Source organism: Nyctibius grandis, chromosome 1 (assembly GCF_013368605.1).
Source record: "Nyctibius grandis isolate bNycGra1 chromosome 1, bNycGra1.pri, whole genome shotgun sequence".
Classification (NCBI taxonomy): domain Eukaryota; kingdom Metazoa; phylum Chordata; class Aves; order Nyctibiiformes; family Nyctibiidae; genus Nyctibius; species Nyctibius grandis.
Genome location: NC_090658.1, coordinates 102,389,433 through 102,461,521, shown reverse-complemented (window position 1 = coordinate 102,461,521; position 72,089 = coordinate 102,389,433). Strand labels below are relative to the sequence as shown.

General features: G+C 39.1%; 1 protein-coding gene across 1 annotated transcript; it reads right to left on the bottom strand.

The window, feature by feature from the left end:
* Positions 1-24,420: 24,420 nt before the first annotated feature.
* Positions 24,421-47,741, bottom strand: LGSN (lengsin, lens protein with glutamine synthetase domain). Its single transcript, XM_068414307.1, has 4 exons — positions 47,712-47,741; positions 39,287-40,283; positions 27,859-28,037; positions 24,421-25,617 (listed from the first exon to the last, which is right to left on the bottom strand). Exons 1-4 carry the CDS (start codon positions 47,739-47,741, stop codon positions 24,421-24,423), a joined length of 2,403 nt encoding a protein of 800 aa, XP_068270408.1.
* Between the last annotated feature and the right edge of the window lie 24,348 nt (positions 47,742-72,089).

Below are 72,089 nucleotides of genomic sequence, written 5' to 3'. Positions count from 1 at the left end.
TCTCACCCACAGAAAAAGGGTTTAGCCCTCTTGCCTTCTCATGCCTACCCTTTCCATCCTCCACCACTCAGGCATGTGAACGTAATTCTTCTATAAAACACAAGCAATAAATTCAAAGGAGGAGGACAGCATCGACAGTGGCGGCAGCAGCGACAGCGGCGGCAGCGGCGGCAGCAACTGAGGTGAGTGCGGGGGCGAGATAGGGCTGTACCAGGCGGTTTTCATTCTCTGGGCCCCCCCGAGCAGCAGCCCCGAGCTGCTTCCCCCCCCACCCTGGACCCGGAAGTTCCCGGCAACGAATCAGGAGAGGAGGGGGCGTAGCACCACCCCCTGTCGATCGGGTGACAAAGAGCCTCTGGGAGGACAGGGACTAGTCCCTGCCCAGAGGGGAGAGGGAGATTCAGCAGTGACTGGGTGTGTCCCAGGGCAGGGGAGGCCACAGCCGTTTGCAGCTCGTTGGGGAGGGTGCTGACTCCCTCCCAGTGCACAAGGCGAGGAAGGTGCCAAGGAGCTGTGAACCAGGGGTATCACCAACAGGTATTTCCCAGCTCAGTGAAAGAACAATGGTATCTACCCAGCGGAAGAAGACCAAAATGGATGTGGGAACCCAGACAGAGCTCCCACGGAAGGAGGCGATGGTGCAGGTCGCAGGCTGCAGGGAATGCTACAGCGTCTCTGTGGTGACAGGGGGCTGTGTGCGCTGTGAGCAGGTAGATGATCTGCTCGGCTGAGCGGCACAGCTGCAAAGCCAGGTTGAAAGGCTTCAAGCCGAAGTAGAAAGGCTTAGGAGCATTCAGGAGGCTGAAATGGAGATAGACAGGTGGAGCCAGGCTCTGCCCTCCCTGCAACAAAAATGGGAGCACCTGCCGGAGAGCTCCCAGGATCGAGGGACCCCTGTACTCTGCCCCTCTCAGGTGGAAAACAATAACCTAGAGGAAAGGAGTGAGTGGAGGCAAGTCTATGGCTGTGGCAAAAGGCGAGTGCCCTCCTTGCCTACCTTGCCTCCTCAGGTGTCGCTGAGAAATAGATATGAAGTCCTAGTGGAATACAGCCAGTCTAATGGGGATGTGGTGGAGAGGCAACCTATATCAGAGGTCCCACCACAGTCAGAAAAACCTGACAGGCGTATAGCTACCTCCTCCACAAGGAAGAAGAGAAGAGTTTTAGAGGTTGGAGACTCCTTCCTAAAGGGAACTGAGGGCCCAATATGCAGAGCTGACCTCCATCACAGGGAGGTCTGCAGTCTGCCTGGAGCCCGAATCAGGGATATCACCAGCAAACTCCCCAACCTGGTGAAGGCCACAGACTACTACCCACTGCTGATCTTCCAGACAGGTGGAGAAGAAGCTGCATCCCGTAGTCTGAGGGGGATAAAGAAAGACTACAAGGCCCTAGGACGGTTAGTGAAAGAGTCTGGGGCACAAGTTGTTTTCTCCTCCCTCCTTCCATTTTCAGGTGATGACGTGGGATGGAATGGTAGGATTCTCTCTATAAATGCCTGGCTACGAGACTGGTGCTACAGGCAGGGCTTTGGGTTCTTTGATAATGGCTGGTTTTATAAGACACCAGGCGTGACAGTAATACATGGGAAAGGTTTATGTCGTAGGGGCAAAATGGTTCTGGGACAGGAATTAGCAGGGCTCATTCGGAGAGCTTTAAACTAGATTCGAAGGGGGATGGGGTAGTAGCTGGGCTTGCACCACTGGGGCAACGCTCTAGAGCTGAGGTAGACCAGGAGGCCCCCCATCCCCCTAGGGTGAAATCGGTGTGCTCAGCTCGCTCCCTCAAATGCCTGTACCCCAATGCACGCAGCATGGGGAATAAACAGGAGGAGTTAGAAATCTGTGTTCGGTCGGGGGGCTATGATTTAGTGGTAGTTACAGAGACTTGGTGGGACACCTCGCATGACTGGAATGTGGTCATGGATGGCTATGTCCTATTCAGGAAAGACAGGCCACTAAGGAGAGGTGGTGGAGTTGCTCTTTATGTGAGTGAGCAGCTAGAATGTATTGAGTTCTGTCCAGAGGCGGATCAGGAGCGAGTTGAGAGTTTGTGGGTGCGAACTAAGGGGCAGGCTGGCAGGGGTGATACTGTTGTGGGTGTCTATTACAGGCCACCGGATCAGGATGAGGAGGGTGATGAGGCCTTCTACAGGCAGCTGAGAGCAGTCTCGCAATTACAGGGTCTGGTTGTCGTGGGGGATTTCAACTACCCTGATATTTGCTGGGAGGCCTACTCAGCCAGCCATCCTCAGTCCAGGAGGTTCCTCCAGTGCATTGATGATAACTTTCTGATGCAAATGGTGGATGAGCCAACTAGGAGAGGAGCGCTGCTGGATCTGATCCTCACTAACAAGGAGGGTCTGGTTGAAGTGGTGAAGGTTGAGGGCAGCCTTGGTTGTAGTGACCACGAGATGGTAGAGTTCAGGATCTCATGTGGCAGGAACAGAATAGCTAGCAGAATCACAACCCTGGACTTCAGGAGGGCCAACTTTGGCCTTTTCAAGCAATTGCTAGGGGAAATCCCATGGGACAGGGTACTAGAAGGTAAGGGGGCTCAAGATAGTTGGTTAGCATTCAAGGACTGCTTCTTCCGAGCTCAAGATCAGAGCATCCCAACAAGTAGGAAGTCAAGGAAGGGTACCAGGAGACCTGCATGGTTAAACAGGGAACTGCTGGGCAAACTCAAGTGGAAGAAGAGGGTGTACAGATCATGGAAGGAGGGGCTGGCCTCTTGGGAGGAATATAAGTCTGTTGTCAGAGGATGTAGGGAGGCAACTGGGAAAGCTAAGGCCTCCTTGGAATTAAACCTTGCAAGAGAGGTCAAGGACAACAGAAAGGGCTTCTTCAAATACATTGCAGGTAAAACCAACACTAGAGGCAATGTAGGCCCACTGATGAATGAGGTGGGGGCCCTGGAGACAGAGGATAAAAAGAAGGCGGAGTTACTGAACGCCTTCTTTGCCTCTGTCTATACTGCTGGAGGCTGTCCTGAGGAGCCCCGGACCCCTGCGGCCCCAGAAGAAGTCAGGATAGAGGAAGAATCTGTCTTGGTAGATGAGGGCTGGGTCAGGGACCAATTAAGCAACCTGGACGTCCATAAATCCATGGGCCCTGATGGGATGCACCCGCGGGTGCTGAGGGAGCTGGCGGAAGTCATTGCTAAGCCACTCTCCATCATCTTTGCTAAGTCGTGGGCAACGGGAGAGGTGCCTGAGGACTGGAGGAAAGCGAATGTCACTCCAGTCTTCAAAAAGGGCAAGAAGGAGGACCCGGGGAACTATAGACCGGTCAGCCTCACCTCCATCCCCGGAAAGGTGATGGAACAACTTGTTCTTGGTGCTGTCTCTAGGCACATCAAGGATAGGGGGATCATTAGGGGCACTCAACATGGCTTCACCAACGGGAAGTCATGCTTAACCAACTTGATAGCCTTTTATGAGGACATAACCCCGTGGATAGATGATGGTAAAGCTGTGGATGTGGTCTATCTCGATTTCAGTAAAGCGTTTGACAAGGTCTCCCACAGCATCCTCGCAGCTAAACTGGGGAAGTGTGGTCTGGATGATCGGGTAGTGAGGTGGATTGTGAACTGGCTGAAGGAAAGAAGCCAGAGAGTGGTGGTCAATGGGACTGAGTCCAGCTGGAGGCCTGTGTCTAGCGGAGTCCCTCAAGGGTCGGTACTGGGACCAGTTCTATTCAATATATTCATTAATGACTTGGATGAGGGAATAGAGTGCACTGTCAGCAAGTTCACTGATGACACAAAACTGGGAGGAGTGGCTGACACACCAGAAGGCTGCGCAGCCATTCAGAGAGACCTAGACAGGCTGGAGAGTTGGGCGGGGAGAAATTTAATGAAATATAACAGGGCAAGTGTAGAGTCCTGCATCTGGGCAAGAACAACTCCATGTACCAGTACAAGTTGGGGACAGAGCTGTTGGAGAGCAGAGTAGGGGAAAGGGATCTGGGGGTCCTAGTGGACAGCAGGATGACCATGAGCCAGCAGTGTGCCCTTGTGACCAAGAAGGCCAATGGCATCCTGGGGTGTATTAGAAGGGGTGTGGTTAGCAGGTCAAGAGAGGTTCTCCTCCCCCTCTACTCTGCCCTGGTGAGGCTGCATCTGGAGTATTGTGTCCAGTTCTGGGCCCCTCAGTTCAAGAAGGACAGGGAACTGCTAGAGAGAGTCCAGCACAGAGACACAAAGATGATTAAGGGAGTGGAACATCTCCCTTATGAGGAGAGGCTGAGGGAGCTGGGTCTCTTTAGCTTAGAGAAGAGGAGACTGAGGGGTGACGTCATGAATGTTTATAAATATGTAAAGGGCAAGTGTCATGAGGATGGAGCCAGGCTCTTCTCAGTGACATCCCTTGACAGGACAAGGGGCAATGGGTGCAAGCTGGAACACAGGAGGTTCCATATAAATATGAGGAAAAACTTCTTTATGGTGAGGATGACCGAACACTGGACCAGGCTGCCCAGAGAGGTTGTGGAGTCTCCTTCTCTGGAGACATTCAAAACCCGCCTGGACGCATTCCTGTGTGATATGGTCTAGGCAATCCTGCTCCAGCAGGGGGATTGGACTAGATGATCTTTCGAGGTCCCTTCCAATCCCTAATGTTCTGTGATTCTGTGATTCTGTGAGGAAGAAAGAAACAAATATAGGAAAATATGAATATTCAATTTTCCCAACCATTCCACTTATCTTCTTCCCTCAAATGTCTACATTTTGTTCTGTCTGTCCCTAGGTGCTCTCATGGCCTTGTTGCAAGCTTTGTAAGAGCCAAAGAGCAGGCAAGCTGGCTGCAGACAGAGCCTCACTTCCATCTGCCTCCTGCATGCTCAGCCCTCCCTCAGAGATGGATTGCTTAATCACAAGTATATTGTACCAGTCTTTTCCTTTGCAAGTGTAGTAACTTTAGGGAAAGCACTGTCGAATATGAGAGACATTTTCAAAATAGAACTGTTTGAAGCGTTCTATTTAATTCAATAAATGTAATGGCAAATGTTATTTTCTCAAAAACTTCATAAGACATTATTAAAAAAAATCAATAAAAATCTCTTTCCCTGGCTCAGTTGCATCATTGGAAAGCTATACTTTTTGGATTCATACCTATGGGACTTTCTTAGTTTGATCCCAATTCAATCTTAAAGTATACTTCCTTAAGGAAAGCAAGAAAATTGAAAACAAGGGGAAAAAAACCAACAGCACTATTATAAGATTCAAAATTCACTTTTTACAAAAATACAAAATCTCAGAACATAACATTCAGTTTCACATTTTGTAAAATATTGGGTCACTGTCAAGGCAATAAACTTAACAATGAGAGACATTAAATTTTAAAAGGTATGTTTTTGAATGGTTAAATTACCTGTTTTCCTAGTCATTTTGTCGAGTAAGACAAAAGGTTGTGTCTGATGTAAGATTTGAAGCTGAAATACCCCTATTAATGTGAAGAAAGCTAACACATAATAATAAATGCATAAGAGAATTTGAGGCCATATCCTACAAATATAAAAATTAAAAAGGAAAAAAGAAGGAAAACAGTATTTTTATTTCACTGTCCTCAACTTGAGATTCAACGTATGATATAAAATAAGCTCTCAAATATGTTTCTAAACACAGAAACCTACCTCGTTCTGAAAAGCTGTTTGTTTATATTTCCAGACTAGTACAGAGGAGCACCAGGTCTCCTGGCAGAAGAAACAAGCATGCCACACTGAGAACTTTGCACGGACGCATAAAGTCCCCTAGCTCTATCTAGTGGATAAAAAGGAGCATACTGCTTTCCATGTAAGAGCTGCCTAGTGCTTTTGCTTGCATATCTGAATGTAACATGAAGACCTTCTATTTAACTTTGAACGGAGTTATACCATCTATAAATGAATTCAAGCAATAGCACAATTAGCTGTATTTTTTTAGAGGAATACTTCTATTTTCCTCTCCTTGCCCTGTGCAAAAGATAGGGCTTAACAAATAATAGTGAGGTGGGTTTGTAGAGAAAAATAGAATAGAAATGGTTTGGGTTGGAAGGGACCTTAAAGATCATCTAGTTCCAACCCCTCTGCCATGGGCAGGGACACCTTCCACTAGACCAGGTTGCTCAAAGCCTCATCCAACCTGGCCTTGAACACTTCCAGGGAGGGGGCATCCACCTCTTCTCTGGGCAACCTGTTCCAGTGTCTCATTACCCTCACAGTAAAGAATTTCTTCCATATATCTAATCTAAATCTACCCTCTTTCAGTTTAAAACCGTTACCCCTCATCCTATCACTCCATGTCCTTGTAAAAAGTCCCTCTCCGATAAAATAGTATTTTATTAAGCAACTGATATTATTGGACAAAACCAGGACACTTTTTTTTAGTCACACAAGTTCTTCTCCAGAGCTAAACCAGACTTACTTATGTTTTGGACTGAACTAAATCTTCACCTCAAAAGTGTTATTTTCCTCTTTTTTCCTCTCTTTTCTTACATTACTAGTATAAGGCCATGAATTTTTTGTTTACAAAGATATTGCATGTCTCCCCCATACACAGTCTTCCATAAACATCATGACTATGCTAATAATAAAAATATAATAAATAATAATTTTTTGTTATAACATGTAGGAATATCGTATTGCTATTTCTCCCCCCCCCTTTTTTTTTCACTTTTCTTAACAATTTAATAAGGCATCCTTTTCTTCATTTTGATATGTTACACCTACATAGACAAAATAGAAGACAATAGGAGAGGAAAACATTTAGATGTGTCTGTTAGCTGCTAACAGTGTTTCCTCTTGAAACTTGGCTGTAGAACCAGCCCAGGGTTCCATCTACTCCTGCAAAACCTTGTGTGAGCAGGAAGATCTGCATGTGGGTTCCTTAAGTCCAGAGCACAACAAGGACAGGCAGTGCAGCACAGCCCTCACTGTGGGCTCAAGGGATGGCCAGAGGCCTGGTGTGGGGTGAGGGGATAAGGCTTTGGTGAAGGTAAGGGATACTTTAATGCCCCAAGGGAAAAATCACCTTTCTCATTAAAGTTGAGAAAGTGGTTGAAACTCATTGTCATGTCCGCTCACAAAAGCAAGAGTTCAATGAGATTTCACGTGAGGTCCCTCTGTACCTTCCTAAGCAAGTATACTCACTCATTTCTTAACAAGATATTTGTCAGACTAAAGGATGTGGGAGCTAGAGTATTGTTGGAGTTGTTGTACCATTCCTTTGTTATTGTCATGCATTGCACAAGTTTGTGCATATTTGGGATCTCCCAAATGAACTAATGCGATGTTTGCCACATGAGCTATTTTTGGAGGCCAGCAAGAAATTTATACTTGTGCTGAATGTAGCTGCCAACATGTTTACTGGAGAGAGAAATAAGTCTTTCTCTTCCAAGGAGTCTTGTTTAACTCTGCACAATGATTGGCTTCTTGTTTTGATCTGTAAATCCGTCTATAGTTGAAACTTCGTGAACTGCCACAGCATTGATCTGCTGAAACATTTTAACTAAATTCCTTTATCTTTCCCACAGAAAGGCTTTCAATCTAGAAAAAGTTTGTTTGAGAAGCCATCTACTCCTTGATGTATTGCAATTTCAGCAATGGACTGGTGCTGTAAAATTGTTGGAAGTGTAACTGCAATGAGAATCACCCAAATCTAAATAAACTAGGACAATCTCAGGAAAGGAAAAGAGAAGTGAAGGGAGATGAAAGATCATAGGCTTAGCTGACATTTGAAAAATATTTATTGTATAGCTGTAACTAGACATTTCTAAGTTAGATACATCTTTTGACAGTGTAACATATCTGGCTTCACTCCAACAAACTAAAATGCACTAGCAAAAACCTTTTTTTCCCCAGTATAGTTGTGTTTACATTATGATATACAACTACAAATATTATAGAAAACTGTACTGCTAAGTATTGTAAAGGTAATCCTTCTCCTCTCAGACTTCATACCCTCACAGCTACAACACTAATACCCACAACTAGCATCACCATATCATAAAAAGATTCTATATGGACCTAGCATTAAATCAGTATTTTTTAACATTTTTTTCTAGCATTTTTGAAAGTATAGACACTTTAAGATGTTTTCCAGTAGAGATAATGGTTCCTGTAGAGAAAATTTTACCTTAATGACCTTAATTAGCTTTAGCAGACCTTTGTTTAGACCAAAGATCCTGAGAGTCCTGTGGAACGACAGATGTGAATTAATCTATTTTGAAACAGAATATATACGTATAATAGTTTTCATGACATACAATTTTACCTAGAATCAATCTGAGGAACTGCTGAAGATCAGAAAGCAAGTAACTGGCAGTGATAAGAGGCAACCTGGTTTAGTACTTAGCTGTACACCACTCAAGTCTCATCGTTAGTCATTGTTTTTGCCTGAAGCTGAAGAGAACGTTAGAGAAAGTCTCATGAGAGCACAGTGCTATCTTGGGAGGGGATGTTCAGAAAAAGATTGTCTACAATGAAGATGCTATTATGCTGGGGATGGGAACATCTCTGTTCTGTTTGGTGCAAGACAGTGGTCCATCTGAATCGTATCAATTCTAACACTTGGTAATTTTGTTAATAAATAATACTAATATTGATCTGTCCTGCTAATATTGTTCATGTGTTCAGATCTTGTTTATTTAGCTCGTTTCCTAAGCCAAAAAATATATACATATTCACACACTTGAGATTATATAAGCAACTAATTAATATTAAAAGCTAGAATGAAAATAGGAATGTTATCACAGTTTAACAACAATGATTTCACAATCAAAACTCTGCAACATGGAGAAGGACTGTAAGACTGGAAACATTAGAAACCAACTTGATGATGAAAATTTTCAAAATTCCTCAGACTATTTTGTTCTTTGGTGAGGTTTTAGAGATACTTTGAAAATGCTAAATATAAGTAGATAACAGTAATTTATTCTGCATAGACTGTAACTTAATTGAATTGTAACTAGCATAGCTTGCAGCTACACCCTAAGGACCCTTTGAAAACGAGGAATGAACCTGTCAGATTATTTCTTCTTGATTAGGAAAAAAAAAACAATGTAAAAGCCTCCACAAATCCTGAATCCTTTTGTTGACCACATGAAGTAGCTCTGCATAATGCATAGGTGCTGATTAGACATTTATCTGATTTACTGAAACACCTTTACTTAACAGTTTGCAATGCATCAGCCTCCTGAATGGAGGCTCAGACTACGATGTGCCTGTGTAGACAAATTTTGTCTTCACTGTTGTGAAAACCTGCACTAGGAACCTCCCAGAGAAGTGAGATGGTTCTGGTCTTTGGCCAAAACATTTTTGACATTTATTTCTCAGACCTTTATATGACTGTTCATTATATTGGTGAAGGGATACCACTTCACCCCCGCCTTTTAAAATTACATAAATAGCTACATAGATTGTAAGCCATATATTTCTGTCTCCAAGTGCTCTCTCTGTTGTACCTTGCCTATTAGAATTTAGTCATTACTAGAGACCATGGGCTTCATTCCCAAATTGTTTATGATTGCAGCTTCTCTTCTTGCTTGCCTCCAGACATGCAACTGCAAACACAGTAAAAAAACCCTACATTTCTCATAACACTCCCTTATATCTCCTACTATCGCTCAGCTTCCTGTTGTAATTCCTGATTTGCAGACTACTGCTGTAGGCAGTCCCACAACAGAAATAATGAGTCATGCAGAGCAGTACAAAATGCCTAGGCAAACAGGTGAAATAAGTTACACGCTCCGGAGTGCTGCAGTCAGTGAGGCAATATGTAGGCTTTAGGCAGTGACCATACATCTAACGTATAGCAGAAGATATAAGCCCTCTCTCACCTAGTCAGACCGCAGCTGGGGAAGATGCAATTTTCTATGGGAGCCCAGCCCATCCCAAGAGGGCAGTAACAACGAATCAGCAGGAACAGCCTGCCAAAGGGAGAACAGATGAGAGGTCCCTGTCTCTAAAATATGCTGATAGAGGGGAGCCAGCGCATGGTAGGGAATGAACCCCTTGTATTGAACAGGAAACAGTTCAGAAGTGAGAAGGCGGGGGGGGGAAATGAAAGAAACTTTCGCTTTAAGGCTCAGTATACATGTGGAAGGTGCTGTATTGTATTGGCACAGTTCTGAGTTGCAATTTATATGGAAAAACTAGCATATCTGATTCCACCCTCTCTCTAAGACACATGGTTATGCTAGTGAAGGAACGGCTTGCAATGTACCACAGCTATAGATATGTCTAAACTGGTAATTGTAAGAGATCTCCCAGCCGCCCGTGCGTAGGCCACCTCCTGGTTTATCCTTCATTGGGATGTATATTGGTGTACAGTATCTTCCTCTCATCCTGTTTCATCTCAGTTTCTGTGGGATGGAAACCTGGGCACCCTCTGCCATAAAGGAACCAAAGCATTTTTTAACCTTTTCCCATGTTGGATGATCAGGTAACAAGGACTCTTGTCCTGTTAATTCTTGTAAACACCAACATATATATGAGAGTCATGACTCACATTCACTTACCTTTTAATGAGGAAAATGTAATCTACTCTGTCAATAAGCACAAAAATCCCTCCTCATCACACCTCTGACAACATCACTGCGTCAGTAATACTTTGGAAGGCTACTGCCAGTGTTTGTTCAGCCCTGTTTCTGGAGACCCAGAGCTACCGGTCAACAATGCAACACCATAAAAGGCAGGAGTCTGTACCATAAAGGGTGACTATGCCAAAGCCTGTCCTTCCAGACAGCCACCCCTTGCAGTAGACTCATCTGAAGATCTGATTGTGTATCTTCACTTTGCTGTGCAGAAGGCAACAACTAAGTAGACCCTCCACAAAGACGAAATTAAGGGCTGAACTGTTGGGTTAAATTGTTATCAGAATGGTGTAAATACAGAGCAGCTCTACTCACGTAGGTGGATTTAAACTGATGTAAAATAAGGATAAGTAAAACAAGGTGCAAGCCTCCAAACACTGAGGAGGCTTCCCACTGTTGGTTAGCATTTTGTAAAATGAGGGCATTCAGGAGAGGATTTTGAAATTAAAAGGTCCAAAAAAAAGAGTACCCTTACACAGAGCAGAGAGGATTTTCACACTAAAGGTCTGAGACGCAAAAAGCTGAGACCATAGCCTACCATGTCAGGAATCATGTTTAAAGCATCAGATGAGTTAGAATAAATCATTTTAAATATAATAATTGCTTTCATTGTTATTATTTACTCAACAAAATGATGTATTGATTTTGAAAAAGCAGAATGTTTTCTTTTTGCCACTTCTATCTTTAAAATTGTAAAATCTTACAAGGCAATGGCCTAGAGTTTAAACAGGTTAAAAGATATCAAGGACCTGAACATTGTGATTATTTGGGGTCAGTGTACTAAAATAAATAAGACTCTGTATATCTCACTGGAGATGAGATTTGCTTTCTGTAAGTATCTTACTTTTTTCCCTCCACTTTTACATTCTTAATATAGTGTCTGTTAAAACTGGTTTTAGAATTAAATACACATAGTTGGTGTCTACCCTATAACAGGTGAAGGAAATGATTTTAAAAAAACACCCAGCATTTGTGTCAGACAGAACTATAAGGTATCTCTGCCTGCATGATGTAGAGAAGAATGGCTGGGCTGTAACTCATACAAAAACCTGAACAAAGATAAAAAATGTAGTCAGTTGTTATGCACTCAGTTGGCAGAACAGCTCCCAAAAGAAGAAATGACAAGTGAACGTGATGAAAAGAGGATATTTAAAAAGCTCTTAATTTTACAAAACTTTTAGCAGTATAATTAATGATAATTATTATAATTAATAGCTCTGATTTTGATTGGTATAAAAGAATATATGAATATTTAAAAGTTATATTCTTGCATGGGGATAAAAAATAATGATTAAGACATAGTGATCCACAGACAGAAGACTAAGAAAATAATATTTTTATTTTTCTTCTTTCCAAGACCAGAATCCAGAAAAACAAAAGGAAATCAATGAGAACAAAAACAGCCTTGAAATTCTTTTATTTCTCAGTAGGTAGCAATTACATTTTATCATTGTTTTAGGCTTGGTACTATGCTGCTTAATCATCCATTTCTTCATGTTCCCATCTCCACTTGTAACATTGCTGTAGGAAAAAATATTTTTATGGTTCTGTTTGAAACAGGCTCACTTGAAAAGTTTGGCCTTACTTTAAAAAAAGCTATATAGTTATTAGTAGTACTTTAAGTTTTGCAAGTCAGCAAGAGACATTGCAAAGTTAAACCTCAGACTAATTTATTCTATTATCCAAGAACCTTTAAAATAAAAGCCTCTTCTGTTTTCAAGATTTTTGGAGGTCCACTTGTAACCACTGGATAAACCAAGCTGGATACAAATGTGAATGTCATCAAATATATGAGTCTTCTCCCTTAATCTCTGAAATCAGGCCAGTAAAAACAGCAAAATACACAATTGTATCATCATTCCATTAGATCTCACACTTCAGAAAGAAATCTCATGGGAGATTTTGGGAAACATTTCAGTGCTGCAGAAATTGTACACCCTACTCTGAAATTTACTGGACAAGCATCTTCACATGGTGGCAGGCTGCACAGAACTGCTGGGATAGTCACCTACTGAATGAGACAAAATTAAGATGGTGACAAGGTTTGACTGTCAGCTTGGATTTCTGCTATTTGGAGTTTCCTGATCAAATTTAAATTTGATTATCTAAATATTTCTTGTCCTTAAAATAAGATATGATGTGACAGGAGCAAGCTATATGGACTTTCCTTCGTACATTTGTTCTGAGTTTATGAGCATTTAACCTGTATGTGTCTCTGTAAGAAGAATCTGTCTAACCCCATTTTTAAAAGAAATTATGTGTATGATGGATGGGGAAGCTATATTGTGCTGGATCCAGCAGCCTGAGAGAGGTGAGGCTGCCACAGCTCCGTACCCCAGGTCCAATCAGTAGCGAGGCTGAGCACATATACCCAGTAGGCACATTCACACAGACCACACATATACACCTTATACGAACTCCTGGGACAGGCCTGGGAGGGGCCTGTACAGGGTGTCCCTTCCCCTGAATGCTTAATTTGTGTTCTCACCTGCCTTTGAGCTCTGTGCTCCTCTGGGATTGTGGAGACAGGCTCATAGTGAGCTGATGGCTCCTGGGATGGGCCTGGGAACACCCAGACCAGGGTATTATTTGGGGTCCCGCCCATGTGCCATTGTTTCTCTGTGTTCCTTTGTGGGTGTGCAGATGAGCTTTTGTCACATAACATATAGGTGCTGGTGTTCACAGAAACTAATTTGTGTCTCGCAGTTGATCAGCCTCAGAAAGTGCCACACAGAGGATGTGTGGAAGCACAGAAAGGCTTAGAAGCGTTTGCCTTTGGAATTAGCAGTATCTTTGTTCCCTTAAATTTTTAGATATAGGTTAAATAAACCTCTGCTATGTCTACCAGCACAGTCCCCAGCCCCAGTCCTGGGACAAACAAACCAACGTTTCAAGATGTCTTTCAAAGTAATTTCCACAACTTCATGATTTTATGAAGCAACACATTTCCAGCTCACACAGTACACCCAAAGAGACATAGGACCCTCTGCTATCACAGAAAAATAGCTGACTTCTGTCTTTTCCCAAGATTTGTGGCTTCAAACAGTGGGTAAAACGTAAGGCAGGTATTGTGTGATGATTCAACTGGTTTCAACAAAACAAAACAGGTTTTGCTTTGCATGCTGCCATTTTTGAAGATGCACAAGGCAGTATATAAATGGAAAGTATATCTCATACAACCAGTATGAGCTGCACAGTTTGTTCTGACAGGATGAATGGCCAGTTCTCCTGCTATCAGGAGAAGAAGATGGTTGTAACATCCATTTCTGTTCATTACAGCAGCAAGGTGGGTAGTGCAGACTTTCCAAATACATACTTCCCTCTGGGTAAGTAACCCAGATCCACAAAACCAATTCACTGATACTTTGTGGCACCTCAAGACTTCATGAAAATGATGCAAGATGACATTATTATTTCCCTGGTCATTCCACACAGCTGCTTCTGAAATCAGCACTGAGTATTTGGTTTGAGTGGTACAATAAGAAAAAATGACCATACAGAGATGTTACTGGCCTCCAAAACATTTAGCATACTGAAGGCTACTCATAGGCTCCAAGAAATGGCCCATATAGACTCTAGATTTTAAAACACATTAGTCCCTTTTTCTCCAACATACAAAAGATATAAACTAAACAATGCATGGATCAGTTGATACTGCAAGTTATTTTGGCTGGGCCTTGATCCAAATGACAGGCTACACTGTCATTCCTGGTGTCAAGCACAGATGCAAGGGGGTGAAAGGAGCATTTCAGCTGCAAGGCCCAAGCTTTGGACTTCCCAGATCCAGCAGGATTCAGCTGAAGCAGCAGCTGAACAAATGGATAACTGCTAGCTGCACAATGCCATTGTAGTGCCTGCCTTTAGTAGCACTTTATTGAGTTAGTATAGATTATGTATTGGTCCTAGAGCATGCAGTGTCCCTTTGAGGGCTTAGAGTTAGACCTGTTGTAAAATGACAGATTAAATCATCATTTACACTTAAGGGAACTCTAGAGAAGCCAATGATTAGATCCAGTAATCATTGGTCTCTATGTGGTTTCTATAACTAGTATTTGATGTTTCAGTGCAATGACATCATTTGACACTACTAGTGATGTGTACTTCAAGGTCAAAAACATGCTCTGAGTTGTGAAGATCCATCAACATACTGAACTTCCCAAAGCTTTGTAAGCCATCTCCAAAGTAACTTCCACTTGGAAACTGCCTCTAGATGCATCCTTCCCACACACTTCTTTGTTGGTTGGTCACGTGCCAGGTATTCAGTTGGATGAAGGATGAACTGTTTTGCCTGAAGCATCCATACAATCTCTCTTCGTTTTCTTTTGCTTTCCCATGATCAAGATCAGCTTTTCTATTTTGTTCTGCTGGTTTTATTGATGCCTGTTCATCCGCATTAATTTCCCCTTTCCCCTTCCAACCCCCAGACATGAGACTTACAGTGCAAACATTTCTGTAAGCATACATCCTTGAGTGTTCTCCTAATTTTTTAATGAAAAACATTATTAAAAGAAAATTTTAGTAACTATGATCTGCAACAATTCATCAAAAAAAAACTAAAGTAAGTTTTAAACTAATGTTTTCAGAGTTTCTTGCAAATGCTGTTTTGCCAGTGCCTAGTGAAGGCTTCACTGAATGGCAAAATATCCCCAAAAGAGAACTGAAAGTTACTTTCAACTTTTTATTTAATGAATGCGTATGCTGCTAAGACAACCTACAGAGCCCCAGGTTTAGTTCATCATCACTGTCAAGTGAGGTCAGCAGGTCAGCAGTGATGGAGCAATGTGCAGAATACCTATGCTAAAGAGACCATCTCACTGTCCTTGGATGTTTAAAACTCTTCTGTTAATATGTCATTGTGTGTTGCAAAGCTACCATGTTTCCAAGCAATGTTGTCAGCATCCCAAAGGAAGCACAAATTTGATTTATCAGAAGGCGGCCACACTCCATGTGCATCCTCAAAGTCAAAGTGATTTGCCATTTTTCTTAACTTTACCTGTCAATGACAGATGCCCCCATACTACTACAGCAATAATAATATTAGTCCAAATAAAGCAAAGTGCTTGATGGGCCTTGGTGTAACTTAGTGATTTATGATATATTACATGGGAGCTTACAGGTGAACCCTACTGTGAATCTCCATTATTTAGTGTATAATACAGAGAAGCTTAGCATGCAATTCTGTTGTAAATTTTTATTGATTTGCTGTACAATATACAGAATCTTATGGTGTAACTTCATTGTGAGACTCTTCTTACTCACTTCCAGTATCATGCAGCTGTAACTGTAACTGTGACTGCAACTTCACTGTGAAACACTCTGATTTACTAGGGGGCACAGAAGATTTCACTGTGCAGCTCTAATGATGTGCTCAATGAGTCCTGTTGGCGAACAGGCTGGATTTTAACAACCCATTGATGCTGCCATGTGGCAAAGAATATCTGCAGCTGATGAAATATCTAAATATAAAAAGCAGCCTCCAGAGCACAGAATCTGGATTAAAACACGCTATCTGCTAATCTGCCCACTAATAAGGTGTCATACAGAAAAGATCATTTTCTCCAAGACATCTAATGCCCAGGCATAGACAATACACTATGTGTGCCTCATATCTCCCAGATTTCAAAACCCTCAGTCTTTACTACAAAAATCCTAGTATTACTAATGCTACACATCATTATTCCCCTCCAAAAATTCCAAGATTTTTAGCTAATGCACAATCTTTCACCTAGGATTGTCTTGGGTCAGGGGCACAAGTATTCAAATAACTGGTTGTGGTGGGTTGACTGTGGCCACATACATGTTTAGTGGAATTGCTTGTAAATAGTTCCTCTCCTCTTTACTTCCTTTACTGCCATATCTTGGGACCACATTTGCCTGTTTTCCACAGATGGTGTATAAAAATGTTTCAAAACAGCAGAGTTTCAGATCAGGTAAATTAACGCTTTGCAACAACCTTGCAGGATCAATTTTTGTTTGAAGCATTTAAATAATTTTGAACATATTTGAGCTCTTTGCTTTAAAAAAATCATGAAGATATTGCAACAAAAGTGTTGGATGAAGGGGATTGTTAAGGCTTGAATACTGCAACTTTGTGAAAAGATTTAATATGTGAAAAATGTGAGGTGGGGAAGCAGAGTTGCAGAACAAAGCCGTACACATAAATGTAGTCAGAATCACTTAAAAATGTCTATCCCATGTGCTGATTGATATCTAGAGTGTGTAGCTAAATCCCAATAATTTACTCAAAAATTCTGCGTAGAGTTAGGTTTCTGTTCAGGAATAGAAAGCTCGTTGGAATAGGTGTGTCTAGGGTACATTTATATACTATATATTTATGATTTTCTTGCAGGAGATAGGAAAAAATGAGTTGGAAAGGAAATGAATCAGTATAGGTAAAATCGCAGTCCCTAGAAGCCAGTGGGCTTCCTAAAGCATTTTAATAAGATGGAAGTATGAAAGAACTTCCAGTGACAGCGTACGTTCAATTACAAATACTGAATACTGCCATTAAATTATTTGCATTTTTGTTGCAATGTTAAAGAATGCCTAAAGATGATACACATACACACGCACACTCTCACACAAATATAGACATATACCTTTTACTAGATTAAGATTTATATAATGTTATTAAGAATGAAAATATTTTGAGTCCTATAGTGCCTCCTTTACAGAAAAGGCTGAGCAAATTCAACAGTTAACTAAGCTTAACTAAACAAATTACAAGGATATGCATTAGCTTTCAGCTGTCATAGCACTCTTTTTTGATATATTGTAAGTACACATACAAAACACATAGGTATATTTTAAGGTGGCATTTTCCAGCAGAGCATGAGAGCTTGAGATCCCAGAGGAAAGTTGCACAGTACACTGCTGCCCTCTGGCTGGAGCCTGGAAGAAGAAAGACTGAATATTCACTTGTGTACACCGTGTTAGTGGCTTGACCTGCTGGAGAAACGTTAGTTAATAAATCAAATCCTGTTTTCGTAGCTCACAAAACCTGAAGCTGTTAGAAGCATGGCATTTCCAAGTTAAAAATAAATACTGTATGGAGGGTTCTGTAGATTTTGTGTTATTTGCTGATACTCTATCACAAAAAAGATCAAGACATGATGTGTAACAAGGGGTGTGAGATACCTTCATTGTTCGTTGCACAACATAAAGTTTACCTGAGCAATGATAGCATAGTGTTTCGATTCATTTTCACTGTGTTCCTAGTGTTTCATTACATGGTGTGTGTCTAAATGTAACTGTGAACCAGTTTTTCTGACTGCTAGTACGTAACTTCTGCCGTGCGTACACACATTATTAACAGAAATCCTCCATTAAAAAACAATGTGTTTGAGCTACTATTTTTATATTCTAAGTATTTTCCTTTCCTATAAACTCAGTTATGAGCACAGTCTAGCAGTCTGTTCCACAATCACACAACAACATGAGACCCAGCAAACATGGAAAATGAGCCAACTTATTATACTTATAAACATCATGCATCTAAGGACACACTATCTTGGTACACCAGAAATTACATTTTGATGTCCCTTACCAAAACCCTGGCAGTTTCCACAGACATCTGCCTGGTACCAGTTAAAAGCATGTTGGTGACATGAAGATCACCAGTACTGGAGACTCTGCAGTTTTTCTAAATGTTAATTCCGTTGCTTTCTTCTCCTTAACACCACGAAGTTTTCCAGATTGCCTAGTCTAAATCTTCCTTGATACAAGTCTGTTAGTCTGTTCTGGACAGGAAGAAAAGATTATATTCTGCTACTTAGCAACACCTTTTATATCCTTGAAAGCTTTTATTAACCCCTATACTCTATCTCCTCTTTCTAAGCTAAACACAGACATTCAGTTCTTCCTAGTAATAGGTCCTAGACTTATAATCGTTCGCTCTGGTCCCCTCTGGATTTTACCCAGTTATTCTACATGTGTTTAAAGTATGGCACCTTATTATCAAATACTGAGATGAATTTAATTGAGCAAAAGGATAAGTTTCTGGTTCTTGCAAGCTATACCCTTGTTTATATTTCCTGATCCACCTTTTTTGAATTTGCTGAGCTGGTGAAATGAACACAACCCAGACTCCTCTCTGAACAAGCACGTACTTAAGCAGTTCACATCCTTGTCTCAAAGTAACATCTTGCACTTACCCTCGTTCAAGTATTTTTTCTTCCAGAACATTTCTCCAATTTTTTAAGACCATTTTTTATTTTTATCTTGTCCTCTAATGTAAGTAGGGAAAAAAAAAACGAGTTTGGTGTTTTTGAATACAGTAAGCCTGTTCTCTGTTTCATTAGCCAGGTGATTAGGGAAAACAACGAACACTGGACTCCAGGACAGATCTCTGTCGCATTCTATTCTATACATTCTTCCATTTTGACAGGGAAATCTTTTATAAATATCTATTTCTCTTTTTAGATTTTTCTGTAAAATTTACTTCATTTGCAGTTTCACAGAAATTATGCATTGAATTCTCTTCATGCTTGCTACTAGTTTCAGATCAACTGTTGTTTCTATTAATAAATCACTTTTGAAAAATATCACCTTTTTACAAAGATTTACAATCTCTCTCTCATCAAACTTCTAGTCTTGCCTATAATGTGAAATGGGCGTATTTCCACAGAAAGTGTATCCCAGTGTTTTAATGAATAATAACTCAGAGCACCCATCTATATTCTATTTTCATTGAAAAGATTTGTTGATGTATAGTAACGATGCAAATTCTAAATGTTACACAACTTACGCAATATGGAATATTCTTCCATGAAAGTTTCTATACCCTAGCTGTTAATGATAAAAACGTTTTCTAACTTAGCAGGTAAAAAAAAAAAATCCTTTCACTATTTTGAGAAAATGTTTATTTAATGATTGTTAATTGTATTGAACAAAAAGCACAGCTAGCCTAGCAACTGTTTATTTACCTGCATATATTGAATTGCAAACTACCATAATGCCTTTATCATGCTGGCATTGGGATTTTATAGCAATGCTCCTTGTAATTCTCCTGCATGTTATGGAACAGTAATAGGTTGACCCTGGCTGAATGCCAGGTGCCCACCAAAGCTGCTCTATCACTCCCCTCCTCAGCTGGACAGGGGAGAGAAAATATAACAAAAGGCTTGTGGATCAAGATAAGGACAGGGAGATCACTCACCAATTATGGTCACGGGCAAAACAGACTTGACTTGGGGAAATTCATTTAATTTATTACCAATCAAATGAGAAAATAAAAACGAAATCTTAAAACACCTTCCCCCCACCCCTCCCTTCTTCCCGGGCTCAACTTCACTCCCAATTTTCTCTACCACCTCCCATCCAGCGGCACAGGGGGACGGGGAATGGAGCTGCAGTCAGTTCATCACACGTTGTCTCTGCCGCTCCTTCATCCTCAGGGGGAGGACTCCTCACGCTCTTCCTCTGCTCCAGCATGGGGTCCCTCCCACAGCAGACAGTCCTCCATGAACTTCTCCAATGTGAGTCCTTCCCACAGGCTTCAGTTCTTCACAGACTGCTCCAGCGTGGGCCCCTTCCATGGGGTGCAGTTCTTCAGGAACAGATTGCTCCACTGTGGGTGCCCCATGGGGTCACAAGTCCTGCCAGCAAACCTGTTCCAGTGTGGGCTCCTCTCTCCATGGGGCCACAGGTCCTGCCAGGAGCCTGCTCCAGCACAGGCTTCCCACGGGGTCACAGGCTCCTTTGGGCTCATCCACCTGCTCTGGCGTCGGGTCCTTCATGGGCTGCAGGTGGATATCTGCTCTGCCGTTAAATGCCATGGGCTGCAGGGAGACAGCCTGCCTCACCATGGTCTTCACCACAGGCTGCAGGGGAATCTCTGCTCCAGGTCCTGGAGCACCTCCTCCCCCTCCTTCTTCACTGACCTTGGTGTCTGCAGAGTTGTTTCTCTCATATTCTTACTCCTCTCTCCAGCTGCTACTGGTGTTGCACAGCAGGTTTTTTTACCCTTTCTTAACTATGTTATCACAGAAGCACTACCACCGTCGCTGATGGGCTCGGCCTTGGCCAGCGGTGGGTCCATCTTGGAGCCGGCTGGCACTGGCTCTGTCGGACATGGGGGAAGCTTCTAGCAGCTTCTCACAGAAGCCACCCCTGTAGCCCCCCCACTACCAAATCCTTGCCACGCAAACCCAATACAGGAACCAAGGCCTGGCATGGACAAACATGTAGAAAAAAGCAGCCATGGCATAGCACAACGTCAAGAGTAGTACTACTTTGTCAACAAAGATAGCAATATATAGTCCGCTTAAAGCTGAAAAGGATAAAAGATGTTTTATTATCAGAAATATCTTATATAAAGCTTTTAAGTATCTGACTGTAGTATCCTGGAAAATCAGCAGCACCTTCTGCAAAACTACAGATTTCAAATGTCTTTTTTTTTTTTTTTGCAATTTATAACACTGCACATGTTTAAATTACCTAACAAGTCATGCTCAAGACATTGATCTTGAACCTGTAAAACAGTGAAGAGTATTTTCAGACAACACTTCAAGATGAAGGCGACACAGCAGTCAATAGTAATTGATTTCAATCTAGCAGTATGAAGTAGTTATCTTTTTCTTGTTGTATTTCTAAAGAATATTTATGAAAATTAGGTTAGGGATGCACCAAACTTTAAAAATTCATAACTGCTTATTTTGAAATAAGTATTTTTGATGTATTCCCCCAGATTTGGGATTATTCTATTTTTCTTATATAGAACATATTTAGGAAACAGTATTGAACAAAATATTGACAAAAATTTAGGATGCACTATCTTCAAGCTGCATTTTTGAACCTTGGGGGTTTTTATTTAAAAAAAAAATCATTCATTTGCCACAAACATGAAATGTTTTTATTTAATCATATAGTCACTGTCTTTTCAGAGACTGTGTCATTCGGGACTACTTAGAAAATACATGTAGATTTATTTTATCTTGCTGTAAGATAACCTGTAGAGCATCAGTTCTAGTTGGTTGTCCTCTGTAAATAACGGCTTTCTATAACTGAATGTAATTAGATAGTTGGATGCATGTAGTCTGATGTTTTTATTTCTTCAATGTTGTGATAAGAAAATAATGTGGATAATAGATATAATAAATATAATGAACTTCATGTTCATTAAATTCAGTTACAGAAATTAATTATATATTATCTCTTAAAAAGTGACCATATACAGTGACATATAATTACAAATCCAAGAAAAACCACGAAGTGTCTTATAAACCCCAACACAAAATTTGTTTGAAAATTGGCATAGTAAGTAGCATGACATCCGACATATATATATAAAACTAAGAGAAAAATACATGTTTTTATCTGATTCTTTCACTCATTTTGCCATCCTATAATCAGGTCCAGAAGAAGTACAATGTAAAAAGTGAACCTGAATATCTTCTGAGATTTCAACTTTAAAATGTGGTCAGTGTTATGCCAGGGTAGCTTTCCAAGTGTCAAAAGAAATGAAAGAGCAATTGTAACTCCATTTTATAAGGTATTTCATTGAGAAGGTTGAGTTCGCTCATATTTTGCTTAATATGTTTTATTTTTAAAGAATCATAGAATGGTTTGGGTTGGAAGGGACCTTAAAGATTATCTAGTTCCAACCCCCCTGCCACAGTCAGGGACAGCTTTCCACTAGACCAGGTTACTCAAAGCCCCATCTAATCTGACCTTGAACACTGCCAGGGAGGGGGTATCCACAACTTCGAATAATTTGTGAAAAATAATTTGTGAAAAACAGGCACATATCTGAAATTGGATTTTAGAAACTCTAGTATGGGAATTTATTTCTATTTCAAGATCAACTTCTAGATAAACTTTAAAATTAAGATCACTATGCCTGAAGAAGCTTAAGACATGTTCCATAGCCATTTCTGATACAGCTTTGCTTAGCCAGTATATTTGCTACCATGCAAAAATACTATCACATTAACACACATCATACCTGCAGTGTTGTGCCTTATTACATTCTTGGCAGATGATGAACAAGGAATAGCTATCAACCTATGTGACTATTGGGACTAAATAATGAGTACAGTAAGTTAGATGTCTGAGCAAGGAAAGTATTTTTATGGGTGTTTTCTGCTAAGAACTTGTGAAGATGACAGTGGGAAACAACCAGAAAGAGAACACAGAAGACAAGTCAGAAGATAAACAGTTTTCCAGAGTCCCTGAAGAAGTGTTAGGGCAGCAAAGGAGAAGCATTTTTTCGGAATGGGAAGTTCTGCTTAAATTGCAAGATTGGATTAAACCTTGCAAATCAAAGCAAATCAGCCTGGAGAAGAGAAAAATAGTCCCATGATCTGTGACACCCAAAAAAATGTGTCAGGTGAGTAAGGGAGAGAAGCAAATCCACCCACCAATCACAGACTGAAACGAGAATGCATTTATCACGTTTCCTTAGATTATTTAATTCCTCTTGCTACCTGAGTATGAAGTGATTTCTTCTTCAGAATCCCACAGAGTTTTAGCATACCAGGTGCTAAATTTCAACTCCAATACTCTGTAGGGGAAGAGTGGAAGATCCGTCAGTAGGCAACTAGCACATTTCTGTTCACACTTTCTAGTTCTGCAAGTTGACAGAGACATTGACTGAATCTTGTTTTCACTCCACTGATGACCAAACACTTTCACTCACAAATTCCTACACATAGTTCAAAATATTGTGACAAGATAAATAACATTAGAAATCACTGTTAAAGTGGAGGTAGGGTATGAAACGAGTTATTTTTAACAATAAAAGATGACAGCGACAACAGTAACAAAAACAGAGAGCAAATATAAAACCCACCTCCTGCCATTCCAAAAATTTTATTTTTCTTTACACCAGTTGTCATTTCTAATTTTAAGATGGGTCTTCTTTTCATCTGTTTTAATCACTATTTTTCAGTCTCTGAATTCACATCTTCACTTGTTCTTTCTGGTTTTAACCTACTTTTTCTGTTCCTCTCTTCATAGTTATCTTCCTCATCCTTGATAACACCAGGTTTTCCAATGAAGTCTGGTTTAAGCTCTTAATTCTCTGGCTTCTTTGCCATTTTTTTACCCTGTTTTGCCATTCAACTCTGAATTAATCCACTATCAAAACAGACATAATACCAGCTCCTTTTTCATTGCACACTGGCCCGACACTCCTGGCTTTCTATGAATCATTCCTTCTTCAAGCCACCATTTGATTTCTTTTAGTATCTTTATCCACTATAATTCTTGCAAACTTCATTCAGCAGCAGAATCCCCGATGTATAGACTATTTTTATAATCCCTCCTATCTTTTTATTTATGCCCATTAAGGTACTGATTCCTGCCTCTCAGGTTCTCCAGCCTCAGTCCTTTGTCCTTCTCTCTACAATGTTCATCATTCTAGCCTAAGTTTTAAATCAAACTCAGATTCTTCTGGTTTAGCAAACCTTCAGATATTGAATAGGCTGGGACAAATCCCATAACCATACTGGACAAGAAATTCCCCTCTTTCCTCAGTTCTCCTGCACAATGCCCCCACTCCATTTCCATTATTCCTACTTTTCTGCACATTGTATGGTTCTATTACAGTTGTACAGTTGCTCTTCTCCATTTCACCTTCTCTTTTCTTTTTTTTCACCAGCAGGTCTGTTCACTTAAATTGAAAAAAAATACTGTTTTTTAAAAGCCTGTTAATGTTATTTCATGAATATCAGCTTTGCACTGTCCTGAATGTATATAGACCTAAAAATGCAATCACCGTGTACTATACAAAGGAGGGGAAAAAAAATCCCAAAGCATTAAAAACATTTTAAAATATATTTACTAGTGTCAAGATTCTTAGCTATTCACTATATGCATTTACACAGCAGCACCACAGAAGAGTGCTTCTTCTAAATAAAATACCCCAGGCATTTATTCCTTTCACTATCCATTTCTTCAGTTTCTAACTCATAATGTTTCATGGCTATAAAGTATCGGACAAAAGTTTCACCTAATGCTTCTTTAATGCACAAATCTTTCTCGAGTGCAACAAGAGCATCTTCTAGTTTCAGAGGGACTGACGAATGTTTCAGATCAGCAGTGTGATTTTCTTCTTGGAGCGTATCATACCTAAGTCCTCTCTTTACTCCATCTAGACCCGCAGCAATAGTAGCAGCAAGAACCAGGTAGGGGTTTGCTGTAGCAGAACTTAATCTGTTCTCTATGTGAGTGCCTTTTCCACCATGACATTTGACATTAAAGGCACAGCTGTTGTCATTATATGCCCATTTTGCATTTACAGTCTCTTTTGTTTCTTTACTGTATTTAGAATAAGGCTTACGGCAGCTGGTAGTAGGTGCCATCAAGCAGCTGATAGCTGCCGTGTGTGCCAAGAGACCCGATAACCAATTTTTTCCAATATCTGAGAGCTCCTCAACTCCATAACCAGCAGAAAACAAATTCTTCTGGCCATTCAAATCCCACAGGCTATGTGATAGAGCCCCTGAATTGTAGAATCCTGATTCTGAGAAAAAGCTAGCAATGTAGTTATACTTCTTGGCCACCTCTTTAATGCCTGTTCTAAACGTGAAGGCACTGTCAGCAGCATCTATGCCAAATGCTGGATGAAAAGTAATCTCCATTTGCCCAGGCCCAGTGGAAGAAGAAAAGCTTTCAATGTTGGCACCAACATAATACATTCCTTCAATGAGCTCCTGAATGAAAGTCTGGTCATGGTTATTTAGTATCGTGGCCGCAGGAAAGGATATTGTCTTCGAATTTACAACCTCAGTAATGCCATAAATACAAAATTCATAAGTGAAGGCAGAGTGCAGAGAAAAGCCATTGTCCTGAAGCTGGCTCAGCTGTTTCTTGGCAATGTGCCTTGGTGAGGTCATCAGCGGGTTGCCCAGCACGGTGAAGGAATCACATATCACTCTTGCAGTCTGCTCAGTCCAGGGTAGCATTCGAAACGTTGATAAATCAGGGTTCAGGATTATGTCACAATTAAAATTGGTTGCATTTATGTAATCTAATTCATTATCTTTAGGATTCAGGGTCAGCTCAAGATAACTTCTGGGCATGGCAATGCCACGAATTGCTTTCTCCTAAACACAGAGAAGAATGACATATTACCAAATGAGAAAAGAACCCACCAGTATTTTTATGTATGTAAAATACATAAAACTCAGATTATCAGTACAAACATTAGTATTTTTCCTAACAGAACACTAAAATGCAGTGATCACTGAAGAGGAGGGCAACAGCCAGTTACTGTGTTATTATGAAGCAGAACAACCTTCTACAAGATTGGTATGAAAACCCTGGCGTCAAGTATCCCAATGACTATTTTTTAAATTTCCGTGAAGAACTACAAAAACGTTCAACACTTATCTTTCATGGTCTTTATACATTTATGGGCACCACTAGTTAGGTGCAAACTTTGCAAGTCAAACTTTTATCTGTAGTTACTCCATTAGGCTTCCATATCCTCTGAGCATTTTCTTTACATAGATTCAAGTGACCACACAAGACTCATGGTAATATGAATTAAGGCTGTGGTTTGTCTTTAAATGCCATAATACGTACCTCACTGTTTTTCAGATGCAAAGTTTAACTGAAAATACTCACTTTCTGGACTTAATAAGTTTTGGGGATAAAATGCAGGGAAGCACTTCCAAATGAGAAATTGTTCTAATGTTTCAGTATTCCCCTTCTAGGTAGCAAACAGGATAAAGTCATAATTATATTTTCTTCTCCATTTGAACAGAGACCTTCAGCTTACAGAAATGAAATGTAGATAGGACTCCAAGGAAGGATCGGCTACCTTCAAGCACCTTTACAACTTACCTTACATTCAAATCTTTAGCTGATGAAAACTGCCATTATGTGAAGTTCTATTAAGTGACATTTGGCTCATGTTTACATCTTACCTTTCTTCTTCTAAGGGAAAGGATTACCATCTGAGTGAGCAGAGGAGACAGATCAAACCTAGAAAGGGGCAAGCTCAGAGCTGAAAAAAACAAAATTTTGCATATCCAGATGGAAAATTGTTGAAAAACTTCAAATTGCATATGGTGCCTTCTCTTAAATAAACAAATAAATTCTGCCTTCTCTTAAATAGGTGCTACCAGTCCAGTGGTAGCAATTCTCCCTGTGTGACACCCATAACCAAAACTGCACAATGTGGTGAATACTGCTCCAAGGTGTTTAAGCTGTCCATTTGACACTGAAAAGGCATTGAAGGTGATTATGGAGGACTCTCCATCCTCAAACCACCCTACCCAAAAAAAATTAAAAAAGAAAAAAAAAAAGGAAATTACTCTCAGTCACTCTGTATGTATTCACATGTGTGCGCATGTACACATACACATTTTTTTAGAGTCCAAAAATTCAGACTGTCATGCAAAGCTCCAGTTTGTTCAGATGGTAGGTAAGGTAAAAGCTGTCTGTGAACAAGCTGATCTAGACATTTGCAATTTGACATAGCAACTGAAAGAGAAGTTGCAATTAGCCTACCATGCCTCACAAGAATTAAAATGACTGAGAGAAAGTTTATTTTGATAAAATCCAAATGACATCAGAGAGAGCAAATTGTATCTACATTATATACTTGCATATAGCAATACCTAAAAGAGAAATAATGAAAACTCGGCTTAGGCTTGAGAAGGAACTTGAAACAAAAGTGCTGTACATATTTTCATGTTCATATCTTTTTTTGTGGTCACTCAGTAAAGCTTAAAATATTCATAGTGATATGTGAGTGAAAGTATAATGTAGTTATGCACATGAAGTATCACAGAAGCAAGATACTGAAAAACCTGATTGGTCAAGGATATACATGGTGAGGATTATTTCCTAATTTGGTTCTTATTTCCTGAATCATCAATATTGCAAATACTGCTATTAAATCGTCGTGCAACCCCATGGTATCTTCTTATGTGATTGATGACTATAAAATTTCTCATGGCTAAAGTGATTTTCATTCACTTTCTTTCTTTCAGTGTTTACTCCCTTCTTTTTGCAATTTACCAAAGTTCAGTAAAACAAAACCTTTATAATGCATTGAATATGAAAAGATAAATCTGAGGGAAGAGACTACTAGAAGTTCAAAGAACTGAAATTACTAGCCTTACTTGATTAGATCACTATTTGGGGGAACAGAGGAACAGATGATTGCAAAGATGAAAAAAAGTCCAGATCCTTTGGGAACATTAACAAGTGGAGGGAACAGATAATTTGTTCTAAGTTTGAGTTTCTACCTGCACCACTAAAAAAAAACACCACCATAAATTAAGGACAGGGCTAAGAAAACACATAAAGGTACAGCTAGAAACCAAAAAACTTACATGAAAAAAGCGAGAAGGAACATTCTTTGATCTTGACACACCATGGAGGTCTATTGATTCAAATCTGACAAACTGTACGTTGTCCCTGGCCATCTGCTGCTTAATAAATTCAATATGAGAGAACAGGTGAAGAAGAGTCGGACTTCCGAGGCCGTTTACATCAGGCTCTCTGCTGGATGCTATAAGTGAAGAGGAATGTTCACATCAAACAAAATAATAAATGCTGCAGTACAGGCTGTTCTCCTAAAAAGTGCAACAGTGTGAAACTGTGACATGGAGTGTAAAAACAAAAATAAGAAAAAGGTAAGGATCATGAAACATTTTTGTAAATAAACATACATTTTTTTCCCTGAGGATCTGTGTAAAATTCCTTATTTTTTGGGAATGGTCTATAACTCAGATGTTTCTTCATGTCAGTAAGAGAACACAGGGGAATCATGTGGTAAAGCCAGGAATTTCTGAGGGATACCTCAGCTGGTTTGATGGGTATTTTTAGGAGTACAAATAGCAGCTGGATACCTATTTCCCACTGCAAGCTGATAGAATTCAGATGCTATATTTCTTCAATGCCTTTGAAAAGTGCGTGGGGACAGAAACATGATAAAAAGGGCATTTGTCTTCTACTAAACCTTTCTCAAGACCTCCTGAGGAGGCCTGCAGTCTTCTCCACCACAGGCAGCAGATTTTTAGGAGAAGATTATGCATTTATGCATTTGCTTTTATGGAGTTTTTTCTTAACTGTATTACAGCAGCTGTAGGACTGTATAAACTTTGTGATATGAAAGCAATAACATTTGAGTATAACTTCTATAATAGAGCAGAGAGCTGGGCACAGTAAATTCCTTTCTCAAACCTCTCAATTTCTCAGCCTGCTTTTCTTTGAGCATCTATGTACTGTTATTATTCAAGTTAAACTACATGAGATATTAATTTCCATTTAGTACAATAAACTAACTAGACCAAGGGTAAAAACTAATATTAAGATATGAAAAAATATGAAAAAACATTTCTTTCTACATTTCTGGGAGGAATGTCCTCCATTCTTTCAAGGAGGCTGAGAATATGATCAGATAAATTTCTGCAGATCTTTCAGATCCACAGGGGAAGATCACCAACAGCAAGCATTCATCACTACCCTTCAAGTGGAAGATAAAAGCTTCATGCTGAAGCACTACAAATGTTGATGGGAGTACTCCCAATCTCTGCAGTACCAAAACTACCCAAACTGGAATATACCTCCTTTAGCAGTAGCCAGCAAGCACAAACACATTTTTTTGGTGTCTTTGGGGCAACTAGGACTGCCAGCTGTAAGGAGGCTCTCCAGCTAGCCCAGCACAAGGCTGTCTGATTATTCCCTGAGAAGGCAGCAAACTCATCCACAGTCACAGAGTTCTCAGTACCTTTGAATATTACTGGAGCATCCTCCATCTTCAGATGGCAAGGAGGTGACAAGGATACTTTAGATCAGTAAAATAAGAAGAGGTTAAGTAATAACAGTGCTCCCTGACGAATGACAGGTGAAAACACAGGACAAAATTTTAAGTAAATACAAGAGTCTATAGGAAAACAAAATTATAGTCTATAGTAAAAATCAAAAAGGTAGAAACAAGAAAAAAAAGAATTTTGTCACATCCACTTCTCCTTGTGGCATCTTTCCCTCTGGTCTGCTTCAGCTGTAAGCTGCTTATGGAAATAGCTTTTTTCCTCTGCCTTCTATAAACACTAGGGCACTAGGTCCTTTAAAAGATGTACATTAAATAAGGAAGTCCTGTTTAAATATTTTGTGTAACACTCACTCTATTACAGATGCTGCCAAAACACAACAGCGAGCAGGGAGGATATGTAAACTGGCCTTGTCTTGCATATGTCATCCAAGTAACAGTTATTTGAATACCACTTCAGTCATCTCATAACATTGTTTGACAACATAAATGTTTACTGACATTTAGTAGATTTGAACTCTTTGTGAACCTGACGGTCAATTAGAAGTTTATTAACAGCTAATAAACTGTGGCTATTTATTAGATTAATAGAATTTTAAAAGATTCTGAAAATCTTTCTATAGATTACAGCAAGGTAGCGTTTTCTTCAACTCCAGGGACTGAAGCCTGAGGTTTTTGCCTTTGTAAAAGTAGTACTCAATCCCTTATTCTACATGTGTTTAATATCCTGTGCAAAGATGGTAGACATTTCCTGTCTGCCACCCGTCACACGGAGATTTTTATGTCTTCATATTATTCAAAGCAAAGTTTGACTGGCAACCCTTGACATCAGAATATTGTCAACTTTTGATGTAAATTTTGCAAGTATTTCTTATAATGTCCTGAAATGTTGCCTGTTAAAGTTGCATGTACTGAACAAACATTTTTCGGGTAAAAACATATAATTCATGAAGAACAACTTTAGCTGTGACTGAAGTAATTCTTTAAATCAGTATTCCTAAGACATATAAATGATATAAAATCAATATCTAAGAAAAACACAAATGTGATATGCATTCAAATTAATGATATATGAATTAATTTAAAAAGTAAAGCTACAAAGATACTTAATTTAAACATCTACCAATAGTAAGTAATTTTGCAAATTTTATATATATCTGTTGTCTTCAAGCTAGTTATTCGGATAAATGCATAAACACATAATTAGATTATATGAAATAATGTAAATTAACAGAAAAATTCTATAAAGTAATGTTTTTAAAAGAGCATTAAGTAAGCAAAAATTATTAACTGAAGAAGCAAGAATTAGTCTTCTCCAGTTGGACTGGTTATGATTAATGATAGATCTTTTTAAATTATGAGACTAAAAATTATATATTGGTCTACTATTAGTCTAAAATTAGGCTATATACCAGTCTAGACAGCTTGGTATATAAAGACAGATACTTATTCATTTACAACAACCTTTGGCCAAAATCTGTTAGAATCGATAGAAACACTTCTGCAGCTTTCATGTACTTTTTGGTATGTGATGGCATACCATGCCAGTATGTGATGGCAGTTCATCTTTTACATCATTTGCAGATTAACTTTCCCATTGAAATAATAAATTTCTCTAAACTGTATGATAGATAAAAAATATCATCGTGACTTAACATCTCTGACTCATTTTGGATATATGAAAGGAGATTTGTTTCTTAAATAATAGTGAATAACTACTGACAGGACTTACTTTTCTCCAGCACAAGTCCCAAAATATATTTTCTTGGTAGCCACTAAATAAATCACTAGCAAGCTAAGTCCATGAAGCCAATGATGACTAAAGTTTGGAAAGGTATAGTAGGGAACTGATTACCTTGCCTTTTCCCAGTTTGTACAGTCATTATTCAGAGCACTAACCACTGGAGATAAGGTAGTTAATAAATAAGTATTATACAGGTCTAGCTGATTTAGATATACAGTCTAAAAGTCTTTTACATTCTCATGAGGGAGGATTGTGTTCATGAGTATAATTGTTTCCCCAGCTCTCTGGGCCTCTAGAAATAATGGCATCTTTATTTTCATTTCAGAAAATCTACTGATGAAAACGTGTATGTAAATTATACAAGATGCTCAGATTTTGGTTCATATTTTCATTTTAAAAATCAAATATAAATCGAGACTGGTCATCTTTCTTAAAGTAGGATGGTACATACACGTCCTTAGATATGTATATCAAATCAATAGTACACAGAAAAGTACATAATGTTTGTATTTCTATGGTTCTATCTGTATTTCCCTTTTGAATTACCACTGAGAAACAATTAGTGTTACTCATGTTTCTTTTGTACTTAATACAAAATATCTACAAATATAAACAAATTATCTTCATATATTTAATCAAAACTAATAACACATAACTAAAAATATTACCCCCAAAAAATCTAAAAACTATATTATTATTATTATTATTTCTAGCAGAACAGCAGTGCCATTCTTAGATTATTAATATCAAAATCATTCAGATTGCTGAGGGCAGCTGACATCAGCCTAGAGGAAATTGTTAACATCAGCTTTCTCTTCTCAGCAAGAGAAAAGTGCCACAACAGAAGAAAGTGCACACGTCCCAGATCAATCTGTCATTATCTGCTTGTTCAAAGAAATCCTTTCCCATGGTCCCTTATTAAATCACACAGCATTTAAAGCAAACAATTTCTCAGCTCTATAAGAGGTGACTGTGTCAAACTGATGAAATGAAAAGAATGTGCTACATGTTGCAAAGGGACTTAACAATGACAGGAACAGGCTGACCTAACAAATATAGTAGTATCGGAAACTCTTCACTGAGAAACACAACCACCAATGTAATGTAAGGCAACAACAGCAGACATCAGCAGGTAGACTCCAGATACAAATCATGCACTGGAGAAGGAGACGTGTTTCCATCAGTCCTCCTCCAGTTTCTTCCTTCCACTCTATCTCCATCTGTGTCAGATGTGCTCCCTTCCTGAAATGACCCAGCTGCAGTCATGCAGCTGTTGCTCACCCTCCTCCTGCCCTGTGAGACAGGGTCTGGTCAAATCTGAATCCCACACAGCATCAGAGTGCACATCCCTGCACTCTGTGGCACGTTGTGGCACCTGTTACTGTCTCAGAGTGGTAGGGAAATAAAAACCCTTGCAAGTGTAGGAATTGCTATGCCAGTCAAGGCAGCGTTTCATCATGCTAGAGCTGTCTTTGGTATTGGCTATTCGCAGGAAAGGCAAGGCGTTCTTTGCAAAATAATTTGTCTAAAGAGAATGGGTTTTGCACTTCCTCACTAAAAAGGTGGTCTTGTGGTCAGGAGCAGAAGGGTCAATATCCAAATCTGTCTTAATTTCTTCTTCACCCTTAGAAAACTAACACAGAGTGCTCTGAAGATCTATGTGAATATTGACCACCTTTATAAAAACAGATACATCATGCTGATGATATCCACTGGCAATGAGTCCCACAGGGTAGTCACACATCTACACCCTTCAAAATCCTATGGAAATTCCTGTCGATACTAACTGAAATATGTCTGCTCATCTTTACAGGTTTCCAGTTTGTGTATTTAAGAACAGACAGTCTACTTGGTTTGTACAGCATGTTACTTACTGTTCTCATGTTTGTCTTCAAACATTAACAGTCTCTATTTCTCCAAGCTCACATCACAGCTTTTCCTATGCTAGACATCATTCTTATTGCTGGTATTTAAAGCCCTTCTTTTCTATTCCCCTCTGGTTTTTAACAAGGTAAATAGAAATGAGTACCAGGCTACATTTGAATAGTACTATTGATGTGAACAGTGATCAGAAGCATTTTCAGTTGAAAATATTACGCAATTTACATTTTTTTTCACCCAAAAATAGTTTCACTAAAAATATGTACTGATAGGTCAGTAAAGTATTTTATTTCTGCAGTAAAGTACATAAAAAGGCATTTCCCACCTCTTATTTTTGCTCCCCTACAAGACCCCTAACAGGGGAATAAATATGTAAGCATATCAGAAACTTATCAAAGCATGGGAGACAGTAAAAGTATTTCCTTGATCTGTTTGGTATTGATACAGACACAATAGTCTACTTTCTTTTTTAATCTTAACTGTGAAGCAGGCTTTTTTACTGATATGACCATGGAGAAGCTGAGTTCTTTTTTGTGAGTTTTATAGCTAATTTAGGGACCAATGAACAGCTTCAATCATCCATGAATTATTCTTTCCAAACTGTGCAACAACATCATGACACATCATCTCAGTGGATCTACATCATCAAGAATCGAATACAAAATAAGATTTTATTTCTCTATAGATGAAAGATAAAATAAATCACCCATTTTTTTGTGTCTTCCAGGGTGGTTTATAAAAATTACTCTTCTGTATTGAATGAGAAAATTATCACAGTTTTGTAGAAAGGTTAGAAAATATTCCACTTAGGCAACAGGATATGAAAACAAAATATGCAGGTGGTGGTTGAAAAAAATTAAGGTGAGTAATACCCACGGGAACTACCTAACTAATAATGCTAAATATGATGGATCTAGAGTGGCACATCTTTCTTCAAACTCGAACAGAAAATTTGGATTTAAGGAAGGAATCACTGAGCAAAGTTCCATGAAGTGAGGGATGCACTGTTGTAAACTAGATAGCCTTTTCTGGTCTAAAAATGTTTGACCTAATTGAAAAAAATCAAATGAGAATGACTGAGAGCACCACGTTAAATGGGAAGCAAGGTTATTTAGGGAAAAGAAGATTTTGCACAGTATTGAAGGTAAGGACTAAACTCTTCTTGAATATGTTGTAGAAGGAGAGGCAGCTGGCAGAGAGATCAAGCAGAGAATGCATTTCACTTACATTAGGTCTAAACTAATTGTTTTGGCAATGTTTCAGTATTACTAGAAAGAAATAAAGTATCTCCAATGGGTGGGAAGAATTACTGTCAGAATGCACCTCTTTTTCTCGCAAAGTGACAGGAAGACCCACTTACTACGAGCACCAGAGTCACATGAGCTAGATCTCACCTGAAAGGCAATAAAATAGATCAGAAAGATAGGATGGAAATGCTGTCTGAGTATTTTTGTTCTGTATAGATTGAGAGGGAAAATGGAAAATCATACAGAGTCACGGAGCAGGAAGATTTGAGTTATTGGTATGGAAGATAAAGGACTTACTTAAGAGTTTTGGTCTGCTTTAAAGGAAAATAGCTGCTCTTAGAGCTTGTGGGGTAAAAAAAACCAGCAAGTTGTATATAGCTTAGTTCAGAGGGAAGAGGAAAGAAATAGGCAGAAAATATGATGGTTTGTTCAACAGAAAATAAGGGCAATTGAGAAGGTTTAGAAAGGAGCTGAACTTCAACCCTGTTATGTTCAAGTTGAGTTCAAAATGTAGAAAAAGAAATATTAGAAAAATTGTATTGAACTGCATATAGCACATGAGGAAGGAATATGAAGGACCAGTATGGCTTTGGTTTTTCACTTAGAAGAGATACAAGAACAGTGCAGATTGTGTAAAATACAAAGCAGAGAAAAGTAGCAAGCGAAAAACACAGTCCTAAGTAACCTTCAAAGTGAGACATGGTTATTCTGAAGGAATGACTGCAGAGGCATTTAATATGAAGTACCTGGAGCAGGAACTTACGTACCTCTCCTGTGTCCACTTATATCTCCTGATTGTCCTCTTACAGCTCCTGAAGAGTCTCTATTTCTATTTCCTTGCCACTGACTAGACTTACTGAGCAGAACCAGTGGGGACAGATGTGCCTCTTCCAGGTGCGCACAGAGGACAGTGAAACCACAGAGGGAGTTCAAATTTTGTTAAAAGTGTGTGAGCAAAATTTTAATTTCAATGGAGCAAAAAGCCTAGTCTATTTGTTTTGTTAAAGTCTCCTTTTACACATTTCTGCCCCTAAATACCAGGTATTGTCCTTTGTAACTGCCTTATTACCAAAAATAAGAGCTTTAAACAAGTTAAGAATTACAACATGAGGTTGTTCATCGTAATGGAAAAGGGAATTGCTTGAAGGACTGATGAACTCCACTCTGAAGCCTGAAAGATAGCCTGCTAGTAGCTACTGGATATACTTTTCTTTAAAATGACAACTTAGCAAAGGAACTTAGTGTTTGGGGTCAGCACCCACATAACATTTCATGTGATTCTTGGAGTGTTCAAACCTTCTTTTTCTGTGCACTCAAAATTTCAGCTGTCACTGGGTAGCTACTGCTGCCTGCAGCTATAGCTAAGTCATATTTTCCTTCTTCAGAAATTTCCTTCTCCCTCCTACAGTTCCTGATCCCTTCCTCATCATATTTACATGGCCTCACTTGATGTACGCTCAAGAAGATTAGCCCTGTTGAGAGGACCTGTTCCTGGAGAGGCTCCGGTTTCTGGGAACCCAGCTCTGTAGTGAGCACTCAACAAGATGTCAACAAATTTTTTGTCCCCAGCTACAGACTAAGATGTACAAAGAGAATTTGAAACCTCAGGTGACAGCCTGATTCCAATGTGTTGCCCACCTACAGCTACCTGGAGGAACTGTTGTCTCATAAAGTCCAGAAGAGAGATTTGTCCTAAACCTGTGTGGTGGCACCAGGCTCTACAGGTCCCTCTGACAATACGCAGTCTGGGTGGCTGCTGAAGCCACCTGCAGTCCCTGACTCTGGCAGTCCCCTGTGACAAAGAGAACCCCAACAGCGTGTTGTACCATGATCCTTGGGAACTTCACGTTGTTCAAATAAAGTTATTTTCTTTGACTTGCTCTCTGGCTGCCATAATATAAATACTCTAATTTAGTAGTATGCAGATCAGCATGTGATAAGATCTGAGTTCACAGAGGTCTATATACACTTATGTTATATGCTATATATACTATACATACAGGACATGCGTGCATTCATATGTATGTGTATGTACATACTGTGAAGTGTTATATAATGTCATATACATGAAATTTCTTCTGATTTTTACTGTTTGGAAGCCTCTATCTTGGTCTCCAAAGAATGCAGGTGCTGAACAGCTTAAGAAGTACCTGATTGCTAATGACTACATATCAATTTGCAGAAGTGCACACCATTATCATATAGAGACACATGCAAATCAAATTCATAAATTCATGCTAGTGGAGTCAATATATTTGCCTAGTTATCTCCATGTGTTAGTTTCTATCTTTCCATGATGATGAATTAAATTAAAAGAGCTTTAGCTTTAGCTTCAGCTCTGGTTTCAGTGACACTGTCCAAGTAATATTTTTCATATTGACTAAAATGTCTTGCATGTCTGCCTCTTTTCCATTATTTTTTTCCATGTCCAAGCACTTCTTTTACAAAAAAAGATGACAAGCAATGGATAAAATACACATGCAGTAATATTTCCACAATTTCCAATCAGAATTTTTGAAAAAATATATGGTTTTATCATTTTAGAGAGATGTTAACCACATAACTAACATGACTGCATTTCAATCCTTTGCATTACACTGAATCACTAAAGCTCAGCTATATGTCTTAGCCTTTCTACTGCTGGCCTCTAGAGATTGTCCCTTAACCGTGTACTTTTAGAACAATAAGGTATATTCCTTCTCTGACCATGGCATCCCAACGTTCATAATGCTCAACATAGCGACTAAGTAAATACACTGGGCACTCTTTATGTAATAATCACATATGTATGTATAGTCATATCATTTCAATGCTCTCCTACTTTGTATTCCATAGAGAGCAAGAGAACAGTTTACTTCTTTAAGTGAATTTTTTAAATCAAATGTTTGGAAAAATTTTGGATCAAGATTTCTGATTGAGCAAGTTCAAATATTTGAAAAATTGCAACATACAAGAGGTTGTATTTCAGATCTACTAAGTGTCGAGATATGTTTAGATCCAAGAATTCTGTTCAGGCCCTTTCATAACTAAAATATTTAAGATAATGTTTTAGTTATAAAAATAAAATATTTAGGATTTTATCTTATCAATTTTAATAAATTATCACTGACAACAATGAAATAGTGTTTATGCAAAGGCTTATTAAAGACTGTAGAATGTTATCAAAAACTTCATTCTCTTCAGTTATGTTATTGAATGTATTCAATTGATATTAAATTCAAACACATACATTTCTAGTTAAGAAGAAACTATTTCTCTGCATTCTACTTACTAGTGGAAATACACACTGAATCCTACAGTTTATTTGGTCAAAGCCAAAGGGAATCCAAACCTCATGAGATTCCAAAACTTTTGGTTTTGGATATGTTTCTGATGAGACAAAACAGTTTTCCCCCACTTCCCTTCACAGTTAATTCTCATCTATAATTCTCTTAGTGTCATTGCCAGTGATACAGAGTAGAATTAACCCCAGGTAGCTTTAGGTATTTCAGAGCTAGGCAAATAATCTAAACTAATAATCGTGGGACTTCTTCCCCATTGAGTGGTAAGAGATGCCCACCTCCAGAGGTCAATTTCTCATCAACTCCTAATACCTCTTCGAAGACAAAATGCCTGTCTTTCTCTACTGACTAGGTAATAAGTTTGGATCAGCCACCTTACTTTAAGTGGCTAAAATCGGTTTGAAATCTCCCTGTGGAATCTACAACTAATCTCTTCAGTTCCCTATACCTTGCAAATGGTGTTATGACAAAAAACAGTTATTCATATATTTTAAAATGTATTTGCTGGTTTTGCAGACAATGAGGAAACAGTAGTAATCTAAATTTGACAATGCATTTCCTTATCCTTTCAGCAATGCGAAAAACAATGTAATCTGGAAAGGGAAGAGTATCGAGTATAGGATGAGAAATAATCCTCTAAACTCTTTATTCTGATAGACATGAATAGAGAGTGGTTTGAATGTGAAATATCTTTTCAAAGCTTTATATCTCTCATGCAGTGGCCTGACTTAGCACTGATAATGTTCATGGATATCTTGTTCAGACTTATTCAAACTGAGTAACACATCTACTGAGAAATCCTGCTGTAGCTAACAACTTTCGATATATTCAAGTTGTCTGTTTTCAGAGTATGTATAGCAATATTTCTTCTCATCTGAAAGGAGAATTTAAAAAAAGCAGGATAACTTAATATTGTTGTACAGATTTAATTGCTACCATTATATTTTATTATGTAGTTAATGACGGACAAGGTATTTTATCAATGAACAGATAAGATTCATATTTCTTGTATCAGTGAGATAAGTCAGAGGGTAAGATATCTATGCTGAAAAACTGATAATATGATCTGAGCCTCATGCTCCTGGAAATTTATTAATCTGATATCTATTCAACTGGCAAATTGTTGTTTGCGTGCTTCCTGGAATAGACACAAAACAAGGAACTGCCCAAGCCCATTACATTATCATAGCTAATAGTAGCTTTCCGTTTGCTGGTGCAGCTAGCCCAGAAGTATAGTCTTTGTGGTTTCAAAGAAACCACAGCCTGTTAGTAGCAATTAATTGGCTCTATAAACACATCCGAAATGGACTTATTGAACAGCATGAAGATAAGTGGATGTTCTCTTCCTCATTTGCTTTTCTTCTCCTATAGTTTATATTAGATGTTTTTTGCATTCAAGTCCTCTCACAGGACGGATAATTGAAAATGTTGTCCCTACGTGAGAGCAATTTCCACTGCTGGAAATGTTAATAAAAAGGAAATTTTAAGAAGCCCAGACACCATCAGAGATTTGCAGTGTCTAGACTTTTGGGAAATGCTGTCTGAGCTCAGTTTAAACGAGGAAATATTTCAGTTTTAGTGAAAAAGACACAACCACTTGTGCGTGGCAGTCTTTGGCAGGCAACTGGGCTTCATAAATGCCTTACTTAAAAAAAAAAAAAAGCAGCCTACGTGTAGAGTACAACTTCTGATCCGTCACAATCACACAGAAACCACAGGTGGCAATTCTCTCATGTGCTAGTTCCGACTAAAATTTGCAGCTTAACAAAACCCCACAAAACAACAGTAGCATTTTCTTTAACAGGACAGCAGGTGATGTTTAAATATCCTTACCGGCATGGCCTGCAGAGGAGTCAAACTGAATCTCAGGAGCTGTGCTTTCTGCATGTGTAGAAGCTGCTGGTAGACTCAGAATAAGTTGATTCACATTGCTTCCTGCTGGTTGCTGTTGATCAGACCCGGCAGAGCTGAGGACCAGGAGAGGTTTGCTCTGCTGCCCCACTCCCCCCTTGTGGAAGCTGTGGTACTTTCGATTCTCCTCTCCAAAATGGGGACTAAAAGTCTCAAAGGGCCGACCTTGCTTGGCAGCTGTTTTCTCCCTGGGCTTTGAATTCTTCTGAGAAAAAGCACCACCCGCCTTGCCACTGTAATTGGGCCCATAATCAGACAGAGAACCTTCACTCAGCAGGTTTTTCAGCTCTTGCAAACTTTGTTTAGAAGTGGCAGGTGCCCCTGTGAAGGACTGCGCAGTACCGCTTCCTTGTGTGGTTACAGCACTGCCCAGGGAGCCCGTCTTTGTCGTGTGAAACTCGACATCTTTTTCTTCCATCTCACTCTGTTCTTCTTGCTTACTCTCTGCCTTCTGACTGCTGTCTCCCCTGCATGCTGCCTCTGTGCACCCAGCTTTCCCTGTGCTCCTCGCAGGTTGCACGCTCGCGGGCAGCTCCATTTTAGCTGATGGATCTATTTCCTTTTGCATTTTTCCTGTTACTCTTTTCCCAGTGTCAGCATTTTTCTGAATTTCTCGTGTTTCTCCAGACATGTCTTTTTTCACGTCGCTGCCAGGATGGAAACTGTCACGACCCTCTCTGCCCTTTTGTACTGGAGGAAAGCCAGTCGGGTTTTGAAGAGGCTGGTCTGATGGTGATTCTACAAAACCAGTGGTTGCTTGAAGGGGACAAGGATCTGGGATTTTTGATGTGTGGGTCAGCTCCATCTTCTCATTTTCTAAAGGAGGAACGTGTTTTGCAGGACCTTTGACTCCCTTTTTCTTTCTGAAACCACATATATTGTTGCCATCAACTTCATCATTGTCACTTTCAGATGTGTTCTGTAATCAGCAATAAAATATACAACCAAGTAATATGCATGAATGAAACAGAACATGGCAATGGAGTACTACCACCAGCTGCATTTACCTTGTAGCACTATCATTACTCCTTGCTGATGGAGGTCTCTGTAGACACCTACTGACCCACAAAACCTGCTATTTTGATTTTAAAATTCTCACAGAATTCATTTTCTTATGTTTTAGAACAAAATTGGTGAAAATGCCTTCGTAATACAGTTTTTAGGCAGATTTAGTAGATTAAAATATAAGACATTGTACACTGTGTGACATCATTTGTCAAATATGTGCCCTTTAAGTGTGGAAAAAAACGTATTTTTATAATTACTTTTAAGTATATTCTCGCTTATATTAAAAGCATTTATATTTATAAAGGAAATTTATTGCCCTGAAACATAGAACGCTGGCAATACTTAGAAGCATGGGGAGTGAAATCTGAAAATAAACATCTTTTAAATGAATTTCAGGACCTAATTTGGCCAAATAACTGAACTTCCAGGGCAGCAGTCAAAAGGACAAACCCCTATTTGGATGTGTAAACAGGAAAGAATCAGAAGATGATGTTTACCTTTATATATGGCACTGATATGATTTATGTTGTAGTGCTGAGAGCAGATTTTAAAATGGATGTAAACGTGAAGAAGGTACAAAAAGAAGCTACAAAAGTTAATCTACTTGCATTATCAAAAAGAATATCAAGAAGTGTCTGCATCATAGTCCTTCCTAAGTACCCTGATCCTACCACAAGTGTGATTAATCTGATGGTGACAGGGAAAAGGACAGGAAATCAAAACCAGATACGTTCAAATTAAAAAACAGCAGAGATTTTAATATTGTGGTTGATTAATTATTTCACAACTATCAAGGTAGGGATTGCATTCTCCATCTCACCATGTCCTAAAAAAGACTCCATAATACAGTTTAACCAAAATATAAATCACTCCATAGCCAATCACATATTGTTATATTGCTTATTGCTTGTATTGTTATTATTCTGTGTGATTCTGTGATTCTGTGCTTATGAATATGTATTCAAGCATGTGTTTAAGACTCTGTAGCTTAACCAACAGCCCTTGGTTTGCTTGGATTGGGCTGGAATTAACACCTGTAAAAACATTAGGAAATCAAGATACATCCTCTGAATGAGACTGTTCTTTACCTTTCCCACAAAGGAATAATCTACACTCTCTCCAATTTACGAATTTCCAGAAGAAGGGGAGTCTGCACAAAAGCAAAGTGAATGCCAGTCTGGGTAAGGCAAAAGAGATTCCTGTTGGCAGTCAAAATCACGTAGAAGAAAAGGCAGCAGCGTTTGATGTGCATATGGAAGGAAACAGTTACATGGCCTCCATTAAGGTCATTAACACCTCCCTTTTTCTATATTATTCCTCCCTATTTTCCCTATTTTCTCATTATGTTATTTTCCATCATTATCTAGTCAAAAAAGGACTTCTCTCCTAACACAGAGCTCACTGAAATATTTCCTTCCTCTCTCCCCCTTTCTCTAAATTTCTGCGATGTGCTGTACTTACAGCTACTTTGGGAGCTTGCTGGGGCATTGCTGTTAGCATGGAAGGCAGCTGGCTGCCAGCTCTATACGAAGGACAAGCCACTCTGTAACTCCCATGCACATATCTTGACAGTGACATGCTTGTAATGCCCCCTTGTTATCAAACACTGTTACTGGCTCATTCACAACAAAAATCTTTGCTTACCTCAGTTTTACCACTCAGTTTTTAATGAATCCATTTCTTCATCAAAAGGCTTTGATTCCCATAATACACCCTATAATACCCCATAAAATAAATCTAGGTGTATTGATGATACCTCTACACATTCACCTGTGCAGAATAGACCTAATTCCTATAGCTCTGCATCATTACAGAATGTAAATCTAAGGAAGGAACATTCCTGAATAATGAAGCAGGCAAAACTAACTTATAATGGAGAATTATAATGGAGAATTTTAACATCTCCATTAGTAATACAAGAAAGTGAATGAAACTGTGGGAGAAACAGTAGGGGTAGAGGAACCTGTGTTTGCCAAATGGAAAAACCCAAGTAATTTTGAAATAAAAGAGGCATCAAGTTAAATTTCTAGATGTATAAACTTATTTTCTGAGAGAACGAAGAGTTCCAGCTATGAAAGCTACAGTTGTAAAAAGATTGTATTATTTAATGAATTTATGAAAAACATTTACTTAAATATCTTTCATGGCAGAGGTTGCCATCAGGAAAATATCCCGATTTCCACTTTATGAAGTTTTCAGTATTCTTTTGTTTCTTTTGAATAACTTGAAGCCAGTGACATAATCATATCTGCATTTCTGCTTTATAATGTATTCCCATACTGTGTGCTCAAAGATAATCATTGCAAATTTTAATGGTGGACTAAATTCTTGCCTGTTGTCGCTATTGTAAATCTCTGAAAAATGTTCAGCATAACGACTGAAGGAAAGATGAGCACATCCTTTTGTATAATGCCTATATACTGAAATCAGACAACGAGTGGTTCATGTATCAAAAGCAAAACATCACAAAACTGTCTGTTCCCATAATTAACCATTCTAAATGGTTTCATGAACAAAAGGTACCATCCCCACATTATAATCCTCACCAAAACTAATTCCTTCTGAACAGAGATGAGCAGGATAAGGACTGACCGCTTGTAAATTTGTTAATGGAAACATTCGTTTGCAATAGAACTCTAATAACTAAAGTGGCTATAGTATTCTTCAAAGGATTTATTTTCCATTAAAAAATTGATAATATGGTACTGCATTTTTATCATAGACCTGAAAGAGATGCTGTGCCCATTGCTTTTAAAGAGAAACAGTGATCATTTTTACCTTCAAATAAAAAAAAACCTCTTACAGAGGGCAACCTGTTCATTACTTGAGATCCTCAGCACAAGGCACACTGTGACTTTGTGCATGAGAATGACTCTTTTTTTCTAAATACACTCAGACATTTACGGACTTTCATTTAGAAATCAGTCACACTATTTTCTGCAGTGAATTAAACAGTGCAAGATTTGTTGCAAGGTGCAAATACAATATCCCTTCATATTAAAGACAGTTACATGCATGAGCTATGACACAGCCTTACTGTCTATTAGTTCACATGGTGTCTACAATCAGAAAAGGCCTAGTACTTGGGCACAGAGAGGAGAGCACCCAGGAAATAGGATCTAGAATTATTTCTTTCACTTTTTATTTCTAGCAAATTTTATTTACAGAAGACAGGGATGATTAAGTAAAATAGCAGCTTGAAAGAGTTACAGAGCAAGTGAGCTGGATACAGATTGTGACTTAATTTCATGGTACCACGTGTCCTGCTGTGCTGAAAAGAAAGGAAAACAGTCATGGCATTAATATGGCAAAAGTTCTGACTCTTTTTTATTTCATTGCTGAATGTTCCTACATTTTTGTTGCTGTGTGGCAACAGTAACAGGAAATACTAAAGATATTTGAAAGTTCTTTTAGCCAACTTTTGTTTCAGCATCATTCAGTTTTTGTTTGCTTGTTTTCAAATATTTACTGGAACCCTAAGTCAGAGGCCTTGAAAGTTTCAAAATTTGCTTCTCTTTCTTAGCAAGTGAACACTTGGGTGGTGAGTCAAATATTCTTGCCAGAAAGATTAGGTCTAAAATATAAACAATGTGGGCCACATTATGCAACAAATCTGAGATTTAGATTTTCTTTCTAAAAGATGTATCTGATGTTAACCATCATTGATAGGTATTGGTACTCCCCCATGTTCTGATTTCCATCAGGACTTCTTGCCCCAGCGTTGCAACTTGTGCTGGTACACCAATTCCCTCTGCACTGGGTGTTTCCATGTGGTAAGGTTTCAGTAGAGGTAGACCAGCGCAAGTCCTACAACAGGCAGGAAGAGTAGAGGTGGATCTGACTTCATTTCCCATTATGGAGAATCTCAGCTCATAAATATTACAGCTTTGCTTGTCTTCAGTAGATACCTACTGTACCGCTTTGGGTACACAAGAGTTTGGACACCTGTGACTATCAATAAAGCATAAGAGTTACACTTGTGCATTACAGCAACATATTAGGGCACCATGCAGGTAGGAAGAGGAGAGAGTATAAGACAGTATCAGCAAGCAAATATTTCAGCACAGTGCAGATGAAATTGCCTGCTCTACTTAACCCAATTACATGCCACTTCTGGCATGTCATCAGGCTTCTGCAGCTGATAAACATTTTACATCTCATGGTAACACAGAAAACACACATCTAAAGCAATTTTTCTTAATCAGTTTGCATTCACTTTTAGACTTTGTACAAGCTCTGAAGTGGAACATTACCTGTATCATGAAATACAGCACTGCCAAAAGGCAGTTCATCTGTAAACCTGCCAATCGGCAAACTTAGAACATTTGGAAATGTAAAGTGTTGCCTTTGGGAGGAATAGTAAGTGCTGAGATCTCTGGTGTGTGAAACACAGGTGAAAATCCAAGGCCATTCTTGAAATTTTGCCTTAAAAGGATTTTATAAGTGACTGAAAATATATCTGTAATGTTCTATGAGACAAATTCACAGCTGCAGAGGGGACCTTCTATTTTTCTCCTACTTTTTGTTTGCTTCATGACCTCAGGCAAGAGTGCAAATGTTATCGGTGTTTATAAACCTCTCTCAAAAACGTATTGACAAAAAGAGACAGGGAAATGAGAAAAAGAAACTCACACTATAATATTTGAAAGGGGAAAAAAAGGGAGAAAGGGAGTTAGTTTAAAAGGTGCTCTGAGGAACTGTAGATGAATAGCTGCAGAAGGATTTCCATCACAGAAAAAGGTGAAAGAGGCAAGGTGCAACTCTAGCGGGAGCTTTTGTATATCTAATCAACAAGATAACTCAATGTTCCTGCTACTGGCTACCCAAAAAAGTGATGCAGTCACTCAGCAAAATGCACTGGGGTCTCAGTCACATTCTTGTTTTCTCTTTTGTTTCAGACCATTAACCAGTTTTAGCCATTATTTTAACTGATTGTTAAGTGGTCAAATCGTGATGATTTTCTTGAGTTGATGCTAAAGATTTTTCAAGAACGAAAGATTAATTTTGCAAAGAGTATCAAAATGTCAAAATCTGGTATAACTAAGAATTAGGAAAACATGGGAAATTAAACAATCCTCCTAAACAGAACAGTCAAAAATATGTACGGCTTTGTTGGCTGAATTTTTTATTTATGAAAAGTTAAACTGCTTCACTTAGGTTTGACTTTTTTTTTTATCATATAAAGCGATGTTGAAAAACTGAAATGAAATGTTTCCGATGTAAAAAAAAATCTAAAAATACTGTTAAATTATGTTCACATGTGATACTATTCACATTGTTACTTTCAAAAGTAACACAGTTTCTCAAAGTATTTCAATTGCTATGGAACTTTCTCTGAGGAACTTTCTCTGACCCACTTTGGCTGTTACCAGGTTACCCTTTATGGCTCCCCTAGGTTAGTACAATCAAGTTTAATTAATCTTTTTGTGTGGTAATGAATCTCAAAAACTAAAAGTCAGGTCTTAACCAGGGATGCTGCTTAAGGCCTTGGACAAGAGTGCCCATAAAGCAAGTATACCCATGCCCAAGTGCTTTCTCTGCCCCTTCCCCTGACAGATGGAAAGTATTGCCCAGCTGCTCCCCCAGTAACCAGACAGTGAAGGAGCAGAGGATGTAGGAACAAATTATAAACTGCTGGGAATTAATGCAGCTTCACTGGAGTCACTGGCGCTACACAGATTTGTACCAGGAGGGCATCTGGCCCATGGAGTCATAGGGAGGACAACACAGACATTTCCAGGGAGTAGCTCCAGCCCCAGAGAGGGGGTTTGGCTCCTGCACGCAGTGCTAAAACAATGTGTGCTATGATAAACAGACACCAGTGGCTAGTAAGCTAGAGACATGAAGATCACAGCACATTGTCAAGATATTGCTGTGACTAATATCTCCCTCAGTGACCTTGTGTGATGAAGTGGTTCTTTGAGAGTGATTTACTGCTACAAAAAGCTCCCGGTGAAGGACATGCAAGTGGTATAAATATTAGGTACATGTGATTATGTTGCAGTTAGAGAAGCTGAAGTACAAACTTGCCATAGGTCACATGAAGATATGTGGTAATGTTAGGAGCAAAAGCAAAGTCTCCTTCCTTCTTTGAAACTTTTAAATATACCCAAGATTATTAATGTACTTCGTGTGAAAATGAATGGAATAAGTTTGGCTCACAATATTGTGTCACTTACTTTCACATCTGACATCTGCCTTTATCTGCTGCTCCCATACAAAACTTTCATACTACACACACAATTATTAGATGAGCTCCTCAAGGTCATTGATTCTCTCGCTGCCTCGAAGCTGCAGAGCTGTCCTTGTGGCGAGGTTATTTGCAAATACTTTCCCTTGGACTATGCCACCTGCACCATGTAAAAAAAATCCCTAAAGTAAGATAGAGTGTCAAAATGAAGAAGTTGATCCTGCCTTCACAGTGATTTGGGACCACAAAAGTACACTGGTGGTGTCATCCCCAGTTTGCAGCAGTGTAAATGAGATCTAAAAGCAGGATCCATTTAACAGGTGACTAATCCTCAGGAAGACGTTTGCAAGGGAATGGACTTAATGATCTACAAGACTTTTATGTCTAATTTCTATGACTCATTTCATATACAAAAATGGTCTAGGAGGCAGTCAGTGACTCAGAATAGGTATATCTCTGGCATATAAAGTATCCATTTGTTCACCTTGATAAAATATCTAGTAGCCTCAGGAAGTCTGCCTGCACTATCACTTCCAAGCTACATTACATCTTTCTCAATATTTTTAACAAAACATTTTAATTTAATGTTTTCACAATTAGATCTTCTGGACACCACTCAAAATAATAGATACATTTATTATTTTTTTTTGCTTTATTGAAAGTATATACTACAACTTCAGGACCAGAATCTGTTTGAAAATGCACTCCTATAGAAATCGAGCAGCTCCACTTAGGTCAGTAGCCTGACTCAAGAGTGTCTCTTTCTAATTCAGGTCAGACTCTGGTCCACAAATTGTAGTGCTTAAATTCACAATAATGAAGCCAATCTGTTTTCCCACAAATATTAATCGGATCTGATTTTAGACCTCTATTTATGTTACTTTTGACAGAGTTATAAATGAAAGACACAGCAAGTTAAAATGCGTTAGATTTGCTTCCTAAAGCAAATGGGATTTTTTTGGCTTAAACAAGAAGCCTTTCTTTGACCTGTATTTGCTTCAGAATTAGACCATGCTCAACATAAGTGCATGAAGAGCCTTGCACACTATCCACAGTGAAGTATTCACTCACTTGAAATCTTGAAGCGGATGCAAAAAGTATTTTATATCAGTGTATCTGCTCATAAATTATTCACAGTCAGTCTCTTACCTGCTGAGTAAGATCTTCCTTTTTGTTCATGTCCACTTCATTCTAGTTCAGGTCACCATTAGAAATGGCCTAGTAAAAATCTAGTAGAAAGACATCCTGTATTTATAGGCACAGATACAATAAAGGTTAGTTAAAACAGAATTGCTGTAAAATTCTTTTCCCAGAAGGCCACACAGATGATGAACCATAAAGAGCAACCCCAACGTGTCATGGCCGAGAGCACTGCTTTCTGGAACAGTGTTAAAAAGTAGTAAACTGGCAAATGCACATTACTAGCTGCCTGCCTGTCTGGAAACAAAGACAACTGAGTATAAAAGTGTTTTGCTCAACTTTTCTCCTCACAAAGGGCTTTTGTTCTGTAACAAGCCATTTCTGTTCTGGAATAAAAGCTATTGTTAGGCTCCTTAGAGGTAAAACCTATATTGGGCATTATAACAACAATATGTTATTGAGGCACATGGACAGAGATTTGAAAGCACGGCACACTGCAAGAACAACATGCAGTACTAGCTTGTTATTCTAGGTGCTTGTATGTTGATAATTTATACTGGTGGATCTGGTTGTATTAGAATTGGGGGGAGGGGTCTTTTTTTGCATCAGATCTCTAAAAATGGTTGGACTCGATGATCCCAGAGGTCTCTTCCAACCTGATTGATTGATTGAAAAGATTTCAAAGATTAGATAGTTAAGCTTGTCTTTCTTATGCTTTTTTATTTATCAGGTTTAACATGAATTCAAAGGACTGTGTTTAACTGCCACTTCATTCATTCAAGCTCCTTTAGCTGACTTAACATAACAGGATGAGTGTATCATGTGTGCTTACAGCAGCCCTTCCTGACAACTGGTCACTCAATAAACTCAAGTAAGCATCATGTTAAGAATGGCATTTAACCTTGCAAAAATGCAGGTCTGGCAATTTTTATACTTCTAAAAAATAAAAAAATAAAATAAATTGAGTTTGTTAAAATTACCCCATCAAAATAATGACTATGGGTTAGGAGCTACAGTTCACAGAAATCTTAGGCATCACCAGTGGAATTCATAAACACAGGTACCCAAGTCCCAGACTATGATTCTGAAAATCCTTCTTCATCTTGGAGGAACTGAAAGGCCACAGCTCCTAAATTTGTGACTCCATCTGTGTAATTTCTATAACTGTTCTGTTCTGAACTGCCCCACTTGTCACAGAGTAGAGCAGACAACAACTGGAAGTTCACTAATTCAAGAAATAGGCTTACTTACAAGACTTGACATTTTGTTAAGCAGACATTAAAAAAATCAACACCCAGCACACTCTATGGGACTGGGCTCCTGCAAGACAGATAGAATAAAAGTCAGCATTTTGCTTGTGGAATACTTTTTCCAAAAAAGTTGCCCTCAGACTACCATCACAAAACAGTTAGCACAATTGCACAGAACCCCTTTTTAGGTGATGTACAGGTGTCATAGACCTGTAGCTTGCCATGGCAGAGTTGCTTGTCAGTCTATGTTGTGATGAGCTGTGCCAAAAGCAGAACAATTCTGAGCAGGACTACTTAGACCAAATAGCCTGAGAAGCAGAGGCCAGGCAGAAACAGACCTTCTGTCTCTCCATTTTTTCTATTTTGAATGCAAGCCTGAACAATGTCAGATCATATTTTGAAAAAGACACACTTCAGGTTAAAAATCTCATTCCTCAGAGCAAGAAAAATATTCTTTACAACAAGGATGGTCAAACACTGGCACAGGTTGCCCAGAGAGGCTGTGGGATCTCCATCCTTGGAGATATTCAAAACTCGACTGTACAAGACCCTAAGTAACCTGATACAACTTCAAAGTTGGCCCTGATTTAAGTGGCTGATCAAAACTGACGACTACCACAGATATTATCCAGCCTAAATTATTCTACCATCATAGATCTGACTCATTTATAAATATTTTTAATGAACTTCATTACATTTTCGCAAGTACAAAACTTCCGTACCATACATTGTATTCTGTTCTACTCTGTTCTGCTAAACAGAACATAAAGACAAGAAAGAACAACTTGTGCCTTAAAGAGTGTAATTTTGAGGCACCAGTCTGGCAAACACCATTAGTAATGAATAATTTTTCATCAGCACTGGAAGGATCAGCTATTTCCATCTCATGTGCCTGTTGGATCCTCCTAAAAACACTGTTGTTTTGTTTTCTGGACAGAGTGAAATAGGAGAGGGAGAGGGTTCTCTGCCAACACATGCCTGTGAGAGGCTTCTGGTTTCAGTAGAACTGTGTTGATCAGAGAAGCTGAGAATCTGGTCCAGAAATTGGTGGAAGCCCATTTCACGTCTACCACAATACACAGACTAGTGTAAAGAGCACGGTTTGTTCAGTAATACTCATCATCTTCCCACCTTTTACAAATAAGATAAATCCGGACAAATCTGCTGTATCTGCATAAGGAATATCCAGGTTTTTATGGCTTTCATATATGAATTCAAAACGACATTTTCTGTCAGAAAGCTTTTGCAAAAACCTGCTTTTGCATGGATGTGGGAGTGTCTTTTCTTAAAAATAAACCTCTCTACAGTCTTTCTCCAAAAAAAACTCCAGAGAGGAAGACATCCTAATAGGGAGAAGTATTCTGTTAGCATCCAATAGAGAGAAGGGAGATAAAATGAACAGGACCATGTTTATTTTACATTTATCATTGAATTCTGTGTGAGAGACATTTCTGTTAAAGTTAAGTGCATTATAAAGTATAGAAAAGTTTATAATTACACAGAAGTCTTTTATAACTATACTTATCGGTGCCCAGACTGAATGGCCATTGTTAAATCAGGCAACAGCTTCCAGCATCAAGATGCAAAGTTAATAGGCCTAGAAAATTAAGGTGGGCAGAAGATTTTGGTGTTGGCCACCAAAAAGAGGGTCAAAGAGTATGGAGTAATGACTACTGCTTGATCAGGGAAGCACCTGCAAGAGACATCTGCACCAGCCCCATCCCTCTGACTTCAGTTCCTGGCAGATGGATGGGCTGGAGCAGACCTGTCTCTCAGGCTCTTCCTCTTTCATCTGCTTGTCCCATCTTCCCTCCTCTCCCCTCCTCCTTTTCCACTTGATTACAGAAGCACGTTTTCCAGAATTTAATCCCTTTAGGTAGGTGTAGCAAAATTTAGTTCATCTTCCTTACTAAGAAGCCTTGAGAAGGTTTCAATCTTAACATTAGCATAATTCTGTGCTAAAAATGTTTTTTTCCAGCTTATACTGGCTACAAAAACATATTTAACATCATTATTAGTAAACCCAGTTCCTTGAGGGTGCGTATCATATAGTCTAGTATTTTGATAGCTGTATGTTCTTTGTAGCATCACGGGAAAGGGAGCCTCAGAAGAACAGTCCATAAGAATGTTTTCTGGAGGAGAAGCAGAGATTTACATAAAATGATCCTTTACTTTTAGAATGTAGAACTGATTTAATGAGTTTGCGTAATTATTTAATTGAAATACGCTGGGATTCAACCACAGTTTATCAAATACTAATCTAAAACCTAGACACTTTGGAAATATGACACAGACCAAACATCACAAAAGTGATCACTTAATACTTCAACTACAGATACTTTGTATGCACTGTCTATGATGAATAAGTGGTAATGAGAAAGTGCAAACTGCTCATTATCCCATTAGCAGCTCTTCAGCAGCTAAAAAAGAGATACAGCTTCTCTGATGACAGCCAGTGCAGCAAATAACTGCCAATTCAGGGGAGCTCTCTGCTGGCGAGCTGCCAGCAACCTTCATACACACAACTTCACCATCATCGTGGTTTAGAACTACTTATGATTCCAGCTACCGATGTCAGGGCTTTTTCATGTATTTTCCAAAAAAGAGGTTAAAATTATCACTGCTTGTACTCTGCTCCCATTCAGACTGGTTTTCCAGAAGGGGAAATTTCTATATACTCTGAATTAATATTGTTTTAAGCAGCAAAGAATCAGGCCTCAGGGCATCCACAAGACAACTTTTTTCTCCCTACTAGTGCAAGTTACCTTCAGCTCTTAATTTCTGTGGGTCCCCTGAAATGCCTAAATTGTTCAAAAGAAACTTTAGAGGATACAGATTTTGTATCTGGGATAGGTCTTGGATAGTGCCTAATGCTTCTCATGTTGGAGGAAGGGAAGATTACGTCCTGTCATCTGCTCATAGGCATGGAAAATTTCTCAGAATAATTTTATCTCTTTTTTCAATCGCCTAAATTTTATGGGATGCGGCCACTCCCATTTCTGATCTTGTTAGGCATGGAAAAGATACCTACCCCACCCTAACTGGCTTCAAAAGTTGTCCTCTCCTTAAAGACAGCTAAAGTATGTAACTAAAGGTTAACAGAAAACAGTTCAAATCGAAAATTGTTTCCTCGAATTTCAGAAACCTTAAAAATAAAAAGCCTTTTAAAGACTTATAGTATTCTTATAACACATGGAGATTTCCAAACTAGTGCCAGCTGGCTAGTGCCAACTAACATCCATACTACACAATACTGTACGGATATACAAGCTAAGATGGATTTTTACAGACCTATCTCAGGAGCTTTTGAGAACAAAGACCCTTGAGTTCCCCAGTTCCAAGGCTGGCAATTACATGGCCAGAAAAAGGATATATTCACTAAGTCTCTCCCTCACCACCATAAATTTATAAAACTCTCTACTAATACGTAAAGGCTGCAGTAGAAACCCAAAGGAGAAATTTTAAACATCAAAAGCCCTTCAGGAAAATCTAACCTAATGTGTTCCTTGACCAATGGGATATATTTCTGGCTTTAGCTCTAACCCTGTGCCTTGCCATCATTGTTAAACAATATTTATTAAACAAAGTGTCTTTTTCTTCACCATTTCTTCACAGCTGACATAAAATATTACTCAGCATCAAGATTTGCAAAAGACTTCAGATAGTTAAATTCCAGTTTATATTGCCATCTAGTAAAATATAAAAATAGAAAACTAGTTCAAGTTTGGAGTTGTACTGATCCTTACTCAGTTACTGTAGCTGTCTTTCTGCTAGGTCCTCTTTTAGGATTTCTTCATATGGTTTTCTCTTCCCGCATTCTCACAACTATGCCTTCATTATGTGTGATTGCATTTATTCAGTATCCCCCATTTATTGCCCAGTGATTTATACTCCAGTTAGGTAGCGAGGCATGCCACAACAAGAGCTGCTCACTCCTCTACTTGCAGGTGGCAAAAGGTAGACATGACTGATACTCACAGAAAAGGATAGGACCAAAAAATTGGCCTCAGATGTATTAGAAGTTAATGAAGTTAAATTTTACATCAATGGCATGTATAAGAAATCTTCTCAATGGGTAATAAGCAATTATTTTGTACTCATAATAACTGCAGTTGTCAAAATGTTGATTATTTGAAACTGTAGCATTATTTATGCTTCAAATGATACCTTAATATACGCTTTCCATAATTTCAGCATTAAAATGAAATGACAGACCTTATTACACGTTTCCCAGTTCTTGGTCTTTTATATATTAAATGTGCAAACAAAATGCAGGGACCTCATTTATTTCACTCTTGTTAAAAAAAATTTATTTTCTATACTGAAATTTTAAAATTACTTTTCAAATTATAAAGTACCACTGATTAGGAGATCATGAACAGTCTGTCAATCTATGAGTCAAAGTGATAATCTTACACAAACAGACAAGCCCTTGTGAGTTTGTATCATTCCTAATAAGAGGAATCAAATATTTTTTCATCCATTATATTGCTTCCTCGGCCTTATTAAGCGACTGGAAATTATTCTGTTTCTTTTATCTCTTGCTTTATTTTTTGCTTTCGTTCTCTGCCAAAAATAGAATTTCTCTTCCAGTCTGGAAGCCAGCCTGTTCTTCATATATTAAACAATGAAACAGAGCCTTGCGCCAAAAGTCTTTCCTCATAGGCCAGCTTTTACTTGCAAAGCGTATGCTACTTTGCTTGCTCCTGCATACATCTGTCACTGTAGTAGAATTTAAAAAAACAAGTTACAGAATAATACTAAGGGTTTTACATAGGCGATGAAGAATATTAAATCAGAACCAAAATAAGACTATAGCTAGAACAAGAATTCCTGTGCCCCTTGTTCTGCCCAATACACCTTCCTCCTCCTCCTTTGCCACCACAGTGGTAATATCTGTTCACTCCCCTGGCAGTCACACACTGCCACAAGGCAGATGTTGCAGTAGGTGAACAGCTGCAGAGCTGTGCAGCAGCTAGAAAATCATGTCCGTGGCTTCCCATGCCTCTCCCAGCACGGTACCAGGTGGAAAGGCTGCCTCACAGCTCATCACACCTACCCCATGCTGAGGCACTACATGTGACAAGGCCTGGGGAGGGAGACCAGCAAGCAAGGTGCAAGACACTCCTCCCAGTGAACCTTATGGCTGCACCTGGCCCTGCAGACTATAATTAGCAATTAAACTGGATTAAATTAAATCCAGGTAATGCCTGAATTTCTAATCCTGCAAAATACATCATGTGAGCCTTAGTAACAGTATTCCAGTTTCACAGCTATCCCTGTAATACCATCTAGCTATGATGTACTCTCTGAGGTGAACTGGGAGCAGCTGCACAACAGAAAGTGCACAACAGAAGCACCAGCACCATCTTCTGCAGTGGCTGGGATTTTCCACATTAATTTACCATGCAAATTCCCAACAGATGTAACAGATTTTACTTGACTCATCAACACAGCAGTGTCACAGGCTGAGGTGCTGTAACTACAGATCTTTGCGTCTTGTGTAAGGTCTTGATAATTCATTCCAGAACCATTCTAATTGGGAGGCCATGCTAGAAGAAGGTTAAATGGTTACCATTCAGGTTAGACATTAGGAAGCATTTCTTCTCAGAAAGGGTCATTAGACTTTGGAATGGGCTGCCCAGGGAGGTGGTGGAGACACCATCTCTGGATGTGTTTAAGAAAAGACTGGACATGGCACTTAGTGCCATGGTCTAGTTGACATGGTGGTGTCAGGGCAATGGTTGGACTCGATGATCCCTGAGGTGTCTTCCAACCTGATTGATTCTGTGATTCTGTGATACTGTGATCTGCTGTCAGTATGAACCATGACCATCATGATTTGATTCTTGTCACCTCTTGTTACTTGCTACTATCCTCCACAGCTTTTTCTTTTCCACATCTTCAAGAGCCTTTTCACATTTTACCTACCAACCCCTTTTTAGCAGAAGGATGGGAAAAATTCATTGTCCTCTTGCAGCTTCTATGGCCTCCAACCTCTTATGGCCCTTGTCTTTGTTCACATGTCTTCCATGCCCTCCAGGTAAACACAGCAAGATGCCTATCATGCCTCAATCATTTCAATTTTTCCAGAGTTACCCCTACCCACATGGCCCTGCCTGCTGCAGAAAGATAAGTAAAAATGATGCTTAACAGCCTTGGCTTTCCACTTAAACTTAGGAAGGCAGTTTAGATGTGCCTCTGACACATCTTCGAAATTCTCCCAGGTTAAACCAAACAGCAGACTGCAAGCTGCCACTGAAATGCATTAACACTGCAATGATAGGTGCTCCATAGCAATATAGTGAAAGGAGAAATATCCTTCAAGTACACCACAAACAGACTGATCCAACCTCCTTGCAGTGTGCAAATATTTCAGCCTGGTAGATGACTTGTCAAGTATTTTGGCTGAGGAACTAGCAGTGGTTTCATAGTACCCAATAATGCAAATCATTTAAAGTAATGACATATACCATAGGAAAATTAGGAAATTTAGTATGTAATCTGAGACTATTAACAATATTAATGCAAGACATTCTCCAGTTCTGTCCAAAAAGTACATATATATGTATATGATTGATAATGAGAAATTAATTGTCCGCTACTTTAATTTGTATCTATAAATTGGCAAAAGTCAAAGAAATAAAACAAAAAAAAGTACATATTTTCCCACATTATGCAGTTGTTTTTAAAAAAATCTTTATATCTTCTGACTTTAAGGCCTTTCTCAGGTAACATCTTGAATGTTAATACAAACTTAAGGGAAATTATCTTTAAGGTTATCTCTGGAACAATTTTAGCATTTTATACATGGAAAGGCATCCTGTACTGCGTGATTATGCTTACTTCAAACTTTTGTAGTTCTGCTGATTAAAACTTGAACGCAGCTTTATTAGCATTTATTGCACCATAACTCCAGTATTCTTTGTTTTTATATCCTCAGTAAATCTGTCCACTATGAAAATAAATTCTCCCTTACACTATTTGCATACACAGAAAACACTGGTTTACTTCTTGTATTCTTATGTACTTATTCCCTTTTTCCTAGTAGATCATTTGCGTTGTTCAGACAGAAAGGAGCATGTACTTTTCATTTGTTCAACAAAGTATACTTATCTAGGGTACAGTAGACATGGTTTCAATTCAACTCCTGCCTGAATGGATTTAAATACACAATTCTACCCTCCATACCGATTCCCTTAACAATCGTGTTCAAATGCTTCAAAGATGCATCACGGGAGGTTCAGGCTTGACATTAGGAAACACTTCTTTACTGAGAGAGTGGTCAAACACTGGAACAGGCTTCCTAGAGAGGTGGTCAATGCTCCAAGCCTGTCAGTGTTTAAGAGGCATTTGGACAATGCCCTCAATAATATGCTTTAACTTTTTGGTCAGCCCTGTAGTGGTCAGGCAGTTGGACCAGATGACCATTGTAGATCTCTTCCAACTGAAATAGTCTAGTCTAGTCTAGTCTATTCTGTTCTAGTCTAGTCTAGTCTATTCTAAATCATGCCGACAGCTGCTGTTTCTAAAGGAATAGATGACAAAAGTGCTTAGTCTTCCTTGTTAAAATTGTTCCACTTGATGTAAACTGATTACAAAAGTGTTGGGTCAGATAAAGAGAAGAAATATAAGCTTAATTCTATATATCACTAGTGAGAGACTCTTCTAGACAGAGGGAGCACCAGGTTTAATCTCTGCCTTGGTAAAAATTATATGTTTTATGTTGAAGTTTTCTATCTAGCTTTTCTGCCAGGCAGGTTTTGAATTCTGTTAGCATAGAATAGATGGTGTGGGGTCCCTTCCCTTTGGATGATATTATTTCAATCCAAGGGGATTACACTGTGATCTCAGTCACACCAGTGGGAACCCAGTGATATCTACAGGATTTCACTGAAATGATTGGGATGACATTAGTAACTACACTCCAAACCAAACAGTTCAGTATTTTAAATGGTTATATGAAAAACATGCATCCATAGCCTTTCTCTTCCAGTCCACTTAAGCTCTGGTCTGAGAGAAGTAAGGGAAAATCAAAAAATCTTTCTAGGTTTAGTCACACTTGGACATATATAGTCTTCAAATGCTTTCCTAATTAGGACAAGAAAACTAAAACTATTGTAAGAATACAGGGGCAAACTGATCACACTTCTAAAAATGTAAGCCTAGTTATATGAGTTTAACCAAAATTAACCTCCAAAATCTAGTTTTTTATAGGTATCACAGAAATCAGAATATGGTTCTGATTTGCTCATAGAGAATCAATGCTATCAAGCAATTGTCATGTTTTCCTGAACTCCCAAAGGGAATAGTGTAAAGACATATTATTAACAGCACTCAATAATACTATGACAAGTGTCACAATAGCTTTTGTATTTTCTCGGAGCCCCAGTGCCCCTAAGCAAGACAATTTAAGAATCTCCGCTTTCATTTTAAAAATATATTTCTATCTCATGTTTTCAAGGAAGCCTTGAAAACAAGCCAGTGCCAGAGGAAACAGCTTCTTTGAGAGTTTAGTGGTTTAGGGGGAGGTTTTTATGGTCTTGATTTTTCTTTTTTTCTTGTCAAACCCTATGCTAATCTAGCCTTAGTTATGACTTTTATTTTATGGTGTCCAGATTTAGTCGTGCACAGCTTGCCACTGATATTGATGCACCTGTCTCACTGATTTCAGTGGTTCAGTTGACACTGTTTAGTCCACTCTGACCTGATGTGCACTGATCTGGCCTAGATAGTGAAGACCTGACTACTTACTGCACCATTGCTTTAGCTCCTTTACTACCCACACACCTGAGTTTCCCTTCAAGAAAAGCAAGGTCAAACAAAGGGTGACATACTCCCACTTCTTGCCCTGACATGGAGTCAGGACACAGCCAAGAGCACACCCAGCAATGAGGACTACGAGCAGTCTGCAGGGCGTTCTTGTCCCACAGTTAGATATACCCAAAAAAGGAGCATTTTTAGCCTGTTAAAGTCACTGGGCATGATCATGGCTAAGTCTGAAGCAATACAGGTAGAAAGAGCATAGTTGGGGACACAAGAGAGCTGCTACTCTGTTAGGCTTTCTCTCAGTCATTTTCCCTTGTTTCTTCTCAGCAGGTAGAGTATCTACTAAATACTGCTGTCCCCTCCTCCAGTGGTGTTTGAAAATGTTCTCAGGTGACAGATTGTCCTGGTTTCACTGGGATTTTGTTTCAGTTTATGGCCAGCCATGGTGATCAAGGCCCTTAGCAGTTAAATCCAGGGCAGCTGACCTAGGCTGGCCCACAGGTGTATTCTATATCATTAACATCAAGCTCTCAATAAAAGGAGAGGAGGATAAGTGGGGGTCTTTTTGCTTTCTTTTCTTCTATCTTTGCTCTTTCTCCTTCCCAACAATTGCTGTTACTGGAGCAACTTGTTGCAACTTTGTAGCTAAGTATAACTTTTTGTGTTTTGTATTGTCATTTATATTGTTTTCTTTATTTTATTAACTCTGTTTAATTTTAACCCATGAGTCTCCTTCCTTTTCCCAACTTCTGTCCTCTGTTGGGGAAGGGACATTGGGTGAGAAAAAAAACTGGGTGTGGGCTAAACATAGACATAGATGAATCCAGCTGAAACCAGGAGAGCTGCATGCAGCTAAATCTAAGAGATTTTTAGTTAGATGTTTTCTGTATTTTATGTTTTAAAAACTTAAAATAGTTCAAAACATATTGATGAACAAAGACCAGAACAGAAAGACCAGTTGGAGGTCTGTGTCTAGCGGAGTTCCGCAAGGGTCGGTTCTGGGACCAGTTCTATTCAATATATTCATTAATGACTTGGATGAGGGATTAGAGTGCGCTGTCAGCAAGTTCGCTGATGACACAAAACTGGGAGGAGTGGCTGAGATGCCGGAAGGCTGCGCAGCCATTCAGAGAGACCTGGACAGGCTGGAGAGTTGGGCGGGGAGAAATTTAATGAAATATAACAAGGGCAAGTGTAGAGTCCTGCATCTGGGCAAGAACAACCCCATGTACCAGTACAAGTTGGGGACAGAGCTGTTGGAGAGCAGTGTAGGGGAAAGGGACCTGGGGGTCCTAGTGGACAACAGGATGACCATGAGCCAGCAGTGTGCCCTTGTGGCCAAGAAGGCCAATGGCATCCTGGGGTGTATTAGAAGGGGTGTGGTTAGCAGGTCGAGAGAGGTTCTCCTCCCCCTCTACTCTGCCCTGGTGAGGCCGCATCTGGAGTATTGTGTCCAGTTCTGGGCCCCTCAGTTCAAGAAGGACAGGGAACTGCTAGAGAGAGTCCAGCGCAGAGCCACGAAGATGATTAAGGGGGTGGAACATCTCCCTTATGAGGAGAGGCTGAGGGAGCTGGGTCTCTTTAGCTTAGAGAAGAGGAGACTGAGGGATGACCTCATTAATGTTTATAAATATGTAAAGGGCAAGTGTCAAGAGGATGGAGCCAGGCTCTTCTCAGTGACATCCCTTGACAGGACAAGGGGCAATGGGTGCAAGCTGGAGCACAGGAGGTTCCACTTAAATTTGAGGAAAAACTTCTTTACTGTAAGGGTGACTGAACACTGGACCAGGCTGCCCAGAGAGGTTGTGGAGTCTCCTTCTCTGGAGACATTCAAAACCCGCCTGGACGCGTTCCTGTGTGATATGGTCTAGGCAATCCTGCCCCGGCAGGGGGATTGGACTAGATGATCTTTCGAGGTCCCTTCCAATCCCTAACATTCTGTGATTCTGTGATTCTGTGATTCTGTGATTCTGTGATTCTGTGATTCTGTGATTCTGTGATTCTGTGATTCTGTGATTCTGTGATTCTGTGATTCTGTGATTCTGTGATTCTGTGAAAGTCAATCTTGTATGAATGAGACCTTTTCAGTCATTCCATGGAAAGCTCTGGCAGAATAGCCTTCCAGATAATTAGGTGGAAGGGATAAAAGAATACTAAATTCCTAACCTTTCAATCTTAACTTGTAATTTAACGAAGTCAAATAAGCGGAAAATAGTTGTCATGCTCTCGATTTACATTAGGTGGCACCATCCTCACGGATTTATGGTTTACGTAAAAAAAGCTGTAAAACATTCATTCTGAAATTGAGTAGGAAATACCTTAATACAGTAGGTATTTGATTTGCAACCATTATGAACATCTTATATTATTTAGACAAGAAAAAGTGCTTAGTTTCAGCATAAAATAAGTCTTCAGTACTGAAGAAAAACTGCAAGGAATAGCTAGCAGGAAAGTAGAAATGCTGAGGGATTTACTAGTAAACCTTGCTTTGTAATAGGCTTATTATTAAACCTGCAATGCACTCTCCATCTTTAAACAGTTTCTGTTCCCAGAAAAATAATAGCCAAAACCCACTTATGATTCAACTTATTTAGCTGGGTTATGATAATTTGCCAGGATCCTTACATTTTTCAGTCATTAATGGAGGAATTTCTCAAAAAAGTTGATTGAGGTTTCCAATTCCATTTTGTAACATTCATCACCACTTCACAGTGTGGTTCTCCCCGTGTTAAAACGAAGTCAGAACTTTTTAAACACTTTTCTAAAAGGAATGATGGAGGGGTAAGTGGTGACAGCAACTGACTTCAAATTCAATTAAGATCAGCCTCTTCTCAAATCACCTACATGTCAGGCAAGGCATGAACTTACGCATGGATATCCAGTGCCTCTAGGTGGTATTCCAAAACCAGTGATAATATGTAAGAAGGTTCCCTGCCTCTGAAGAAAAGAAAATTTTCTGTATTCTTAAACACATTTCTGCAAGATGTACATCACTCTGATGTACTTCAATACTTTGGTAACGGTGTTCCAGCTGGCTGTAGTCCTAACTATTTTCATGCCATTAGTCTTCCATCACAGTTGAAAATCTCATTAGAAAGAAATTCTTACAAGACTCGTGACACTAGTGTTTCTGGTCTCAAGTAGAACTCTTGGAAGAGCTCTTGGAAGAGCTGCACTTGAAAGCTGGGGGTTTAGTTTTGCCGAAATTGAAAAAATAAAACAGTCAAACAGGTAGGAACAGATGGATGGGAACTGTCTAAATATTTCAGGAACTCATAAGGGGTGCAACTTTCTATTTCATTGCTCCATCTCTAGTTTAACACCCAGCAGCTCATGTAATGAGTTTAAGTAACCTCTCTTCCATGGCCTATGGAGTTAGGGTCAAATTTCTAAAGGCAAATAGATGCTGTTTGAAATTTTCGTCCACACATCTTATTGCTGATGATCCTCTGATACCAAATTTCCCCTCAGTGAAAGCTCATGCCATTTATCAGTGTTCACAGAGACAGGTAACCCAAACAGCTTGTGACTTAAATGAGAGTTAGAAGACAAAGTTGTTTTGAAAATCTCCTGAGGACCCAATATGCAATTTTAGATACCAGGTGAAAACAGTCTGTGAATCCTGCTACAACTGGTGCTAGTGGGAGGGCTTTTCATAAGCTTTAAGATTTGACCCAGTAATGTTAAATATCCTTCAACTCTGTTTATGTTCAGGTAAAAAAGCTATGATAATTTAAAGTTATGATTCAGGGTAGGTGATTTAGGTAAAAAGCATGTTAAAGTATGGAAGGCCCTAAATACCTAGCCTTAACCTTGTCTTGGGATGACATAATGCAATGGCCATGCAATTATTATTACATGCATCATAGTATTCCAGTCCCAGGTAAGACTGGACTGATTACAAGACACAGTCACTTTGTTTTCTTGCTCTCATTGCTACTTCAGAGCTGCATTAAGGATGACCAATTTATTAAAAAAACCTTGCCTCAAATAACAGCAACAAAAGTTAGAAAATATTGCAAAAGAACAGAGTATACTTTTTTTTTGCTCCCAAGGAAACTGCATTGGTCTCAATGTTAAAGAGTTTTCAAAGAACTGCAGCAAAACCTTGCTGAGAATACTTTTAGACAGTGAGGGTTACCAGGTCACTTCAAAGTGCCTTTCTGAGTTCCTTCCTACTGTCTGGAAGGGCCTTCATGGAGCAGATGTAACGAGATTTTCAGCACCTAATAAGGCAATCTGAGAATGGAAACATGTAGCTGCCTAATATATAGCATTTATAAAAGTTACAAGTAATCTGGATATATTTTCAATAAAGCAAACCACAGTAGTCCTGGAAAGCAGGTTTACTCCCACATACCTGTGCATATCTTGCACACTTACCGAGGTATTAACACTGTCCATACCTAGAAGGTTAAGGAAAGAATCAGAGGCTTTTCCTGCAGTGTACTGTTACTGAGACTGTATTTGCAACTGTAGAAAAGAAGCTTGGCTATAAAAAACAACCATATGAGTTAAAAGTAGTTATGTACAGCAGCACGAACTGCAGCAGAGCATATAGTGAATGTTTATATCGTTGTGCTGCAATTTTGCACATTTACTTGGGTCGGGTAATATCAGTGGATTCCACCAATGCCATTTGTCATACTTGAAGCAAACATCCTCAAAGTTGAACCACTGAATTAAATACTCATTATCTATAATAGGAAAAGAACTGGACAGAGTGAAGTGTGCTGCTCTGATGCCTTATAATACACATACTTAGCGTTTCTACCCTACCCATTGAAATACCACTGGGTCAAGGCTACACAAATAGATTTATATATTGTCATTACTGTTCTTTTAATCAGGCCTATGAGGATAATTCACACTCTGATAGACCTCCAGACAACGGTATGGAAACATCCATGCACACAACAGATGAATGGACTGAAGGCATATAATGAAATCAGTTTGGGAGGCCCTCTAATAGTGCACTCGTGGCCCATCACTCTTCCTTGCCGACAGAGGACTATTAAAACACTTCCCTCCACCAGTGAGCCTGACGGGTTTGGTACATGCCCTAATAAGTGGCTTAGATATGCCAAACCCATTTTGGAAGGCACAAGAGATTAGACATAAGGGCATGAGTCATGCAATTCCAGTTAACCTCAGGATCCAAGAGCTGTTCTTGGCCATATTCATATACTGGTTTACATTTAGGCTGACAGTCCAATGCGGGCAAAAGAGGTAGAGATGGTATAGCACATAGGAGGCTATAAAATCTTCTAGCCTCCTCTAGGCTATGAAATGCCTATGATCTGTGCCATGAGCCTTTGAAATAATTCAGTTGCCAGATTGTTTCCTGCAACTTTGATAATGCTGAGGGACTCACCCTCCTGTGCCATAGTCCAAAGGTCATTATTTAGCAAATCTTGAGCCTCTGTAAACTTTTTTGATAAGTTGAACAACATTAGCATAGTTTGGTAAATGAAGGTGTTGTGTAGATACAATTTCTGACCTATCTTCCTCGCTCCCTTATCAGGCCAGTTCACATCTACCATGCTTCTACCTTCTCCAAGCTGGTTAGGTACAGTATCATAGTCAAGCTCTTTTTTCCATATGCAGTCCAGAGGTTCAAACTCCCACTCACAAATAACTCCCACTACCCTGTAGCTACTTTTAATAATGAATGAATACTCTTTGTAGACATCGGCTTGCATCTTCAGCAAGTATGTGACTGTCCCTTCAAATAGCACCCACAGAGAGTATGAGGAAAGACTCCCTATCTGCTTACATGAACAAGAAGAGGTGCCATATCCCCCCTTCTTTGCTACTGATTCAGTGTAATTTAGAAGACAGTTTTTTTCCAGTGATCCATATAGCAGGCTGATCTAGTCAAGCATAAAGATGCTAGGTGTAGGACCCTAAGGTAAAAGTTGTTACAAAAACGTCAAAGAGGAACCTGACCCTGTAATAATGAGACAGTGACTTTGCTGCTGCCAGGCTACACCTGCCTAGAAAAAAAGTTTAATACAATGAGTGGAATAGGTGCTTAAACACCTCATTAGTGTGATGAGTGCTTGCAGTGTGGCCATTCTTGTTCTCTGAGATGTGGGAGGCAGAGAAGCAGCTTCTGCTCAAGAGGGACAACCGCTCGCAGCAGAGCACCAGAGCCTAATACTCCTCACCACACAGTGCCCCAGGATCTGCAGGTTCAAGGGATACTTGTTAGGAGAGCTATGGAGATTGAATATGCCCTCCTTACTGGTTCTAGGAGAGAAAGAACAGGGTAAAATAGTGCCAATTTTACTTTGTATCAGGGCAGCAATTGCTTTTGTAAACTAGATATTGTTTCTTAGAAGCTAGGTAAAAACATCACTACTAGTCATCAAAATCATTGGTCACTACCTATGGGTACTGGATTTATAACTATGAATTCTAGGTAGAAAAGTCATCATCTCACTATTTATCCTCCATACTAACCAAATCTTCCACTTCAACTCTCTGTGCATACCAATGCACAAATAATACTAATCAGTAAAAATATTTTTTTCTGATGCTTTTCACATTAAAGTAATAGTTGGATATTGTATATGGAATGATGCAGATATATCAGGTAAAGCCCCAGAATAAATACAATTCAAGTACAACTACATTTCATGCACTGTACAACAATCTTTGTTCATTAAATAAAAGAGAATTTTATTAGATATATCCTACAGAAACTGAGGATCATTGCAAACTTCACTATGCAATATGAGTGTCCACTGCCTTGCCTTCTCCAGTGTAAACACACAAGAAAGGAAGGAAGGCCTAGCAAAACAAAAAACCATTCCAAATACACAAATCACTCCTTGACAGGAAGGTAAAAAAAGAATGAACTACTTGCAAAGGATGTAAGCATGCTGACTAAATTGCTTGACCTTGTGATCCTTATTGCAGTGTTGGAGTAATAGAAAAAATCTTTATTAAGCTACACAGAAGACAAAAACATTATAAAGATACAGAATGACCATTTTTAAAGTTTCAAAGTTAGAAAATCGGAAGTTAAATAACATTAGAATTAAAGTTTTCTATGTAGACTTAATTCAATGTCCTGGTGTATATGTAGTATATGACATTCTTTGTATTTGCAGGTAAACATCCTAAATTTTCCCTTTAGATTTCCACAGGTCTTTGTTTGTACTGAGAGAAGGGAGAATCTCCAGCATCTTGAGTTTCAACCTCCAGAGACAAATATTGTTTGACAACTTTTCTGCTATTTCTTCTTTAAGAATTCCTCTGCCTTTCCTCTTGTAACCTCTCTCTTTCCATCACCTATCTCTCCTTCAGTAATTCAAGGTACTACACTCCTTTCCTTGTTCTAGTTCCAGCCTATATTCTCAGCATGTTTATTTTAGTCTCTTTACCCAGTCATACCATACTTCTCTTTCTTCCTCACAGACCCCGTCTCACCAACCTCCATTTCTGCAAGTCTTTCCTTTCTCAGCTGAGCACTATTATATGTTGCTTCCCCTTCTATGTACAGAAAGCCAGTACAGGGTGAGAAGTGGCCCAGGACATGAAAAGTCTTTCTGAGTTCCCCCAAAGTCAATGACTGAAGCATATTTATTTTGTGGGGAAGGTACACATAACACATCTGGTCAGCTAGGGGTAAAGTAACAGCTTAAAGTAACGATGAAGTTTGCAATGATCCTTAGTTTCTGTAGAAGATATGTAAAAAGCCTAAAGTAACAGCTTTCTTCACAACTTTCCTGAACCTGTATGAATTGCAATTGACATAATTATTAAGACTTCCAAAAAATTTGGAAGGATTTTCACAGGCGTGATGGAAAGCTTATTTTTGACATGAGAGCTATCCCTCTGCCAAACTTAAAATCCCTGCTTCAAAGCAGGGTGGTGCTGGAGCATTTCAAAGAAAAGACCTCGAAGTATTAACATGAGCAAAGTGGCACTTTGTTCCTAGGCTCATTCACTGAAGGAGCTGAATTATTTGGCTGAAATATTACAGAATTCAGCCAGGGGCACAGGCAGGGTATGAAAAGTTTTGGCTTAAACTCAGTGCTTCAAAAAGATACAAACAACTAAAAGCAGTATCGTATAATGGGAATGGAGACTGTCTTCACTGGTGCCTTCAGTGGTGCATAATAAGTGGTGCTGCTAACACCACGTGTAACAGACACACAGAGTTCTGACCCTGCTTCTTCTTTTTTCATTATTGCAGCAGGTGAAAAGATCTTTTAATAAAAATACCAGAATGGTATTTAATGATCGATTTTATATAATATTCATTTATTCTCCACCTAGCATTCCATTTTAATTAGGAGCTCAAGAAGGAACCAGGAAATAAACATCATCTGAGGGTATTCCTAGCATTATTCTCTAGGACATCTCCAAAGCAGACTGCAGTCCTTCCAACCCATGAGAGACAAGGAGAGATGTGAGGAGTGAGAGACGTGTGTCAGTTCTTCCTGTATGCTAGCTGAAGTTAACAAGATGTACATGCCACTATGACTCAGCAGCAACAAACCTGCAATTTCCTGCAAGCTTCTGGCATTTGACATCAGAATGACTCAGCATCCGTATGGAGAGATGAGGAGTCCTTTGCGTAGTTGCACCAGAGCTTCTTTAAAAGAATTTAGGAGAAATAACTGTAGTTTTCAAAGTCTCCTTTTTTTATAACTTTTTTAGTTATTGCAGTAACCTTCCTGTCAGTGTTTCAACAATGAGATACTGCTGCATGGGGCTGGTTGTGGCTCCACAGCTCTTACAAAACAGTATTGCATCTCCTTCTCTGAGAAGTTCTTATCACACCATCTTTTCCACCAAATCTTTGATACTTGGCAATACTGAAAAACTAAACACACAAATATTGTAAGGTAGGAATCATCACTGGATTCTGGTGAAAAGGAGCCGAGCCACATCTTACAGGCTTGGGCATTTTTCATGCCTAGGAATGAGCAGCAGATCACACTTCACCCCGTGAACAGCCTGCCTTCAGCACCCAACCAACACCACGCTTCCCAGCACAATCACACAGTGAGCTTGAGGACCTCCAGCTCTGAAGGAGGAGTAGGAACGGAAAACACACTAAAACGAGCAAGATCCCTCCACCCATGCTTTGAAAGGAGGCCACAGCTACCCATCCTCAATCAAGAAGTCCCACGCAGAGCACATATTCACTCCACAGAAGAATTACTCTGTTTCTCTTTCTCCTTCACAAGGGCATCTAAGCACTAGCACGTGGACTCATATTCCCACAATGAATAACAGACTCCAACTGTCCAAAAGTCAGATCTGTCAACTTTTGACATCAGTGATGTGAAAAACAACTGAGGGTTCAAATCTGATGACGGAGATTCTTACACTGTCATGAAGCAGATGTTGTTTCAGTCTTCTTTTCAAACAAACAGCTAAGGAATTAACTTCAAAACTAATATGCAAAAAGAATATTACTTAGGTTTCAAGTTCTTTTGCTGTCATTTACTTTTTTAGGTGCTGCTGCTCCTAAGTAAGCTCTGCTTGTGCTGTTAGCAACATAGATATTGGCCAGCTTCAGTCCAGATGCTGGAGAGTCACTTTAGCAGTCGCTCTAAGAGCCACTTCAGTCGCTTTAGTCTTCTCAACTTAAAAAGAATAGATGAGTGCTTGAATATGTTAGCTTGGCACCACACTACCTTAACACAGCCATACAACTGTGGGACCACAGCTGGTGTGTGACCATCTGGTGGGGAATGCAGGCTGAGAAACTGAGGTCTGACACTGGAAGTTAGGAAACATCAGATAAATGATTTCCTGGCAACCTTTATTCTGTTCCCTTGTGCAGTTACATTTCAATACAGTCCTTAATTATGCAATCTTATCCTATTCTTCCCCTTTCTTGCCTCTTACATTTAATGCAGAAAATGGATTCCCATGGTAGCAGTGACTCCTAGCTTCTCTGCAGCTTGACTGCTCATCCTAAATTATATTTTTAGCATAGGTGGGGTTTTTTTGTATGCAAGTATATATGAACTGATAACATCAAAGTCAGGTGAATTTTGAGTGTCCCTTGCAAGTGGCTAGCGGAGGCAGCCTGTGCTTTTCATGTGTCACAGGCTTGAACTCCAACATGCATTGCCTTGTGAAAAGCTTCAGTGTTTGGTTGATTTGTTTCCAGGAGAAAATTGTTCCTACTAAACACTAAAATGCAATCATTTTAATGTGAGATGTTGCATTTTCACTGAAAATCATGAAAGAAAATGGGATACAAGCAATTGAGCTGCAGTTCCCACAAGGCATGAAAGTAGCATTCCACATAAAAAAACATAGTTTTAAATGCAAAAGTTTGAGGTTGAAAATTGATGAGGTTAGGCTCAGACCTTCAGCGTCCAATTTTTCATCAAAAAGCCAATATTTTCTTTGAGGGAAGAAAGTCAATTCTCCTACTAATTCTGCTTCCATGTGGTAGCCAGCGCTGCTTGAAAATGTTACTAGGCAATAGCAGGACAGCAGAGAACAAATGAAACAAAATTCTTTCCTCAATGTACTTTAACTTGCATTTGGATTTTAGGAGAAGAAACTGTTTCTAGTTTTGTTTACTTAGCCTGTTTCAGCTCTTTTGTTTATAGTTACAATGAAGTTCTAGGGGCAGGATGAACCCCCTCAGAGAACACTCGGTTTCTGACCCTGCCAGTCAATTGCTCCAAGGATTGGAAAAACAACATTATGTTGTCTTTTTGGCAATTTAAGAAGCTTTGGTATTTGCTGTCTATGTTTAATGCTTGTTTAAAAGCATATTTTCCAACACACCACTGACCAGACCTGAAAGCTTTTTGCATTGTTCTGAAGGGGTTTATTCGTTCTGTTTTGATCTATGGATAGCTAATATGGTCTTGATCTCAGGTTTGCTCTTTATTGAACTCGGTGACTCATCTGTCATGGCTACTTCTATTCCGGTCTGTCCTTATCTTCAGCGTTTTTTTCTGGATTTGCCTCTAGTACGTGCTTGTCTGCCTTCAGGCAGATGTTCTTCATTTTTGCTCCTCTTTTCAGTCTCATAACTAAACCTAAAGTGAGAACAGAAAAGAAACCAAATACTCCAGGAACGTGATGAAAAACAAGGCTTTCTTAGAGGTCGTTAACCTGTGAGCCTATTTAATCAGTTAAGGAGATTCGATGCTCCCATGGAACACAGGAAATATTTGAGACTTATAGTTTTATTATGATACAAACTTTTGGCTGATGGGCTTTTGTATTAAATTCTTTTATGAATATTTACGAAAACAGATTTTTCACTGTACAGCCCTGAGACTTTGTTATGGCTTGCACTAGACATCCTGTGCCTAGAGCTAATAAATAGCTGCAATATCAAAATTTAAAAGGCAATACTGTGGATTCCTATGGGAGTCCTCCTTTCCAAAAACTCTTCATGCTGCTGAAATGCCTTTACCCCACTAAAAGCAGGAGTTTTATCAGAAGTGGCTTGGTGCACATTGCCTATACTATCTCATTGCTGTATTATTTTATGGGACAAGGAACCCACTGCACACAAGAGGCATCTCTAACTAATCAGTTCAAGAAATGACATTTGGTTTTTGCTTATCTGAATCAGATGCACTACTGTGCACTGAATATGACTCTTTCAGAGAACCTCTGTTGCTTTGTGGAATCATTTCTTGAGAAAAGCTTTCTCTTTTTATGGTGTAGTTACAAGGTTTGATTTTTTTTTAATTATGGGTCTCATTTTTATTATTATGAAAATAAATATTTGCATGAAAACAGTATTTTTATTCTTTGATAATTATTCATAATGCCACCACTTTTTGAATTCATTTCATGCTTTTCATCTTTTAAGAGGAATAAAACATCTGTTAGTTACTACTAACTAGTTCCTATCTACCATAATACTATAGCATAAATTAATTCTTTTTCCATGAACATCATAAAGGTATATGTGACATTGCAGTAGACTGTCATGAAAAATACTATTTTCACAAATAGGTTTATGATGATAATTTTCCATGGGAGATAAATGTGTGCCAGGAGTGGAACTTTCACACAATTGTTTCTAATAAAAACTAGGAAGAAACAGCACAGCACAAAAACTTACTGACCTTTGCTGCTTTCAGACTACTGTTGCTTCCTGCAGTCCTGCTTTGGAGTCTTAATGTCATGTGTAAGTAAGTGACGCAGGAATATGGATACTGCTTGTAGAAGATACTAAGGAAAAAAAACCCAAACCAATAAATTTTATTTTACTAGTGTAGTTGTTCTCATTTTGTTGGTGCAGCCCTTGCAAAACTGCCACAAAGAAAGAAATATCATTAGAAATTAATTTTCTATGATAATAAAACATATTATTACTTTTTAGTGAGCAAAATAACATTAGGAAAATGCCTCCACCCTTGACATTTTTGTGCCAAATGAAGCTTCAGACACTTAACATGAATTTACAGAGGCATAATACTGTAATCAAAGTTACTGTCCTTTTAATCTTCAGTTTCTCATAATGAAGGTCTTGAACCCAGTTTTTAATTTTCAAGTCCAGTCTTTTCTTTTTATGAATACAGATTGCTGCCAAGGATGTAAGGGAGAAGTACAGGCCATATTATACATCCTCATTATGATGTTTACTATCACTCAACACTGGCATAATTTAATCACCTGGAAAAAAAACTTTAAACAGTTATTGGTGCTGGAAATTCACATGAAAAATAGATCATACATCATAATGTAATGTTTTCTTTACATTTCTCAGTACATCATCTTACATATAAAGCAAACATTTAACCATCCATGCTCCTTCCTTTTTTTTTTACTGAGGCAGGATTTCCATTTGAGGAAGGATTTCCACATGATTTAAAGGATCTTTTGGACTTTTCAAATAAACCCTCAAAAGTTTGCCAAACTCCATGTTCACAGTCTAGTTCCAGAGGTATCAAGGAGGATCTTCTAGTTAGTTCTCCCTTCCCCAAAATGCTTCTATGTGCTTGAAAAACTAAAATCCTTTCTGTATAAACCTACTACTTCTTCATGTACTGGCCTTCTGAAATTCACCTGCCTAACGGTTTTGCCTGTCAATTTTGAAGCATAGAAGATAAGATGACTAATGTGTTCTCCAGAAAAATGGTTCTTTTTCATGGGGAAAAAAAAACCCAACGTATTTAGTTCTACATGAATGTAAAAATTTTGGAGCACTGAAATGTCTCTTTCTGAACTGTCAGGTAAATTAATCTTCTTGGCCTATCTCTGACCAGTACACCTTCTCTAGAAAGTCTTCTGCTGTTGCTGGTTTGCAAAGGTAGTTTGCCTACCAAGTTTGCAATTCATGGCCAAGTCACCAAGTAGTGCCTTCTGGCTCTTTAAGCTGTGGGATACTTTCCAGCAAGCAGGTCTGAAAGCACATGCTGACTCTGTCTAAATCCTTACCCAGCTGAAATCTGGGAATGCCTCAGCTCCCTCCGGCCTCCTCCTGAAGGCAACCTGGGCACCTGGGACAGAACACAGTCCCTCTGCACACCAGCAGCACTCCAATCTGGGCTGTAGGTCCTCCCAGGGAATGCTGCTGCCCCCTTGATCAGACATAGCTGAAGCCTATGTATACATATGAAGGAGGAATTTTATTAAAACAGATTTTCATGGCAAACACAGTTTCTGCAAAATCTGGATGTTCCATAGAATAATTATTTTTAAATGAAAAACACTGAAACATGATAATTCACTTTATCATTAACATAAAATTGTTCTTTGTTACATACTGAACTCTAACGATGACTCCATGAGCCTTGTGATCTAGAAGCTGTTGCCCTCCTTTGTCTCCTGTGAAGCTTCCTGGCCAGACTATATTTCCCGTGATTTACTGGAGACATCCTTTACTAGAGTGAAGAATTGCATTTATTTATCAGACCACAGGTTTCAACTGACAAGTTTTTCATTCTGTTCCTCTTTTCCCCCCTTATTAGACCATATTTCTGAGGTGGAGGACTAGGGCATCCAGGGCTGAAATTCATTCAGACTTTACAAAGTCTTCAGGCACCGGTGGGACTTGGAGAATCATGAGCTGAAGCTCACTGTATTTTTCCTATGGTAAATTCATAGCATCAGCTGAGCACCCTGTCAGCTTTAGAGCACCTGAGTGCTGCCTTGCCCCAGAGATTGTATATAAATTAGAAAGCACACAATGCATTTTCCTGTGCCTTCAGGTTCCAGCACACTGTATAGTTTGGCCACCCATCTGAAAGTCCTGGATCCACTTACAGATAACAGCCACACAGTACCCCTTAAATGAATCCAAGACCCAACAGGCACAGAAAGCCAGCAGAATATTTTAACCTAAAGCTGAGGACCAGCGATGAAAAATACTGCTGATGGGCAGAGCCCACTTGCCAAGGATTTTTTACTACCT

Coding starts and splice junctions, on each gene's coding strand:
- LGSN (XM_068414307.1), bottom strand. CDS start 47,741: ATGAACAAAAAGGAAGATCTTACTCAGCAG. Junction 40,284..47,711: donor AGGAAGATCTTACTCAGCAG/GTAAGAGACTGA, acceptor TGCTGATTACAG/AACACATCTGAAAGTGACAA. Junction 25,618..27,858: donor TTCCTTCTCGCTTTTTTCAT/GTAAGTTTTTTG, acceptor CTCTGTGTTTAG/GAGAAAGCAATTCGTGGCAT.